A 72,089-nucleotide genomic window follows, 5' to 3' on the forward strand; every position below is an offset into this window, starting at 1 on the left:
TTCTAATCCTGACTGACTAAGGTCTCTAGCCGATCTGCAGATCTGACGCCTCTATTTTCCAGGTTTGTGGGAGCCATGTGGCCTGTTATGGAGATGATACCATTTGTTACAGTTGAAGTGATAAGCAGAGGGTCCATTGAGGGACAACTGGTTCTTGATGTATCTCATGACAAGCCTGTCAAAAAACCTCATGATGGTGGGTGCAACGGGACAGTAATCATTGAGGCAGGACGAGGCGTGTGGTCTTAAAGGAAGCTTAGTTGCCGGTGTGGCTCAAAGAGATGCTGGGATGAGTTGGAGTGCAGTTTGTGATCCAGATCTAATCATTCAACATTAGTGCTTTATCTAACTAATGCCACACTTGAATGGGGAAAGTGATTTTGCTTGGCAGTAATTAAAGTAAAGGGATAATCCACAGTTTACATAGCTGTGTCCTCATGTACATGTATTTTGACTCTGACAGGAGCTACCTTTATGCAACAGAAAATTTTGCTTTAAATTGGTTAACCCGGCAGCTCAAAATTATATTATAAGTCTTCTGAGCTTTTTTACATCCAAACAAGCAAACAAAAACACCAAGTACAACAGGGAGTCAGCAGGCTGCCCTTGTGGTGTTGCAGTGACTTGCAAGCCTTGTATGTATACATATAAGTTTTTAGACATGTGAATATGCACTGTATATGTACTGTAACTGATAATGAAACAAACTGATTAAAAGAGGCATCAGTTGGTGTCGTTCTACCTACTTAGAACGTACTACCTACTATAATATACATCCATATGTTGTGCTGGGGTTCCCTGCTGTCCAATGAAACACCTGTATCTCCATTATTTTCTATTTTTAGTTGCCTTCATTTAAACCCTGTAGCTGCTATGTACACTGTCTTTTCTGGATGAACAGACCAATATAAATGCTCTAAATGATTTGGAATGATCTCATATTTTACATTGACTTCTATTAAAGGTTAGGAACCTTTTTGCCTTCTCTTGTAAAGTCACTATTTTGGAGATACATTGGATTCATTCATTTGAATGAAATTATAATTTGTTCTCTGACCATGCATGAGCTCACAACACAAGTGTGAATGAAAGGCTGAAGCTAACCAGAAAGTATATAGTTTATCTTGTTCATCGGTGCACTTGTGAAGATGATCTCACACCTAGTCTGAACTGAACTTAACCATGGTTGAGATATAATACTACCATCAGCCATATAACAGCCCCAGAACTCAACCCAGCTCAACCCATTGAAGTGATAAAACAAAAGGTTGTTTATCTCTATCATTTGAAGAGGGGTTTCACACTTAGTCTCTCACCTCAGTCAGGGCTGATTACGGACAAAATTGTTAGAGGTGTAATAGCAGACGCACCAATGCATAAGTATAAACGCTTACAATGGCGTAGGCCACTTGCATAGGCTATGGCTATGATCCACATCCTTCTTTCACTTCAGATGATGATTCTGTATCTCAAATGCATGTGTACATAAATTAACAATTATTTTATTAAACAGCAGACAGCATTTTGCTTTGGAGAAATTTGCTCTGTTAGCTCTGTGTTTCTCCACCATGTTACTTCCAATGTCACAGACAGGGACTTGACAGGGTGGACTCTCATTACACACACGGTAGTATGTTTTTAAGAAGAACCATTACTTGAACACACACAGTGTGAAAAGTATGACCAAAAATGTGTATCATTGTATTTTTTAAAGATTCTGTCATTTTATACATTTCATTATGTATAAAATGAAGGCTTTGGGTAATATAGGGTTTGCCCCACATGACACCATATGTAAAGGAATCAAAGGGCATGAAACAAATACAAAATGGAAATGGTCTGTCATTATAGATTAACAGTGGCGTGTTTTACTACTAATACACATATGTAACAACTGTGTATATCAAATATTTTTATTCTGCAAAAGAACTGAAGTGAATAAATCTGTGTAAATCTGTTGCATTCTCTTTGAAACATATTTTGAAAGTTTATGAACACTGAACTTTGAAAATTAAGTCTAGTTTCTCGGTATTATTGCAGCATATTGCTAGCAACAGTGTTATACTGTCTAAATTATGCAGCACTAAAATTTCATGCATGAAAAAATACAATATTATGTCATTGAGAGGTTCTGAAGGTTAGATTTGATAAATGTTCTATTAATTGCCCAGTCCCAGCTCATATTAACCAAAAATGTTTTACCTAGTTTAAAACAAATAAGGTTATAATAAGGTAACAGGGCAGTGTGCCCAGCTCCCCTAATGCTTGGGAAAGTGCCACCCACCTGTTAATAACAACCTGTAGCTTAGTCACATTACTGAGGCTCTCCTAGAAATCACACATACAGTGCCCAAAATCTTCACCTTACTGAAGCTTAGAGTATATAACAAAGCTATATATGAATAAATTAGTGTATATATTTGTTATGTGTCTCTTATGTCACTCTCTTTCTCTCTGTCTTTCAGTATGAGGCTTTATACTCTCCTGCTGTGCTTCTTGGCTTTGGCTCCCAGCTCTGGTGCACGCTGTAAAACACAGAGGAAAGACAATCGCTACAACGAATTCTCTGCAAAGCACATTCTTCCAAAGAATTTTGGTTTTTCGGAAAAAGAATGGAGAAATCACCTACAAAAGAAAATGCAGTACCTGAATAAGACAAGCCTCTGTGGAAGAAAACCTCTACAGTCTTTTTTCAGATATTCTGATGAACTGAGAGTTGAGAAAATCTGTAACGGCAAAAGCTTTGAACTCAATGTTGAACAAAACAGCAACCTGTGCATCAGTGAGCACAAGTTCACTGTTTACATGGTGAAAAGCAAGGAAGTGAAAAGTGATTGCAAAATCCTTAACATTACGAATGCTGAAAAGTATGTGATTGTGGGCTGTGAAAAGGTTAAAAAACAGTGCCTGCCAGTACACTTTGAAGATCAGACAGATGAGGCACCAAACACAAAAGCTGTTCACTGTAAACTACCTGTTTCCTAAAAAGTGCTTGTTGCATAGTATTTGGCACTGAAATTGGCAACTAAATTTGATATGAGCTTTTAGCTGGGTCATTCTGAGTGTAATTCCCATGCATTTCCTCTTTTATGTACATGCTGGACAGTGCTCCTCATTAGTCTTCTTTACACCATGCAAATGCCTCTTTCTTTATAACTGCTGAAAAAATAATATCTGCTAAAGGAATGAGTGTAAACTATACTCCATGTGGAAAGTAAAACATTTAAAGGATAGGAAACTGCTGTTTGCTGCTGTCACTGTGCTAATATTATAATGCTTATATGTATATCTATAGCATAAGAAAGATTATTTGTATCCTTGTGTTTAACCATTAAAAAAAAAAATAGTCTTAAAAAAGTCCAGTATTATTTGCCTGTATAATCTGACAAGTGATTGATCTAATCAGCCCTTTTATTTAATCAGGTGTGCTGTTGAAGGTGGGTTGAATAAAGTCTGAAGCAAAGCCATCGCACTTTCAACTAGTTAATTTAACTCAAACAACATGTTACTGCATTCATGTTTGTGTTTAATCTAAGTTAAAAGCAAAAAACACACCGTTGCACCATTACTCATTTCATCTTGCTCATTAGTGCTGAGCACTTGTGGGAACATACCAGGGGCTGCTTTCAAATGGCCTCAGTTTTATTTAAAAAAAAAAAAAAGGAAGTTGTTTACCACAAGACGTTTTCACACCTGAGCCATGACGGATCAGGGTGGAGATATTTTTTTGTCTCTTCTTTAGTAGCTCTCTCTCTTGTAATGATTTAGCTGTAATAATACATAAGCAACTGAGTCATTTTTAAACAATAAAACAATGTTTCAGGCATCAGGAAGTATCTCTCGCTCCCTCTGTCTATCTATCTCTCTGTTTTTGTAAGTGGATTCTGGGTTGCAAATACAAAGACAATTGAGTATAATTTCTGCAGTATTATGCTGCTTAAATATACTCTGTTTTATTAAAGGAAACATAGCTTTATTGTGCTGGTGTTGTTCTATCATGTGTGAGCTCTCTTCACCAGTAGGGATAAAGAGCAAGATTCACAGTTAAAAGCCACAGGTGCCCTAGGGAGAGTTAGCACCCTAGACACTCCACCCTCATTTTAGTGAGGGGACACCAAACCAGTTGTGACCTGTGGTAGTATAGCAACACCCGACTACACCACCTGGGGAATTTCACCCCAGGAAATATTCTATAAATCTGAGTAATAAAAAGCACCTAGACACACAGGTAAGCCTGAAAAATATTCAGAGACATGGATTGAGGTAATTAGAAAGGTTTATTCACCACCATGTATAAAATCACTCATTTATTAATATTATTTAAAATTAGCAACAAACACAATAAGAAAAATAAACAAAGAATATAATAACAAAATTACAGGAGCTCCAAAGAACTGGGATATCGGCTGTGGGCGTCCAATTACAGGTGGCCTAGCCCTGTCTGCATTCTAAAGTCTCCAATACACACACACACAAAAGTGCAGTGCACGTGAACTCACACCACAGCAAGTAAGGTGCCAAACCACGAGTGAACAGACAGGAAAGGAGCATCCAGATGTCCTATAAGAAGAAGAGACACAATTAGAATCCACAATGGCTCTAATCACTGGAACCAGAGGACTCCCCACAGCCAGAATGATTTCCCACAAATAGCCAATAATAATAATAATAATAATAATAATAATAATAATAAAAAAAAAAATAGTTCTTTAAAATATTCCACACGATAAACCAAGAACTGCTGCCAAATGAAATGAAACAGTAAATCAATTAACCAAAAATGCCCAGCATAAAGCCATCAATTGATAACCAAATCATTAAATGCAAAAAAAATAACAAAATCAATTCAAATAGAACAAAACAACCAAGCAGCAAAGTAATCAAGCAAAATAATAAGCAAATGCAAATCAAAATAAAACTAGGAAACAAGATAGAAAAAAAGCAAAACCAACCAAACAAAAGTAACAAACCCAGCAAAACAGCAGCGGCTCCAATTTCACCATGTAGGTATTAAACATTTATTATTAAAACAAGAGATGACGAGTAGTTGCTTTCAGGTCTGCACGTTCCAATAGTCCGGCGCCCCCTGGACTGGTCAGTGGCGACGCTCACACAGGACGCTTTAGCTGCTGCTATGCACAAGCTCACACCCAGTTAGCTGTTGCACCAATCCACATTACACCTACATAAAACAGACGTTAGCGGCATAAGCTACCAGTAAACACGCAAAGCTATTCGTACTACCGCGTACTTACCTACTGTTAGACGCTGTCTCAGCACAACCTGCTTACAGGAGCGGTAAAAGCGCAGTGAATCCACAACAAACGGCTACAGCGTTTAAGCTGTTTCCGAGAGCTCTGTGCTAATGCACCACAGACTCAGAAGAGGGGGGGGAAGCTTGCATAGACCGGCACGCCAACACACCTGCACAGGGACATTACACCTTAATATTTAACCGCAACCCAACGTAGCACCACTTTTAGAAGTAACCTACCGTCTGATGACCGTCGCCGAAGTCACAACAGACCCTAGCAGAATGAAGCTCTCCATACACCCAGCACCGCCATATGTATATATGCTAAAGCTAATGCTCACCCCGATTGTATCCACCTGGCGCTTCCGTAAGGGGAGGGGGAAAACAGCGCAGTGCTCCAACTACGGTGGCTGATCTGGCTCAACCAAAGCATACCTAGTACGTGAGAAAAGGGAGGGGGGAAAACAGCGCATCACCTTGACTACGGTGGCTGACAGGGCTCACCAGACACTCGTAGCCAGGCAAAGGCTGCACTGGTTACACAGTATTAATCAGCATTTAATCATTATATTCTAATTGACTTTACTGCAAACTTAGCAGTGTGCAGTGATAAAGTAATAATGACTGGAGACTAAATGATCTACTAAAAAGATGAATCATAGACTCTGTCAGCATTACTCTAAATGTAACAGGGCCTACACAATTATTAAACCAGTGAAAAACCTTCCAGAAAGCTCATTTACTCTGTAAAGCTTAAAGTGTTGTTTCTCTTGTTCATCAGAGGTTTAACATGAACTCATTTCAGATGTAGATTTCAAATGATCTAATGTTTTACCTAGGGAAAAAATGTTTTCACAGCTCAGTCATGTTGAGAGTTTTCACACATCACTCGCTTTCTTTCACCACAGGCAGAGATAATAGAGCAAACAAAAAGAGGAAATCACTCAGCTATTATTGAGTCTGAAGCATCAATAATTCAAATAAAGACTTAAAATAAAGACTGTGTCATTTATCTAGAATCAGAATTTAACCATGTTTACACCTGGTGATTTCATGTGATGAGTATCTGGATTATAACTTGATGAGATTGTACTCTTAGTGATTACATACATCTCTGTATTCAAATCTAACTACTCTCCCATGCACCCTCCTTGCTGTGTTTTTTCTGTTGTGTTCAATAGATTGTTTCTACCTAAAAAATGATTAATTCGTGTTTATTTCTTTACACTGACAGTCAATGTTAATGGGAAGAATTATGATTAGTAGTTGTTCTGGGTGTATGTTGTTATTACCGTAGTACCCAGGTTGAATTATGTTGTCTGTGATTTCAGAAGTGGTTTAGCCAGTAATGCTCATGCATTGGTGCTAAATAATTGCAATACCAGGTTTCTCATACATGCCTTATGTAGGCTGATGGTTTGTTTTGAAAGGCATATTGACCCTTATAGAGATAATGTAAAAAAATGTGTATGCTGTTGCTAGTTATTCTAAAGGAAAACTAGTCAAGGCAATGGATGTTGCACAGTTAATTGGTTTCTCTGTTTTAACACACCAAATAAACCAGTTGATTGACTTTCTACTTGTAGTTGATTTAGTCCTTTTCAGATACATACTGAAACACCAGTGGATCAGAGCTTAAGTGGTTCAAATTAACCCATTAAAAGCCTTGCTATATTATTATGGCTTTATTCTTAAGGTATAGATGTCTAACATTTGTTAACCCCTTTACACTCAAGAACATATTACACAGTAAGGCACCAATTAACTACAGGAACTCCTGCAAAAACTGGTGGGGGCATTTTTTGTAATAAAAGAAGCATATAATAAAACTTGCTGGACCATTGGCCATTTGAGTGGTAATATAGTGTTAGAGACATTTCTTTTGGCAGAGCCCATAAAGTATTAGAAGAGTACTACAGAAGTTTTTTGCTTGCTCATATTGTGACATGTTTAGTTTAAAACCCTTGTCCACCTCAAGTGGTATTGACAGTGCTTGTGTTTGTGTTAAATATCAGATAGTTAATACTCTGGTGCAGAAGTTGGATCAGTTAGAGGTACAAATCCAGGATTCAATCAGGGATAAAGAGCAAGATTCACTATTAATAGCCACGGGTGCCCTAGAGAGAGTTAGCACCAAGACACTCCACCCTCATTTCAGTGAGGGAGCACCAAACCAGTATTAATCAGCATTCAATCATATTCAATCAAATCATATTCAAATTGACTTTACTGCAAACTTAGCAGTGTGCAGTGAAAGTAATAATGACTGGAGACATTAATTTTTCAAAGGCAGATGATCCACTAAAAAGACATTAACATGAATCCTAGACTAGACTGTCAGCATTACTCTAAATGTAACAGGGCCTACACAATTAGTATACAGACCTATTTTTAATCTACCATTTATATCCAAGATCTTCAGAATCAGAATCAGAATCAGATTTATTGTTCACACACATAAGGAATTTAATACAATGTAAATTTTACAATATAAAGCTACTCTACATGTAATTTACAGACAATACACAATACACAGAGAACAATAGTATACTCAGTATATATAGACTATACAAGGACATTTGTATTCAGTGTGCTTTACAGTGTTATTCACAGAATATTAGTATGCTACACTATACAGATTAAATATTGTGCAACCACAGCAGTGTAAACATGAAATGAGTAATGGTACAGTAATGCAGTAAATGTAGGATAAGAGTGATAAGAGTTTATCAGTAATATCTATGGGCTGTAGCTGATGATGGTGATCAACTGTTGAGGAAGGTGATGGTCTGAGGGTAAAAACTGTTCTTGTGTCTGATAGTCTTAGTGGACATAGTTCTGTAGTGTCTGTTTTAATACAATATACAACAGTATTCTCATAGAAAGATTAGAGAACATGGTTGGAATCAGAATAATATTTCTATCGTGTTTCAAATCCTCCTAACTAAACATTTTCAATTTGTAAAGGAAAATGATCTTCCAATAGAAGATATCTTCCACAAGGAAGATATGGAATCCTGCAAGGCTCTATTTTAGGACCATTATTTTTTGCACTTCTCATGTTGCCACTGGGCAGAGTTATAAGCAAACATGGCATTGACGTCCACTATTGTGCTGACAATATGCAGCTGTACATTTAGCAACACCACCAACATAATTAATACAAAAGAATGTCTGTGTCATTTATTTACTTGGTAGTGGTCAATAAAAACTAAGCCTAAGCTGTGTTGCTAAAGCCATACTGTTCTTTAAAGATATAGTGACCCTAAAGAGATTACAAGATACTGCTGAAACTAAAACTTTGTGTGATCTGCTCTGTAGAATGAGATCCTGCTGTTAGATTTAATGGAAACGTTCTCAGACATCTTCTGCTTTGAATCAAAGCTGAAGATGAGAAGTCACTTTAGGTAAAGAGATATTAAAGGAGATTCTTTATTAAAACAATCTTCTCATAGAATGACTGCACTACTCCTACAGGGTATGGTCCAGATGGGATATATAGACAATGTAATGTTAGGACTACATACTAATAAATGCTGATCCTGAACTTTTATAGGACCCAAAACTGCCTACAACATCTTCACTGCCCCTACATTTTTAAAAACAATCCTTAACGTTTACCAGACATTAACCAGATTATTTCAAAGTACTATGTAATGAAAGTTAAAGAGAGTGTAACTAAATTACACTGAAATATGATGTGCTACAAATTGTTAGGTAGATACTCAGATAGCAAATGCGGTACTTACTTGTGGTTCACATACTACATGAAATGATAGTCTAGAGGGGTTGCTTCAAAGCTAGTTTAGAGCCATGAATGAGCTGCTTATCAGCCACAGATAAGGCTCCACTGGCAGTGTTATGGGGTCATGGGCACGCAACAGTTGTGAGATTGTCACCACAAGTGAATTATAACACATCCACTCAGTATTTTTTTTTAAATGCTCCTTTAAGCCAAGACAAACTCTCCAACTTCAATTATCCATCAGCATCAAAACTCAAAACTCTACCTCGAATGCTGTTCACTAACTGGCCTGTGTTTGTGTTGTTTTTTGTTGCCTAGGGTAAGACAATAATAGCAGCTGTGAGTAGCCTGTGATGGTTGCCAACCAACTGCTGCAGTTTTATTTGTTCTTTCAATTAAGTGTTTTCTGTTGGCTTGATCTGTCTAGACTTTTTTATTGGTTACTAGCTATAGCCCCATGTTTATACAAGGTTAAAACTAATTTCTGATTTGAATGTTCCACCTTAAACAGTCGAGTAGTTACAGGCACCAGGAAGAACAGCTGCACAATTTAAGGTGAAATAGATGATAAGAATAATAATCTGACAAAAAAGCCAAATTTAGTTATTTTCATTTTCACAGACGCAATGAGCTTTCAATGCTCGTTGTGAAGAGATGCATCATACATACTGTGTAGAACGCATATACTGTCAAGCTACAATATTTTGTTTTCTTATTCATCAGGAGGATCAGGCTTCTGTAAAATAGAACATAGTACCAATACATTAAGACAGAACACACATGTCATGTTAAGCCAGGGATTTATTAGGAGTGAGGAAGCAGAGGAAGATGATGCAGTAATGAAAGTAAAGGTTCTTATGCTGGAGCCCCTTCAGCAGGAGGAGCTGCATCAGCAGGAGGAGCAGCACCAGCATCCTTCTGCTTCTTTCCCTTGCAGAGACCCTTTACATTTACATAAAAATATTACAATTAAAACATTGAACTACCACAAATTATTCATAAAATTATCATTAAATACATATTGTGTTTATATGAGGATTCTAAACACTGAATAGTGCCCAGCATCATTTTTAACAATACACATGAGAAAATGTCACATTTAGATTTTTAAAGCAAATAGTCTTTTTCATGGCTGATCACTTATTGCCATCTGTAACGATATGGGGGTTGAAACAGGATGCAGGATCCTTTTAATATCATCCCTGACAGAGGTCACAGAATCCAGAAGACCAGAGAAATCCATAATATAAACACAAAGAAACAAAACCCAAAATGAAGACAAATAAAATGAAAACACAGATAAAAACCCAAGAAACCTATAGCAAACATTCATCTACAACATTAACAATGCTAGACAACCAACAGAGCAAACACAGGGGTTTAAGAGGGCATGACACAAACAGGAACACCTGGGGAGGACACAGAGAGGACAGGGCTACAAAGGGGACACAGCTGGGATAACTAATGATTAAGTGGAGCTAGGGTGGAGACAAGAACACAAAACAGAGCCAAAGCAAAACAAAGACACAGAGCAGGAGGAGAAAACAAAGGCAAGGCAGAGACACCTGTTACACTATCATTCTTGACCTAATCAGTCTAGTCTGCAACAAAACGCTTAAGGTCAGTTACACACCGTTTTGCAGAAAAACTTTTTCAGAGCTTTTTTAAAACCACGGCTTTCCAGTTCTGTTTGCTCCTGTATTGGAGGAATAGAGGGTAAATCTGAATAAATCTCATTAAATCTCTAAAAATGAAATTATGAGCCTGTATACCAGATTATAAATCACAAGTTTACTAGGAAATCTCTAACCTCTTCTTCCTCTGCTTGCACGCCCAGCAAAACGAGGCTCAGCTGCAGAAGCACAGTGGCCAAAATGAACTTTGCACTAAGTGAAGCCATTTTGATGTTCCTCAAACACAAAAAAATACAAAGACAGGTATCAAATGTGAGATGATTCACAAATGAGGTTGGATCCAAAGCATGTAAAAATTGATATTGATTTAAAATGATGATCTAACAGAAAAAAAGACCTGAGAAAAATGAAAAAGGTTGAGACATTTACTTGCTTTACTAATAATACACTAATAACTACAACTACAACTATTAATAACTACAAAATCTAGTTTTCAAAAATCAAAAATCTAAATCAAAAACATCACGGAGTCAACAATAGGTAGGTGATAACATTGTGATGACATTTATCAAACTTAAGTGGATCTTGCAACAAAATCCTCAAAAAGAAGAAGCAGTGAGATGACAGATTTTACCCACATAAAAATACTGGGGAACATAATGTAGGTAGAACACAAACATTGAGCTTTGATTGCATGAACTAGAATTTAAGGCTAGGGAAATGAGACTGATGATTAACTGAGAAACCTTTACAATAACTGATTTCTGCCAAAAAAAAGGGGCAAAAGAGCTATTGAAGCTATAGTTATATTTATTTGAACAGAACTCCATGCATGCATGGCTGCATAGAATAATTAACCACTTAAATATCATCACATTCTTCTATTAATGTTGCTGAAATGAAGATTGAGCTGATTTAGATGTTTTTATTTAGTACCATGAAGTCAATCACATTGTGATTTACATATTCTTTAACACTTTTTTTCTCCAGAGCATCATATATAAATGTTTATATGTAAATAAATGGAAACATTTTGTAGTTTGAGTTGAACTTTTTTTAATGAATATTAGGTTATGTTGTTAAGATAAGAGATAAGATAAGATAATCCTGTATTAGTCCCGCAGTTGGGAAATTCTCAGTTAGTGTAAACTGATGTTTTTAAGAATATATCAATGACTGCTCTGCCATCAAAATATTTTTCCTCTCTGATGTTTCAGTGTCGGTTTCTCTGGAGTTTAATTAAAAATAAATAATTTATATTGATTTGGATATCAAGAAAAGATTTTTTTGAGCCAGCTCCTTCCATCCTTCCATGTTCATGTCTGATGTGTGTAATGGCCAGTTGTTGTGTTAATAGTCCTCATGCATATTTTTTTTGTTTTTGTTTTGTTTTCATTTTATTTTGTTTTGTTTTGTTTTGCTTTCAAGTTTACCTTTACTCAATTATTCATTTTAGACAGACTACTGTAATTGAAGAGCATTAGACTAAAAGTTTAATTGTCGTTCTAATTTGCATTAGTTAAATAAAGACTATGAATGAATTCCTAGGAATCCGATTAATTTCAATTTTATATTGAACTACAGTACTCTTCAGCTCGCTCTTTTATATTGGATTTAAATATACCTCCTGTTAAGATGTGCTTTGTAGTTACTAAGGCACTAAAGTGTTTAGCCTCTTTGACCAAAGATGTTAAACACTAGAACTTGCCCCCAAAAATATAGATGTTTCAATGTATTCCAGTTTCTGTATATGAGATATAAACAAAATAATTTATTATAGTTGGAAGGGACATGGTGCATTAGAGAAACTTACCTTCTTGATAGGAACCAGGTGTCATATAGTAATTTTCATAATCTATGAAATACTGACCCAAAGAATAAACCAGAGAATATGTGCGTCCCTCTATCAAACAGCTAAAGCTCAAATGTAAGTGAATCTTAAAACAAAATCCTTTTTAAAAGCCTCAAAAGGAAGAAATGCAGTAAGATAAAATATTAAAACCTCATTAAAATACTGTGAATCAAGTTGCAGGAACAAGACTACAGACATGAGCTGGGATTACTAAACTACAATTTAAGTGTAGGAGAAAAAGACTAAACTAAAAGAAACTACAAGAACTGATTTCTGCCAAAAGGTGCACATGAGCTATTGAAGTGGGGGTGTACTTTTATATTACTTTTAATTACTAAATGCATTGCAACTGCATACTTGTATGTATATTATAATAATCACATAATAAGGGTTGGGAGGGTTATAACAAGATGTAAATAAGGTTTGTAACATTAATATACAAAGTAAGGTAATTACTTTCAGGTACTTTTGGATTACTTCTTTTTTAAAGCCAGATATTCAAATAAAGACAAAAGAAAAACATATTAATTCTACATATTAATTTATTCATTTATGGAGGTAAGAGTGTGACCCTGTTTTAAGCTGTAATGCAATTCTGCTTATAATGACTGTTTTAAGAATGTGCCTGTAACCTAATTACTAACCTTTACACTGTAACGGATTACAGTTACTGTATTGTTGTATCCTGATTATGAAACATTGTTACATGTATCCTGTTACTGGACAACTTTGCTTGTAATTAGTTATATAACATCACCTTTGTCTGTTAATATTGCTGACATCAAGATCAAATTGATGATTTCAATTGATTTCATAAAGTCATTTACATTGTGAATTACACTGTGTCATGTAAGTCAATTTTAATTAACTTACATAAGTACATTTGTGTGTCTAGATGTTCTTTACTCTCATTTTCTTTACTCTAATTATGCTCAACACTGTTTATTGTGTTTATTGTTTTCAGGTTTATTTTTCTAAGCCAGTAAACTTAGACCTACTCTCATTTCTACTATAGTTAAAGACATAAGACTGAAACGTTCATTGCCGTTCCAATTTGCATCGATTAAAAAAAGACTTTGAATGACTTCTTAAGAATGACTTTGAATGAAGTGTCTAGGTGTACAATCTGATCATTCAAATGTCAAATCCAACTGTAGTACTCCTTAGTTTGCTCCTTCTTGTGTGCTGTTCATTGCAGTTGTAAGGCACTGAAGTTTTTGACCAAACATTTTCAACAATAGTTGAAAATAGTGTATTCATAAATATTTATCAATTACATGAATTTTAAACTGTTATGATCATTTGCTGATTTTAATAGGTGTCAATGACTTTGATTTTATACCAAATATAAAAATGATGAAGGATACCCATCTTTTGTCTTAGGTATGTCACTGGTGTTCTATTGTGTCACTAGTAATACTGTGTTTTTTGTCCTTTGTCACAAAATGTGTCACATTTGACATGAGAATATTTTTTACTGAATGTTGCTACACTTAAGAGCTAAGATTTAAAGGATTGTGCCATTACTTGTTTATTACTATTTTTATTGTTATATCAAATACATGTTTGAGCAACTGAAAAAACAGCATTTATTCACACCTTTATCAAACTTGGATGAAATAAATAAAAGAATAATCATTTTGTCAAGGTTTGGAAGAAGATCCAAACTCTCAGTACATGTGGTATCATCTTGCTATGCATCTGCTTTGTTGCCAATAGAACTGGTACTTTGCAGAAAGTGGATGGATTAATGAAGGAGTAATGTCGAATTCTTCAGCATAACCTTAAACCATTCTCTAAATATTCAAAACATGAACACAAGCAGGTGTTCCAACCGGACAATGATCTCAAACACACATCAAAGGTGGTTAGAGAATGGATAAAGCTGGCTAACATTAAGCTTTTAGAATGGCCTCTCAGAAGTCCTGAAATTAAACCTGACAGGAAGCCAACATTTTATTGGACCAGTTCTGCCAAGACAAGTGGCCAAATATTCAACCAGAATTCTGCAAGAAGCTTTTTAATGGCTACCAAAAGCATTTGGTAAATTGGTCTTAGTTGTGCTCTATGTATATGCTTGATCCGGGATTTATAACGCTGACCATATGCTGGTTTCAGAAAACACCCCCAAAAATCTCAAACCAGTACTTGTTTTTTACTGTTGTAAAGATGTATTGTGAACACTCATTCTGCCCCAGAAAAAAGTCCAAATAAATTATAGAAAGACCAAAACTGCAACTGTAAACTTTGGCCATAGGAAGCAGATAAAGGGAGAAGCCTTGTGATTTAGACTGTTTTTCTGCTTTTTTTTCATAGGGTCATAGGGCCGTCTAGTTGAAGCTCAAGCATAAGTGGCCCTCACAACAAAATATTTTTAAAAAGACTCAAAAAGAAGAAATGCATTAAAATGAAAGATTTGAACCTTATTAAAATATGATGAATCATGTTGCAGGTAACAACAACAACAAACTTTAGCTGGGATTGCTAAACTACAATTTAAGGGTAGGAGAAAAAGACTAATAGAAATGTCTACAATAACTGATTTCTGCCAAAATGTGCACAAGATATATTAAAGTAGGAGTGCACTTACTTTTATTAACTACATTGCAACTGCGTACTTGACCGCATATAATAATTAATATTAATTAATTAATTATATTGTTGCAGTTGGGTTAAACTGAAGTTTTGCTGACTATAGGATTTTTGTCATGGCTGTGCCAGCACCATTTGCTTCTCTCTGATGTGTCAATGTCAGTTTCTTAGAAGTTTGGCATTTACCTTTGACTTGTATATCAAGAACAGACTTATTTAGCCAGTTCTTTCTACTTATTTTTTCATGTCTGCTATGTGTAATACCTCCAGTTGTTGTGTTGTTGTTCATTATGCTCATTCTAGAGTTGACTGTTTTAAATGTTTTCAGGTTTACTTTTCTCAGTCAGTAAACTCAGACCTACTCTTATTTCCTGATTTTAGACAGACTATAGTTGAAGACAATAGAAACTTTTATTGCCATTTCAATTTGCATCAATTAAATAAAGACTATGAATGACTTCCTAAGAATGACTTTGAATGAAGTGTCTAGGAGTACAATCTGAATATTCAAATTTCATATCTAACTATAGTTCTCCTTAGATTGCTCTTCAGTTTGGATTTCAGTCTCCTTCTTGTGTGCTGTTCATTGTGAAATTAAAGCACTAAAGTTTTTGACTAAACATTTTTAGCAATAGAAAGTTGAAAGAGCAAATAAAAATGTTTTTGATCATTTATTCTTGATCATTTATTCTTTATACATAAGTGATGGATCTCTCATTAATATTCGTCTCTTAAAATTCTCTTTAGAAGTAAAGAGAAGCTTAACCTATATTTCAAGTTAACTGTTTCTACACAGCTCGGTGGTTTAAATGTAAACAAAGTCATTCTTATCTTATGAAGAGAAATTGTGCATTAGAGAAACTTACTTCTTTACAGTAGTGGTAATTGAAAGCAGAGGTCGTCATGACTAACACAAGTATAGTCACTTAGGTGTCATGTAGTTTACTCATCATTTAACAATGATTAAAAGATTACTGAACTTTGTAAGGTAGTTTTAATAGACATTAAACTAAATGTTTAAACTGTAATAAACTGTATGTTGAAATGTACAACATATGACTTTTAGTTTACAGTGAGCAGTATAAACAAAATAAACACAAATACTTCACAGCAGTGGTTGAACATTTACATACACTATTCATGGACATGTCATGTCAAATCGCCAGTGGTTGCAGAAGGACACAAGTCCCATACTTAAGTAAACATTCAAATACTCCAGTTTAAAACTCAAGTACTTTTACTCAAGTCAAAGTTTCTGTTTCTGTAACTCAGACTGCATGTGCTGAAGAGATTTAGAAATTATATTTTATAAAAGCCTAAGGAATGAGTAATGAAACACCACTGACATAAAGATAGTACATAGCCATCTTTAAATAAAAATACATGTGTATTCATGCAGCCAATGAGTTACGTAATACAATGGTCTGAGATTAAATGTAAGAAAATAAAAACACATTGAGATATTTTGCTGTTACAAATGGAAAATGTAGAACAATTATCTAGAATTACCCATGCATGTACACTCATTTTGTTCCAGAAAACAGAACAGTTTAATAAAATGATTGGAAGACTAACATTGCACTATTTATGTACATGATGAGCAAACTTCCAACCAAAAAATTTTTTTATTTTAAATGCAAAGTAAAAATGCATGAATCAAAATGGTTGAAATAATACATAAACATAGTTTAATTATTGTGTCTTCTGCACCCCCTAATAAAGCTGAGTTATGAATGACAGATTTGATTTTATTTCTTACTAAATACAGCACGATATGTGAGTAGTAAATATACAGGGTTGATAATTCCACAAATTTTATTGATCTTCTAATTACTTTATTATTAGATAATGTGAGATCATTTCATTATCATTGTCCTACAAAGTTATCTTCTACAGCTTTTAGAGGTCTAACAAAGTAAAAAGAGACTTTATGTGTATTCTTAGTTTTCAACTTTTGCATTTCTGTCTTTCAATCAACAAAGTCCATGTAGATAAACAGTCACAAGCATGGTCATCCAGTAAAGTGAGGATGAATCAATGCAAGGCCCCAGAGTAGGACAGTGGGCAACAGGGTAGTGGAGAGCCAGGTCAGGCGGTACCAGGATGGAAGAGTTGGAACCCGGCATCTCAGCGCATGTAAAAGACAGAGAAAGAAAACAGAAAGGAGGGAAAACCACAAAGGGTTAGGAGGAGCGCAGGAAAATGTAATGGGGTGGGGGTAATATAGCGTGATAAGACTCAGTAAATGGACCTGTATCAGCAGCAGCAGACAGCAGGGGGCAGCTCAGCACATAGGGGTGAAAAAAGAAAGGAGAAAATTATGATGTGTTTAGGTAAAGGTGCACGTATTTGTCACTTTACTTTGTATGGCGAAATGTGTCCTCCGCCTTTGACCCATCTGTGGTAGTACACGCACACGCACACGCACACGCCTGTGGGCAGCCAACTCCAGCGCCCAGGGAGCAGAGAGGGTGAAGGGCCTTGCTCAAGGGCGCAACAGGCCCAGGTTTTGAACCCACAACCCTGATCAAAAGCTGTAACCGCTGGGCCACCACTGTCCCACTGGAGTTTGGATTTAAGAGTTTGAATAGACTAAAGGAATTAGGAACTAGAGACTGCAGTACTGATCAGAACCTGTGAACAGAGCAGTACAGTCTAAACTTGTTCATATTTAAGCTACATCAGCAAGGATAACAGTACAGTGCATTGATGGATTATCCGAAAGCTTGAGCAAAAATTTATGTTTCTGATCTAGATTTAAACACAGACAGTGTGTGTGAGTCCCGAACACCAATAGGACATTTATTCCAGAGTTGGGGAGCCTTATAAAAGAAAGCTCTTCCTCCAGCATTGATTCTCCTAAAGCGAGGAACTGACAGAAGGACAGGGTCCTGCGAATGAAGTGTACGTGATGGATTGTATGTTTTGAGAAGAGGTTCCCAAGATATTGTGGGGCCAAACCATTTAGTTACTTATACATCAGAAGGAGTATTTTAAAATCAATGCGGAATTTAACTGGTAACCAGTGCAGGGACGAGAGAATGAACACTCTAGCAGCTGCTTTTTGAACTTCCAACCAGAAGGGCATTACAGTAATCCAATCTTGAAGTTATGAATGCATGCACCAGCTTCTCTGCGTCGTGTAAGAAGAGTACTATACGCAGTTTGGCAATATTACGTAGGTGGAAGAAGGACCTTGGCTATGAAGGGGAGATTTGATATTAGTCTATAATCACCAAGCTCATTGGGGTCAAGGTTAGGTTTTTTAAGAATAGACTTGATAATTGCTGATTTAAGGTATGTAGCCAATGTGGCCAGTACTGGTTCATCTGTTCCATGCTCAAGATCTATAGGATGAGATAAGCAGGAGATAGTTAAATTTGGAAGGTTATTAATAAAAACACTAGATGCTGCGGTTTTTATGGTCTGTTTCCTCATAAAGCGAGAAGGCAGGCGGATATCCTGGTTTACGACTATATGAAACATGATTAGGTAGTGGTCAGAGATGCAGTCAGGCTTTTTAATACCCAGGGTCAGAACTAGGTCTAGTGTATGGTTGCATCTATGAGTTGGAGTTGGAGCATTTTGAGTGAATCCCAGGGCATTTAAGATTGTTTTAAACCCAGTTCTAAGGGTTCTCAAAGTGAATATTGAAATCTTCAACAATCAAATCCTCATCAGCAGAGATAGCTACTTCTGATAATGGCAGAATGAATAGTTTAAATCGAGTAAAACACTTACCTGCCCACTCTCTAATTCACCTACCAGAGTGGTGTGACTGGGTAGAGCCAGTCATTCATGGCGTACCAGCTTCATGATGTTCCCGGAGAGAACCCCAGGCGGCTCGGGTGAAGCCCATCTCTACGGTTACGGAGTGCTGGACGTTCGCGAAAACTCTCTCAGTTATCTACGAGGTCCGCTCCAACGCTGCCGCACCAAATGTCAGTTAAAATGTCATCAGTGGTGATGAATGGAACCACAGAAAGTTATTAAATGAAATGGTCACAAATACACTAAATGGCACTTAAAACAATAGTTAATGATTCTATAAAAGAGGAGGGTTTTTTGGAGTCGTAGAATGAAGATGTAAGCAATGTAGGTCAGAGCTTTGCAGAACTTTTTGAAAATTGATACAATTCACATTTAGGTGTTTAGGTTAACATTATAGTAATGCCATATTTAGGAGAAATACATCAATAATTAGAGCTCCATCACTTATGTAATACAACAAATAATTATTTAAATACATTTTATTGGGCCTTTCAACTTTCTATTGCTGAAAATGTTTAGTCAAAAACTTTAGTGCTTTAATTTCTACAATGAACAGCACACAAGAAGGAGACAGAAATCCAAATTGAAGAGCAAACTAAGGAGAACTATAGTTAGATATGAAATTTGAATGATCAGATTATACACCTAGACACTTCATTCAAAGTCATTCTTAGGAAGTCATTCATAGTCTTTATTTAATCAATTCAAATTGGAATGGCAATAAAAGTTTCCAATGTCTTCAACTATGGAATGGAAAAATCATGTATTCATCAAAACTTCAGTTTACCCCAACTGCAACAATATAACAAAATATTCTAGAAAAAGAGAAACAGGAAAGTCAACCTGCAAAACATCTTCATTGTTTACAAAAGAGGGTTTTATTAGTAGAAATTTATGAAGAAAACGTATAACGTAAGATAAAATCAAATTCAGTTAGTCAATTTAAGAAAAAACAACTGACAATGTAAACAACTTTTGACTTTCTTCATATTCAGTTATGCAGTTGCAGTGCAGTTATGTTGTAGAAAAAGTATTATTATAAGTACACTCCCAGCTTCAATAGCTCATTTGCCCCTTTTGGCAGGAATCAGTTCTTGCAGATGTTTATTTGAGTTTTTAATCAGACTCCCACTTCTTCCCTAGAACTCAAGTTCTATTTTATGTGACGTAGAGTATTTCTATGGGGTTAAGATCACACTGCATTTTCTCTTTTTTGAGTCAGTCTTTTTTTTTAAGCCAGTACAGAGTCACTTAGCTGAGTCTGAAACATTCAACAGGACTCAACTGATCATTACAGGAAATCTGCACAAAAAACAGCATAAGATATACACATACACTCCTAACCAGGTAAGCTTTGTTCATTTGTTTTGTGATAGCATTACTGAATAGAAAACCAATGTTGCATTAGGCCTCAAAGGAGCTTACAAAACTGGAATTTCTTATAAATTATGTTCAGCTTCTGTTAGTATATTAGAAACTGTTCTTTTTTGGAAAAGAGCTTATGGTCAGAGTTCGCACTACTAACCAGTGAGAAATACATTACATTCCTACACCTGGACTTAAACATTTCTCAAGTTCTGCACTCATTATTGGGTGTTTCATCCAAACTAATACAGATTAATTTACCCAAAAAGAAAATCATCCATTACTGTTGGAATAGTTATATATTTACTTTATTTTCTTCTCATTATTACTGTTATGTGGTGAATTATTTTAAATAAAATTCTTTTGGTGACATTAAGTACATCTCAGTGTCTGTTAGCTGACAGTTTGAGACCACCATCACATGAAGCAAATGGTATCAAATACTCTATCTCTAATCTCTAATCCTTCTTTTGTAAAGATAGAAAAGGTGCACTGCAATACTACACCCACGTTTACAATGAGAAGAGGTGTGTTATTGCTGACACAGTGCCTGACTGCATTTATTTCTCTCTTCACAGACATCATCAATAAGATGTATCGGAGCACTCTAGTCCTGCTGCTTGTTGGATGTGCCATACTGTCCACTGATGGTCAAACAGAAACAGACTTCATCACAAAACATATAAGATCCAGAATGACTCTACAAAGCTGTAATGAAGAGATGAAAGAAATAAACAAAAACATTTCACAAAAGAAAAACAAAGACACATGCAAACTAATAAATACTTTCATACTAGATACGATTACAAATGTAAGGAAGGTCTGTACTAACGGAAGACACTTACGTTTGAACTATTTCAGAAGCAACATAAACTTTCATGCTATTGATTGCCGTTTAGTCAAAAAAAGTAAAGCACCCAACTATACATTTAACACTGAAGAACAGACAAACGCATTTATGTGGCATGTGATCGGAATAATCGCCTGGTGCATTATGTCCGACCATGTACAGACTAATAAATAAAATCATAAGGCTTGATGGAGATTTTTACATAATCTTTAGATTTACCTAATTTAGCTGAATTCATGAATTTATGTTGTTTATCATTTGTTACTGCATTTTAAATTTTAATGGCTAATTTAATATTGCATGTAAATGATTGTTTTAATGATTTAAAGTTATACTTGTTCACAGAACAGAAATATTGATAGTTCTGTGAACTATCGATAGAAAGTTGATAATTACCTTGTTTCTGAAAAACTCATTATGTGTTCTTGTGCAAACAGCAGAATACCCCTTATATACAGTGGTCCCTCTGATGAAGTAAAATTACTACAACCTATTATCCACAACAGAAAGACTATAAAAAACACTCTGCACTATTGTGGTGTACAGAAAAGCATCTCACAATACGCCACCAGACCAACTTTGAGGTGTATCGGATACAACTGCAGAGACCATGTTGGGATTCACTGCAGTCAGCCAAGAAACAGCGAGCTGAGGCTACAGTGAACACAGGCCCACTACAACAGGACAGTTGAAGACTGGAGAAACATGATTTGAAACTTAATGTCTGCTGAGGCAGAAAATAAGATCAGAGTTTGGTGCCAACAACAGGAATCCATATCCATGGACACAACCTGAATTTTTCAGACTGGTACAGATTGTGTTACATTGTCCTGGACAGACTTAAACTTAAATACCAATCAAAAAAATATTCCTACTTAGTCCATGCAAAGTCTTATATTTAGCATGTTAGCGACATCTGGTGGTCAAAACCATTAAGTGATTTGTATATCTGGTCATGCATGTCTTCAAAATCTCATTGTTGAGTTGGATACAAATATTCAGATTTGGACAGAATCTGAATAAACAGCACTGAACGGACACAGGACAGGTTGTGTGCTGTTGCAATTCTTTTTACCTTCACATTGTTACTTTTTGTCTTTTTGTCCTGTAATTATTCTGTTAATATAAACCGATCAGCCATGACATTAAAACCACTAATGTGAAGTGTGATTATTTCTGTCAAGGTGTGGATATATCAGGCAGCAAGATAACATTCAATACTTAAGGGTGATGTGTTGAAAGCAGGAAAAATTTGAGCAACTGAGTCTCTATCTCAGTTGCAGTTTGTTCCCCTCTTTCTTTTTATCAAGCCTGACGACATAATGTGGTTGTTTGCCGAAATGAAGCTTCAGACTTCAATGGCTTCATAATAACTGTAGAATGAATTTGCTATGCTAGTATGCTAACTGTTTGCAACCTGTATTTATTGTTACCTGTTTGCATGTATAGATAAGTGTTTCATCTAAAGTGTGTTTATTTCAGTTAATTTCAGTTTAATTTTATTTCTACTGCACTTTTCACAATATGATGTCACGAAACAGCTTAACAGACACCCAGGTCTAAGCCTCTTTTGAACAAGCCAACAAGACAAACTCGTTTAGAGTGAGAGTAAAAAAATCTTGAGGGGTAGGAGGGTTGTGGCAAACACCGGCGAATTCACAGAAGGCGGGCAAGCAACAGCAGCATTCAGCTACAAATAGACTCACTTTAGCGTCCTGCAAACAGCAGGGGCCCCCACAGGACATGGAAGATAGAGCATAAAGGAAGAGGGTTTAAGAGTATTTAAGAGTACCACCATATCGGGACAAGTTTACATAAGTTTGTCATGTAATCCTACATTTAGTTTGCACTTTCCTTTCACATCTTGCTGCAGAGGGATGAAGCATATGGATTAAGTAGTAAGCAAATTTTTCAAGATTTCCAAACCTTCCAAACCAAGGTTTTTCAGAGCATACTCACGTGAATAAAATTGTTAATGTTTCAGTCAATGAAAGAAAAACAGAAATAACTTGAATCTGACAAAAAACAATAAATAAATAATAAATACAAATGCTATGAAAATTAACCAATGAAAGTCAGATATTGCTTTTCAACTATGCTTCAACATAATTATTTAAAAAAAAAACTCATGAAACAGGCCTGGACACAAATGTTGGTACCCTTAACTTAATATTTGGTTGCACAACCTTTTGAGGCAATCACTGCAATCAAACATTTCCTGTAACTGTCAATTAGACTTCTGCACCTCTCAACAGGTATTTTGGCCCACTCCTCATTAGCAAACTGCTCCAGTTGTCTCAGGTTTGAAGGATGTCTTTTCTAGACGGCATGTTTCAGCACCTTTCAAAGATGCTCAATAGGATGTAGGTCAGGGCTCATAGAAGGCCACTTCAGAATAGTATGTAGTAATGTAGTAATAGTAGTAATGTTTTCCTTGTAGCCATTCTTTGGGTGTTTTTAGCTATGTGTTTTGGGTCATTATTCTGTTGCAAGACCCATGACCTGCGACTGAGACCAAGCTTTCTGACACTAGGCAGCACATTTCTGTCTCAAATCCCTTGATAGTATTGAGATTTCATTGTACCCTGCACAGATTCAAGACACCCTGTGCCAGATGCAGCAAAGCAGCCCCATAACATAACAGAGCCTCCTCCATGTTTCAGTAGGGACAGTGTTCTTTTCTTGTGTGCTTCATTTTTCCATTTTTGAACATAGAGCTAATGTGCCTTCGCAAAAAGTTCCATTTTTGTCTCATCTGTCCATAGGACATTCTTCCAGAAGCTTTGGAGCTTGTCAACATGTAGTTTGGCAAATTCCAGTCTGGCTTTTTTATGATTTGTTTTCAACAATAGTGGTCATCTCCTATGAAGTCCACTTTGGCTCAAACAACGACGGATGGTGCGATCTGAAACTGATGTTCCTTGAGCTTGAATTTCACCTTTAATCACTTTAGATGTTTCTGGGCTCTATTGTTACCATTCGTATTATCCGTCTCTTTGATTCGTCATCAATTTTCCTCTTGCAGCCACATCCAGGGAGGTTGGTTACAGTCCCATGGATCTTAAATTTCTGAATATATATAACTGTAATCACAGGAACATCAAGCTGCTTGGAGATGGTCTTATAACCTTTACCTTTAACATGCTTGTGTATAATTTTCTTTCTAATTTCCTGAGACAACTATTTCCTTCACTTCCTCTGGTCCATATTGAGTGTGGTAAACTCTATGTCACCAAATAGTACAGTGACTGTCCGGAGCCCTATATATAGGCCCACTGACTGATTACAAGATACCTAGACACCTGTGATGCTAATTAGTGGGCACACCTTGATTTAACATGTCCATTTTCTTCACATTATTTTCAGGGGTTCCATCATTTTTGTCTAGGCCTGTTTAGTGAGTTTACCTTTTTAAATAATTCTGTTGAAGTATTGTTTAAAATCAATGCCGGATTTTCATTTGGTCATTTTTATAGAAATTTTATTTATTATTACTTTTGTCAGATTAAAGTTATTTCTGTGACCCCATTATTATTTCTGTGACCCCAAGTTATTTCTGTGACCCCATTGTGGGGTTTTCTTTCATTAACCGAGGGGTACCAACAATTGTGTCCACGTGTGTAGAGTAGTATATTTAGTCTCAGTATCAAAAGTAACTTATCTGAGAATAAAAACATGTTAGATTGATCTTGATTAACTGGGATTGTGTAAGAACATGTGAGTGGATTAGCAAATGTGTATCTACCTGGGTTGCCAGGTGAGTGTGGGGCAAAATGAGCCTGAGCTCTTAGATTGAACATATACATCTCGATGTAGTCATTATGGGCTAGAGGGGTATAAAGCAGTGGTTATATGAGCAGTGGTTCTCTGGAATAATGGTGCTCCAACCCATACTTTTTGGATGCTTTGCGGAGTTGGGCATATTTTGGGATTATGATCACCCAACATCCTGACCTCACTAACGCTCTTGTTGCTTAACACAATCAAATCCTCACAGCAATGTCAAAATGTCCAGAATCAGTCAGTATGACCAGCATGTGGGGTGCTTCAAAATAGCAACTCTATAAATCCAAAAGGACATTTCTTTATATCATCGACTTTGCTCTTCCTTTTAAATTGGAATTAAATGCTGCTGGTGCGGAGTGACTGCAGGAAGACAGAAATGGCACCCTGTGTGCTACTGTTCGAAACAGTTCAATTGCCATTAGCTAAATTATTCAGCAATTAAGTAGGACATTTGTTGCTTGCTCTGCAGCGTTTTAATTGTAAAACCCCTTCATGTTTTTTACTGACCACAACTTTCTAACCAAACTTAATGTGATGGGCTTTGTTGGCTCAGGGATATCCGAAAAGGATTCAGCACAAGGGTTCTGAAAATGTAATTGCTGATGTCCTACCCTGGGTGTAACATCTTGTCCAGATATTCTCTTTTATGGTTAGAGTGTTGCATCTCCTGGGTGTATTTTTTTGTAATTTCTCTCTCTCTCTATCTAGTGATGAGATTCTGAACTTGTAGATTGACTGGGCTGACAGACACTGAATGTGAGTAGCTATGCTAACGTTTCTGCACAGCCAGTAGCAGAATTGTCCCAAGCCGTCCCTCGACAGCAGGCCTTGGGTGACCTTCTAGTTCGAGACCCAACCATGTCTCTTTTCTTTTTAATGTTCCAACCTCTGAGAACCCCTAAATCATTAGCTCAAAGGTTATAATATGCGTTAGGGACAAATGTTGCAGTCAGTCTCTTAGCTTTCCACACTGGTGTTCCTCTGCAGGCTTGTCAAAAATGTGACTCACCATTAAACTTTTTTTTTCTGTTCTCTAAAACAGCACATCTGAAACCTCCAGCAAAATGCACAAGTTTTATATACTGGTATAAAACAGTGATATGTGGTCACCTAAAAAGTTCCTATTTTGCATTATAACACCCTGCATATGCTCCCTGTATACTCTTATTTAAAATAAAAATAATAATATAAAAGTAATCAGGCAGTGCATTCCTTTCTCTCTTTCTGATTGTGTGTATGGGTGTGTACAGTCTTGTCTGAGTGTAAGTTAAATGCACTGTATTTTATTTAAGGAAACACGGCATCATCAGGCTGGCTTTATTCTCTTAGTGCATTAAGATTGTTTTTTATTCTTCATTTACTTCTTTATCTTGTTCTTCAGTGCTGAGCAGTTGTGGGAACTTACCAGAGGGCTGGTGTTGAGTGGTCTCGGTATTATTAAGAAAAGAAACCTTGAGAAAACCACAGAACCACACCCGAGTCATGACTGACAGAGGCCAGGGTTGAGGTATATTTTGTTCTTTTGTAACTTTTATGTGATCCAATAAAACAATGTCTTTGTTTACAGTCTGATCACACAAACACAGTCTTTGTTTTGTATTATCTGTGCATTATTATACTTTATACATCATTATGAGTATTTTGTATTTTATTCAAGGAAACACAGCTTCATTTAGCTGGTGTTATGCTCTGGTGTGAGAGCTCTCTTCACCAGTAATTAATCCTCCTTCTTAATTTACTTCATGTGTAGTTTCTCTTGTCAATCAGAGGAGAAATTCCAGATCAGATTTTGCCTTCAAACAGTCTCATTCTTTTGTGAAGAAAAGACTGTTATCTCCCAGATGTTTTCACATATTTGTGATAAAATCTTCACACTGACTAGCCTTCTACTCTTGTCATCACCTTCATGAACCACATAGTAGACACAATTTATTGTAGCCCGAGAGAGAAAATACCCATTAAGATTAACCAAAACTCTTGCTTAACTTAAGCTAAAACTAGCTTGGTCGGCAAAGTAGACTCAGAGAACAACACTTAGAGAAGAAACTTGTGCCACAGGTGGGGGTGGGAGGGTGGCATGGCTGCAATTTAGCAGGAAAAGTGCTGTCAAACTGAGAGGGGTTTTGGTTGCTGAACGTGTCTTGTAGATAACATCTGTAGATAATAATCTTTATCCCTCAGTGTTCATGCACTTGTGCTAAATAATCACATTACAATCGGTACACATTACAATCAGCCACAATAAGTTTTTATTTATTTATTATTGTATGGGTTATTGACACCTGAGGTTAAACGTTGTTCATCAGTAGACTTCACACCTCAGTCGGTCCTAAACTAGGCACTAGTTGAAGTTTTCTGTTCCGTTCTCTTCTTTTTTGCCTCTTTCACACACACACACACACACACACACACACACATTTATTTCCGGCATGCTGACTGTTGTCTCTTCTCAGATTATCCCCACCAGACGGGTTCCCAAGCTCAGCAACCTGGGAATCAGCACTTCTATATGTAACTCAGTCTTGGACTTAAGGATGTCTTTTCTAGACGGCATGTTTCAGCACCTTTCAAAGATGCTCAATAGGATGTAGGTCAGGGCTCATAGAAGGCCACTTCAGAATAGTATGTAGTAATGTAGTAATAGTAGTAATGTTTTCCTTGTAGCCATTCTTTGGGTGTTTTTAGCTATGTGTTTTGGGTCATTATTCTGTTGCAAGACCCATGACCTGCGACTGAGACCAAGCTTTCTGACACTAGGCAGCACATTTCTGTCTCAAATCCCTTGATAGTATTGAGATTTCATTGTACCCTGCACAGATTCAAGACACCCTGTGCCAGATGCAGCAAAGCAGCCCCATAACATAACAGAGCCTCCTCCATGTTTCAGTAGGGACAGTGTTCTTTTCTTGTGTGCTTCATTTTTCCATTTTTGAACATAGAGCTAATGTGCCTTCGCAAAAAGTTCCATTTTTGTCTCATCTGTCCATAGGACATTCTTCCAGAAGCTTTGGAGCTTGTCAACATGTAGTTTGGCAAATTCCAGTCTGGCTTTTTTATGATTTGTTTTCAACAATAGTGGTCATCTCCTATGAAGTCCACTTTGGCTCAAACAACGACGGATGGTGCGATCTGAAACTGATGTTCCTTGAGCTTGAATTTCACCTTTAATCACTTTAGATGTTTCTGGGCTCTATTGTTACCATTCGTATTATCCGTCTCTTTGATTCGTCATCAATTTTCCTCTTGCAGCCACATCCAGGGAGGTTGGTTACAGTCCCATGGATCTTAAATTTCTGAATATATATAACTGTAATCACAGGAACATCAAGCTGCTTGGAGATGGTCTTATAACCTTTACCTTTAACATGCTTGTGTATAATTTTCTTTCTAATTTCCTGAGACAACTATTTCCTTCACTTCCTCTGGTCCATATTGAGTGTGGTAAACTCTATGTCACCAAATAGTACAGTGACTGTCCGGAGCCCTATATATAGGCCCACTGACTGATTACAAGATACCTAGACACCTGTGATGCTAATTAGTGGGCACACCTTGATTTAACATGTCCATTTTCTTCACATTATTTTCAGGGGTTCCATCATTTTTGTCTAGGCCTGTTTAGTGAGTTTACCTTTTTAAATAATTCTGTTGAAGTATTGTTTAAAATCAATGCCGGATTTTCATTTGGTCATTTTTATAGAAATTTTATTTATTATTACTTTTGTCAGATTAAAGTTATTTCTGTGACCCCATTATTATTTCTGTGACCCCAAGTTATTTCTGTGACCCCATTGTGGGGTTTTCTTTCATTAACCGAGGGGTACCAACAATTGTGTCCACGTGTGTAGAGTAGTATATTTAGTCTCAGTATCAAAAGTAACTTATCTGAGAATAAAAACATGTTAGATTGATCTTGATTAACTGGGATTGTGTAAGAACATGTGAGTGGATTAGCAAATGTGTATCTACCTGGGTTGCCAGGTGAGTGTGGGGCAAAATGAGCCTGAGCTCTTAGATTGAACATATACATCTCGATGTAGTCATTATGGGCTAGAGGGGTATAAAGCAGTGGTTATATGAGCAGTGGTTCTCTGGAATAATGGTGCTCCAACCCATACTTTTTGGATGCTTTGCGGAGTTGGGCATATTTTGGGATTATGATCACCCAACATCCTGACCTCACTAACGCTCTTGTTGCTTAACACAATCAAATCCTCACAGCAATGTCAAAATGTCCAGAATCAGTCAGTATGACCAGCATGTGGGGTGCTTCAAAATAGCAACTCTATAAATCCAAAAGGACATTTCTTTATATCATCGACTTTGCTCTTCCTTTTAAATTGGAATTAAATGCTGCTGGTGCGGAGTGACTGCAGGAAGACAGAAATGGCACCCTGTGTGCTACTGTTCGAAACAGTTCAATTGCCATTAGCTAAATTATTCAGCAATTAAGTAGGACATTTGTTGCTTGCTCTGCAGCGTTTTAATTGTAAAACCCCTTCATGTTTTTTACTGACCACAACTTTCTAACCAAACTTAATGTGATGGGCTTTGTTGGCTCAGGGATATCCGAAAAGGATTCAGCACAAGGGTTCTGAAAATGTAATTGCTGATGTCCTACCCTGGGTGTAACATCTTGTCCAGATATTCTCTTTTATGGTTAGAGTGTTGCATCTCCTGGGTGTATTTTTTTGTAATTTCTCTCTCTCTCTATCTAGTGATGAGATTCTGAACTTGTAGATTGACTGGGCTGACAGACACTGAATGTGAGTAGCTATGCTAACGTTTCTGCACAGCCAGTAGCAGAATTGTCCCAAGCCGTCCCTCGACAGCAGGCCTTGGGTGACCTTCTAGTTCGAGACCCAACCATGTCTCTTTTCTTTTTAATGTTCCAACCTCTGAGAACCCCTAAATCATTAGCTCAAAGGTTATAATATGCGTTAGGGACAAATGTTGCAGTCAGTCTCTTAGCTTTCCACACTGGTGTTCCTCTGCAGGCTTGTCAAAAATGTGACTCACCATTAAACTTTTTTTTTCTGTTCTCTAAAACAGCACATCTGAAACCTCCAGCAAAATGCACAAGTTTTATATACTGGTATAAAACAGTGATATGTGGTCACCTAAAAAGTTCCTATTTTGCATTATAACACCCTGCATATGCTCCCTGTATACTCTTATTTAAAATAAAAATAATAATATAAAAGTAATCAGGCAGTGCATTCCTTTCTCTCTTTCTGATTGTGTGTATGGGTGTGTACAGTCTTGTCTGAGTGTAAGTTAAATGCACTGTATTTTATTTAAGGAAACACGGCATCATCAGGCTGGCTTTATTCTCTTAGTGCATTAAGATTGTTTTTTATTCTTCATTTACTTCTTTATCTTGTTCTTCAGTGCTGAGCAGTTGTGGGAACTTACCAGAGGGCTGGTGTTGAGTGGTCTCGGTATTATTAAGAAAAGAAACCTTGAGAAAACCACAGAACCACACCCGAGTCATGACTGACAGAGGCCAGGGTTGAGGTATATTTTGTTCTTTTGTAACTTTTATGTGATCCAATAAAACAATGTCTTTGTTTACAGTCTGATCACACAAACACAGTCTTTGTTTTGTATTATCTGTGCATTATTATACTTTATACATCATTATGAGTATTTTGTATTTTATTCAAGGAAACACAGCTTCATTTAGCTGGTGTTATGCTCTGGTGTGAGAGCTCTCTTCACCAGTAATTAATCCTCCTTCTTAATTTACTTCATGTGTAGTTTCTCTTGTCAATCAGAGGGGAAATTCCAGATCAGATTTTGCCTTCAAACAGTCTCATTCTTTTGTGAAGAAAAGACTGTTATCTCCCAGATGTTTTCACATATTTGTGATAAAATCTTCACACTGACTAGCCTTCTACTCTTGTCATCACCTTCATGAACCACATAGTAGACACAATTTATTGTAGCCCGAGAGAGAAAATACCCATTAAGATTAACCAAAACTCTTGCTTAACTTAAGCTAAAACTAGCTTGGTCGGCAAAGTAGACTCAGAGAACAACACTTAGAGAAGAAACTTGTGCCACAGGTGGGGGTGGGAGGGTGGCATGGCTGCAATTTAGCAGGAAAAGTGCTGTCAAACTGAGAGGGGTTTTGGTTGCTGAACGTGTCTTGTAGATAACATCTGTAGATAATAATCTTTATCCCTCAGTGTTCATGCACTTGTGCTAAATAATCACATTACAATCGGTACACATTACAATCAGCCACAATAAGTTTTTATTTATTTATTATTGTATGGGTTATTGACACCTGAGGTTAAACGTTGTTCATCAGTAGACTTCACACCTCAGTCGGTCCTAAACTAGGCACTAGTTGAAGTTTTCTGTTCCGTTCTCTTCTTTTTTGCCTCTTTCACACACACACACACACACACACACACACATTTATTTCCGGCATGCTGACTGTTGTCTCTTCTCAGATTATCCCCACCAGACGGGTTCCCAAGCTCAGCAACCTGGGAATCAGCACTTCTATATGTAACTCAGTCTTGGACTTCCTGAAAGACCCCACTGTCATTGTGGACTACCTGAGTGCGTTTCCAGCTTCGATTTCTAAGCGTCCAGAAACCAGTTCTAGACCAGCTATCTTCCATCTTCTACCACTCTGCTGAACTCCACACTATAAAATTACTACTACCCAAGTACTGCATACACACTACACACTGCAAACTGCATTCAGTACTTTGTACTTGTACAGAGCAATGACAATTAAGTTAAATCTATCTACAAAGAGACTCATCTCCATCTATAACCTTCTTTCTGAAGGCCTCAGAGAGCTTTTTGGTTCTCAACATCTTAATAATGTTCACTTTACTAATGAAGACCAAACTAAAATAAGAAAGGCTCCTCCAAAATCTTTCTAATGATGTACTGCACCTGACTTTGTCTTTGTCTAAATTGCATTTCTATTAATTAGGTTTTACATTTGTTTAATTAATGTGTTTTATTTTTGTATTACCTATAGCTCCCAATATTGTTAAAAGGAATGTGTGAAAATATCCATATGTTTAAATATGTTTAAAAAGTTAATTAACTTTCCTTCATTACTTAATCTTTAGATTACAGGTTTGTCTATTTGGCAGTATAGAGTATATGATCAGAGAATGCAACAAGTTGGCCTGCCAAGTAGGCTGCCTGTTTAGTCATTGTGGTTTGAATAGTGTTGGGGAAGTAAACCGGTAGCATTGAGCATGTGACATTGTGGCTTATAAAAATGGGACATTAGTGTTTAATATAAATGTTTAATGTTGTATTGTTTAAGTAGTATTAGATGATCTAATCTTTCTTTCTTCTCTTTCTCTTTCTCTGTGTGTTGGTTTTTGGTCTTTAACACCTTGGTCTGGGCTGGAAAAAACTAGTCTAATGTGGTTGCTTTCTCTTCATTTGTCTTCCTTTAGCAGTCTTTCTTTCTCTCTCACTCTCTCTCTCTCTCTCTCTCTCTCTCTCTCTCTCTCTCTCTCACTCTCACACAGACTCTCTATCTCTTTCTTGCTTACCTAAGTAAGGGTCTTTAAAAGCCAGTGTATAGAGTAAATCACCTGTTCAGCAGAAACATCTTGGACAAGCCACATCTGTAAGCCAAAGCAGCAGTGAACCTGGCACAGGAAACATCTACACAGACTACTGCAATCTTCTTAACAGGTAAGATTCATATTTTTATCACACAAAAGTAGTCTAAAATCATAAAAGTAATTTCATTTTCAGTTAATTTTAACTTCATTGTAAATTTATGCCAGACAACTACTTCACCTTGCCTCAGGATGCCACATCATGAAAGATAAAAGAGCAAAGACGTCTAGGAAACCCCTTTATTAAATGATCAGATGCTAAAACATTGCACAGTGTAAAGTTTGCAATATGAGGCTGGCATGGAAGCACAAGATGTTTAATAAATTATTTCAAATATAAGTAAAGTGATCCATCAAATTTATGCAAAAACAAATGGGTTTGAAATCAAATGAGACAATAGAACAGAATTCCAGCTTTTTATTTCCTGATGTTTACCACAGTATGTATTAATAAATGAACATTAGAACATGACATCTTTGGTTTGAGACTACACATTTTGAAGTCAACAAAATATTGCACCATATGCACTTCCTGTAAACTGACTTCAGGACACTTCTGGATGCATTCTGCTGGCACTATCATGGGTAACATAACAAGGATAAGTGAGTCAATTCTAGAAGAAGACATGCAAGCTCAGGCCATGACACCACCTCGTAGGTTTTGGATCATAAACAGCACAGTCCTCTTTCTCCACACTGGAGACTGTAGAAATCATGGACAGTCCAATGACTCTCGAAAGTTGAAGCAACAACAGGTCTGTCTCCTCTGCTGGTGATTTTACATCTCATTTTGGGGAGTTGGGGATGAAGTGGGGTGGTTATCATCCAACTTCCTCACCTCACTAATGCTCTTGTCACTGCATTTAATTAAATCCTTATAGCAATGCTCCAAAAATCTTGTAGAAAGCTTTCCCTGAACAGTGGACACAGTTAGTTACTCCAACAAAAGAAGGATACATTTTTAATACCCTTGATTTTAGAAGAATCTTGACAAGCAGATGTGCCAATACTTTTGTCCATATAGAGTAAGATTAAGATAAGGGTACAAATCTACATTTTAAAAAAGCCACAAAATATGCTTTAGCCGTTAATTCTGTTGGAAAGACTAGTTTTGGCATTATTGTTAAAAGATTGAAAGAAGTAGCTCATAGCAAAAACACTGTTAGACCACACATTAAACTAAGTAAAGGTAGCTGCTGCTGTTTGTCAGAGAGACCAAGGTTAACGAGAAACAAAATAAAAAATGTGACATTTCAAAAGTAATATCAAATCAAACAACATTTTATGCATTTTTTATTTTATATTTTTTGTTCACTCATTTTTCACTCATAAATGATCCAGTAATGTTAGACAACATGAAAACATTACCTGTTTGAGTATAGGCAAGCCAACCTGCCCTGACTATCATGATAGTGTCTATAGCTTAGCTTCTGGATTCACATTTAAACCCTATTATATTCTTCAGTATGTAGCCCTAACATTGCATTTATTATAAAAGTATATTTAATTGAACCTCTTTTTTTCTAAAGTACAGTACTGTGCAGTTCCATGACACAAGGGGGCGAGAAAAGTTAAGCCACAGAAGGGCAGTACTGGATTTAAACCAAAAGAACAATCAAACACCCTAAGTTACAGCAACACTATGTATCATTTTTACCTTAATATAATAGCTTCAAAATCATGCTGAGCTCTTTATTTTTTTCTTCAGGCCTCCATGTCCTTTAGGAGTGGCTCAAAACACAAATTACACTTCCTGACTGTAGGGGAAGCCCAGAAGCAAGAGATACCAATTCTTGCACTTACAAGAATTACACTTGCACTCACAATTACACTTTTTTACACGGGCATAAAGAATGTTTATATAATATACCAAGAATGCATGGATAGTGCATAGAGCCTATACACTCCGAGAACATCTCTCAGCTAAACACGCTGTGTGGTCGGAACTAACTGTGGTAAAATATTACATAACATATAAGAAATATTGATTGATTTCAAATATATCCCCAGGCACACTGCTAACAAATTTAAAGACTGACTGAGGTAGAAAGCAGTGATTGCTAAGGAGTGACCGGAGACGAGACTGAGGTAAGTTTGTGATGATCTATGTCATGCATATTTATTCATTCATTCATAAGTGTGAATACAGTAATTTTTTGCACACTTTAAACATACTATCAATCTTCTTTTGTTTATTTTCCCTATTTTCTCTCTGTTAGGATGTGGCTTTCTATTTACATGCTGTTCCTCTTGAGCCTGGTTCCCACCTCTGGCATACGCTGTGGGGAAGACAAGAAAAAATATTCCTACACTAAATTCTCAGCAAAGCACATTCTTCCAAGGGATTTTCAGGTCTCGGATATCACAGCATGGAAAAAACACCTACAAAAGAAAATACCATCCCTTAATAATACAAGCCTCTGTGGAAGAGTACCCCTGCAGACTTTCTTCAAAAAAACTGATGAAGACAGAGTTGAACACATTTGTAATGGTAAAGGCTTTGAATACGGCAATGGCAACCTGTGCATCAGTGAGCAAAGGTTCACTGTTTACATGGTGAAAAGCAGGAAAGTGAAAAGTGACTGCAAAATCAATAAGCCTAAGTCAGTTAAACAGTATGTAATTGTGGGCTGTGAAAAGCTTAGAAACAAGTGCCTGCCTGTGCACTTTGATAATCAGACAGATAAAGCACCAAACAAAAAGTCTGCTCTCTGTAACCTATAAATCATACTGCTAATCATTGCATGCAAAAGCCGCTTTTCCTTTCTAACATAAGCCTACGACTAGATTAGATTAGTTTAGCAATAATATTACTAAATGACAAGCGAGTTTAATGTGTGAATATTTGCATTCTCTAATCACTTGATCACATTCACAACAGTTGTGTACAAATGGTCAAAGAGATGCTGTTTCAGTTTGGGTCAAAGCAAAGTTCCAACAATTAGATTTTATTTTGGTTTTGTGGTGTTTTACTTCAGAAAGTTTTCTTTTTGCAATTTGCAAAGTGTTTAGTATCTACTGGAATGATATCGATCTTGGTTTCTTGGGGCAATAATGGTCGTAAAAACTTTTATATCTAATGTGAGACGATGTAAAACACAGTGATGTGATTAACATAATACAAAAAATCTTGAACAAAATGAGAGGAAGCATTCTCTACAGAAGAAGTTAGTGAATTTTATTTTAGTTTATTTGCCTATTTTGCTTTATGCTGACTCATTAAAACATTAATCATCAACATGATTAATACAAAATGTTGTCTGTGTCATTTATTTACTTGGTAGTGGTCAATAAAACCTAAGCTTCATCTTTTATACAAATCCAGCTGCCCTGCTGCCACTAACAAAGGGCATGTTCTTAATCTCCAAGTACTTCTTCTCAAATGCACCTGTTAAAGATGTAAATACCAGTGTAGCATGTCTTGGAATTAAACTAACCTTACATGCTGACAGATGGTGCCATTTCCAGCAAATAAAGTGATTCTAGTAGGCCATAACCTTCACCATTTGTAAGCATGGCCATTAAATTACATTTAAATTAAAATGTTCATTGAAAATTGAAAAGAATGTGGGTCTACACTTTAAAAATACTGAATGACAAATAAATTTGACTGAACTTAATTTTTAAATATATTTTGCATTCGTCCACCCTTTATTAGTACTAAGAAGCTTGATGATTGAAAATGCAGATAAGTTGATATCCAGATATGATCCAGATATGTTATATGGATCCAGTTTGGATCCATATAACATGAATTCTGAGTCCATTACTACAAGACATTGCAATCAGTATGAGCAAAATGGGTTAAAAGTCAGAAGTAAGAAGATCTCATGACCGTATTCCTGTATTCATGCATCATAGCAACACCCATTTGTCTAATACATAATAGATCAATTGAACATTCTTACAGATAATAGAGTTCTTGTTAAAGTTTTACTCAACCTGTAAATGTATTTTTTGCATATTGTGCATAAAATCTGTTTTAAAAAAAACCCAGAGAAAATCATGACCCAAGATCCTGGACGTACCTGATTAAACATTGTCCAAAGAGTTCATTACATATTTACATGTAATAATTTTCTACTGCACAAATGTCAAATTCTACTATTTCCTTATTTGGCAAAAATTGCTTTAAAGTACACTCACAAGTGCTATGTATAGCTCTTTAATTGTCCATTAATAAAGTTTTACATCATTAAAGCATAGTTCTTTAGCAGATAGTACAGATGTAGAAAGTATAAAAGAATAGAAGTATTATAGAATAAATCAACTTTTATATAAGTATAAAGAATAAATCTCTTGGGTTAATCTTTGGAATACATCTATGAATTCTCATTAGGATATTCACTGCATGTAACAAGTTATTGGCCTTTTTTCATATGACTTGAACACACAAAGAGTCACAAAAGCCACTAAGAGTTTCCCACTGACTGATAAATTTTAGATCAGCATCCACCTTTTAAGCATGGTACTGCACCAAAGTGGCAGCATAATTTTTTAAGCGCACTTCTATCTCAAAATCAGGTAGTGGAATTTCAAATACATGCTATATAATAAGTTAAAACATGAAGTCCTGATTGATAATTTTTTTACTTACACATGGAAGGTGAAATGCATGTTCACATTTTACTTCTTGCTGCTTTAACATAATTTATTATAATTTGAGGTTATTTTAGATTTGGAACCAACCAGTGTATATTAAATAGCAGTGTTAGAAAATGTAGAAAGCAAATAGGGAATGCTGTGGCTCGACAAAAGTCCTTCAGGAGAAATTAGGAAACGATGCTTGTGCTTACAGCATTTAATTTTAATCGATGGTTTCATAAATCTAGCACTTATGTAGCAACATTAATAAAAACGGCTGTTATATGGATGTTATACTTAAGTTATATGTTAATACTTAAGTATATGTTAAAAGACATTGCATTACAGTAAAAGTGTCAGTATATTCTACTGACATCTACATAACTTTTTATTCTTAAAACAAAAGAATTGCCATAGCGTTACCTTGGACTTGATAAACATTTTGAAACATTGCCACATTTTACTGTATTTGACACGTTTGGAGTGTCAATTAAGTTTACAAGGGTGTCTTCTTCATAATGCACAGGCCATTTCTGATCACACCCCACTGTAATGATGCGAGTGCTCTGTTTACCATGATACTCACATCTAGGGTGTCTTTCTCCACTTTTCAAACGGCAAGTGACTACAGGAAATGGTTTGGTGCTTTGATAAAGAGTCCTAGTCTTGTGTATGCCTCCTTTCTGGCACACCGCTCGAACCTGCTAATGCGTTGCCAATACGAAGGCATTGATTTTTTTGCACTTATTGGTGTCTCCTGCTGTGATTCTCCTGTTTGGGTCTCTGATCACGCTGTCACACTTGTTTTCATTCATGCTACCAAACACATGTTGGTTGAGGAAGTGCACATAGCGTTCCTTCACCTCAGCTGGTTGAGCATCAGCAGACGGTGTGGCGCACAATGCCAGCAGGAAAACTACAGCAAACCGATGTATCTCCATGATAACTTTCTGAAAGAAGAAACAAAACTGATTCTGACATTGTAAAAGATTGAGAGTAAATCAGTGGTTCTCAGTCTTAATCAAAGAGTGCCAGAAAACTGGGAACTGGGAACTGGGAATTGGGCCTTCTAGGAACAGGGTTAAGAACCACTGTAGTAAATCATGTCATTTAAAGGCTTCTTTTTGGAACAAAGTGTCTTTCATTTAGTGTTTAGTAACTTTAAAGTGCCTTTGTTCAAGTGCAATAGAAGACAAAATGTTTTTTTACACAGAGCTCTACAATGAATCTCATGTAGTTTATTAGTACAAATAAAGTAGAATTTCATTCTGTCAAACTAGAGCATTTACAGCTGCAGAAAACAGTTTCACTCACCTTCCTTCTGTCAGGTCCAGAGTGAAGAGCCCTCTAAGTCTCCACAATTTATAGGAAAGTTTAATCAGACATAAAGAGGCTATCTGACAAATATTCTAAGCTTAAGTCCACAGAACTACAGATAGCATTTTCTCATGGTAATTATTGAATAGGTACAGAGACGTGTGCACTCCTATATTTGCATACACATTTCAAAACCTAAAGGCCAGGATTCCAGGATTATCCAGGAATAAATGTCAGGAATATCCAATTGTCATAAAGGTTTACAAACATTATTTGAAACAATGAAAAAGAACAAATTCATAATTTAAGAGTAAAAATAGGGAAATTTGGTTTAATATTACTCTGTTGAAAGTCAACGTCCCTCCAAAAATTAGTGTTTTAAGATACATTATGCATTTGTATGTAATGGTATCAAAGCAAATGTTTCATTTACAAAAAAAGTACAATAAAAATATCTGTGCTTTCCATCTGTCTTCAAGTTAGTGGAGTAAAAATGTAAATATCAATTTGCAAACATTTATATCACATATAATCTTAGATGGCACTAAAAGGAAAATGACAGGATGTTAAGGAAGGGAGTCATATTCACTTATTCACATATCACTAGTCATATTAATGCTGTAAACTAGTTCAGAACCAACCCCCTGGGCAACCAGCAATGACTAAACCGGTGACAGTGAGGAGGACGAAGGGGAAAAACAAAATGTCAGCATCTGAAAGCAGTGAACCAGGTGTGTAAGTAAAGGCCTTTTACAGACAGGCGGTGATTGGTTGAGGTAAAGATGACATAGCATTAGAGACTTTTGGTAAAGTTCTACAAGAAACTTTTTCCCACTCCCTAAAATGAATCTTTAATGTGAGGCTTAGAGGCTCAGTTATGCTGTATGAAGCAGATTAAAGATTAATTTCAGTCCACAGATCCGCAATGGAACCAAAATGCATGAATCTACTCTCTGACATAACTGACACTTGTTCCACTATAAGACACTAGCCAATATGCAGATTAGTGTTGGTACCCAAGAAGCATTTAAAGTAGGGGTTTTAGATCAAACACAAAAAGAGTTGTACATTTTTTTTTCAGTTGTAATGTTCAATCACATATAATACTGTATATACTGTAACAGGACTGAAAAGCTGAGCATCCAGATGAAAGCATACCACTGCTCATGCTGGTTTGCCAGCAAAGTTATCAAACGATACAATCAGGTCTTCAGATGTTATTTTCCCCAGTTCACAGTCTGTCTCACTAGGACCATGAAAGCCATTATCAGCTAGCACAATGTAAACGTCTCATTTTTCAAATTTACATTGATAAAGAAACAGTCATCACAGCTCTTCTAACTCTTTTGGACATTCAAATTTCACACACAACTGTAGTACTCACTGTGTGCTGTTAACATTTTAAATACTGTTATCATATTTGACTACATACATTGCATGTCCTTTACTCCCTTTCAGTGTTCTTCACTGGGCTTGCTGATGTAATTAGAAAGTAGAAATTTTGCATCACATTTTAAATATTGTCTGTAGTGCTAGAGAATCCTATTGTGATCAACTGGAATTAATTTTATTTTTACTGGTTTAAGATGATCAACAGGATTGAAAAGCTGGGCATCCAGCTACTAGATGAAAACATACCCCTGCTTTGCCAGCAAAGTAATCAAACTCAAATGAAAACTACTATTATTTTTTCAGCAGTGCAAAACAGCAGAGTTTTTAAGATACTCTTGGAGTAGATTTTCTGTCCTTTCAGAATCTACACCACTATGATTACTATGTGTTTAGTTTGTAAACTCACAATTTGTCCATTATTCAAAAGTAGTCTCTTAGCTAGTTAGGTAAGCACTCATCATTGGGACATTTCTGTTTAAATTTGCCCCCCTAAACCCATATAGCGAACTGTTTTAGTAATGAAAGTTACACTACACATATACATCTAAAAATTTATTATATGTCTATAATGTACACTGCTAAAGGGAACACTCAAATAACACATCCTAGATCTGAATGAATGAAATATTCTCATTGAATACTTTGTTCTGTACAAGGTTGAATGTGCTGACAACAAAATCACACAAAAATCATCAATGGAAATCAGATTTATTAACCAATGGAGCCCTGAATTTGGAGTCACACACAAAATTAAAGTGGAAAAACACACTACAGGCTAATCCAACTTTGATGTAATGTCCTTAAAACAAGTCAAAATGAGGCTCAGTATTATGTGCCTGTATGACCTCCCTACAACGCCTGGGCATGCTCTTGATGAGGTGGCGGATGGTCTCCTGAGGGATCTCCTCCCAGACCTGGACTAAAGCATCCGCCTGGACAGTCTGTGGTGCAACGTGACGTTGGTGGATGGAGCGAGACATGATGTCCCAGATGTGCTCAATCGGATTCAGGTCTGGGGAACGGGCGGGCCAGGCCATAGCTTTAATGCCAGGTGAGGTCTAGCATTGTCCTGCATTAGGAGGAACCCAGGGCCAACCGCACCAGCATATGGTCTTACAAGGGGTCTGAGTATCTCATCTCGGTACCTAATGGTAGGCTACCTCTGGCGAGCACATGGAGGGCTGTGTGGCCCTCCAAAGAAATGCCACCCCACACCATTATTGACCCACTGCCAAACCGGTCATGCTGAAGGATGTTGCAGGCAGCAGATAACTCTCCACTGCGTCTCCAGACTCTGTCACGTCTGTTACATGTGCTCAGTGTGAACTTGCTTTCATTTGTGAAGAGCACAGGGTGCCAGTGGCAGTTTGTCAATCGTGGTGTTCTCTGGCAAATGCCAAGTCTTGCACGGTGTTGGGCTGTGAGCACAACCCCCATCTGTGGATGTCAGCCCCTCATACCATCCTTTGATTCGGTTTCTAACCGTTTGTACAGACACATGCACATTTGTGGACTGCTGGAGGTCATTTTGCAGGGCTCTGGCAGTGCTCCTCCTGTTCCTCCTTGCACAAAGGCGGCGGTAGCGGTCTCCTGGTAGCGCCTCCAGCCTCTCGACACTACGCTGACAGACACAGCAAACCTTCTTGCCACAGCTCACATTGATGTGCCATACTGGATGAGCTGCACTACCTGAGCCACTTGTGTGGGTTGTAAAGTCTGTCTCATGCTACCACGAGTGTGAAAGCACCACCAACATTCAAAAGTGATCAAAACATCAGCCAGAAAGCATAGGTACTGAGAAGTAGTCTGTGGTCCCCAGCTGCAGAACTACTCTTTTATTGATTTACTCTTTTATTTTAGTGTCTTGCTAATTGCCAATAATATCCACCTGTTGTCTATTCCATTTGCACAACAGCATGTGAAATTGATTGTCAATCAGTGTTGCTTCCTAAGTGGACAGTTTGATTTCACAGAAGTTTGATTTACTTGGAGTTATATTGTGTTGTTTAAGTGTTTCCTTTATTTTAAGTGTTTTTTAGTGTATCATATGTCTATAGAGCATGTTGTACATGTATGACACAGCATTTTGTATACAATGTAATATTTGTGGTGTAAAAATCATAGTTTCAGTACTCATGTAGTGTACCATATAGGGAGTATTACGCCATTTTTTATTTACCCAGTTTTAAAAAGTTAGCTAGCATCATCTTCCTATAGATTCTAGCTGCAGCAAGTAACCATGTGCTTTCAAATTTATTTTATTGCTCACATACTTTCACAAGATACTTTCACAAGATAACAAGAAACTTTTTAAGGCTATAGAAGATAAAATGTTGTAATTTACACAGAGCTCTACAATGAATCTCATGCAGTTTAGTAGTACAAACAAAGAACAATTTCATTCTGTCAAACTAGAGCATTTACAGCTGCATAAAACAATTTCACTCACCTTCCTTCTGTCAGGTCCAGAGTGAAGAGCCCTCTAAGTCTCCACAATTTATAGGAAAGTTTAATCAGACATGAAGAGGCTCTATCTAAATAAATGATATGTGCTTTCCATCTTTCAAGTTAGTGGAGTAAAAATGTCAAATATCAATCTGCAAACATTTATATTACATATAATCTTAGATGGCACTAAAAAGAAAGTGACAGGATGTTAAGGAAGGGGGTCATATTTACTTATTCACATATCACTAATCATACTGATGCTTTAAACTAGTTCTGGATTAAAGAAAACATGTCCAATTCATGTTCCAGCTCTCCAGCAGTGTATGTGATTCATTTTAGCTTACAAAAGTAAGTAGTAGAGGTATACCACCAGAAATGAAAACCTGTGCACCAAATTCGGTTCTGACTAACATGTCCAAGTGAAGCCTATACCGGGAACCAGATAGTTTTGTCCTCCAGTTCCATGTTGGCATATGGATGGCCACCAGGGTCAGTGATGGGCCCCATCTGGGTTGTACAATGCATTCTGGGCCTAGATTTCGGTTGGCTGTAATGATGGGGCCCATTTGGGAAGCTCAAAATGCATGTACAAACCCACTCAGAGCCCATGTCCACCTGGAACCAACCTTGTCCATGTTCCACCCACGTGAGTCCGACATGAGTATGTTGCTTGGGGTGATGTAGCTGCTCAGGATGCTCGCTACAGGTTCTCTCTAAAACATGATTGAGGAACTGGAGGAGCGGCTAGACTCTGGTGCTGGTGTTGAGAGGCCAAGTAAGATGTAAACTTTGAAAGAGAAATTTGGAGCTCCTGGTGATCTCTAAAGCAAACCATCAATGTTCAACAGGAGAGTGATCACCTCATACTCTCATGAAGTTAAGAACCATCTTATCTGCACCTCCTCTCTGTATGCCGACTCTTCGTTCCTACTTGTTGTGATGAGATTCACTGTAGGGTTGTCTGTTTCTAATCCTGACTAAGATCTCTCATTCAAGAAATCCAGGTTCTAGTTACAGAGAGAGGTTCTGACGCCTCTATTTTCCAGGTTTGTGAGAGCCATGTGGCCTGTTATGGAGATGGCACCATTTGTTAAACAGTTGAAGTGATAAGCAGAGGGTCCACTGAGGGACAGCTGGTTCTTGATGTGTCTCATGACAAGCCTGTCAAAAAACCTCATGATGGTGGGTGCAACGGGACAGTAATCATTGAGGCAGGACGAGGCGTGTGGTCTTGAAGTAAGCTTAGTTGCCTGTGTTGCTCAAATTCTGGGATGAGTTGGAGTGCAGTTTGTGATCCAGATCTAATCATTCAACATTAGTGCTTTATCTTACTAATGCCACACTTGAATGGGGAAAGTGATTTTGCTTGGCAGTAATTAAAATAAAGGGATAATCCACAGTTTACATAGCTGTGTCCTCATGCACATGTATTTTGACTCTGACAGGAGCTACCTTTATGCAACAGCAAATTTTGCTTTAAATTGGTTAACCCGGCAGCTCAAAATTATATTATAAGTCTTCTGAGCTTTTTTCCATCCAAACAAGCAAACAAAAACACCATGTACAACAGGGAGTCAGCAGGCTGCCCTTGTGGAGTTGCAGTGACTTGCAAGCCTTGTATGTATACATATAAGTTTTTAGACATGTGAATGTGCATCTTTGGCCATTGGACTGGTACTGTAACTGATAATGAAACAAACTGATTAAAAGAGCCGTTTTAGTTGGTGCCGTTCTACCTACTTTATAATATACATCCATATATTGTTCTGGGGTTCCCTGCTGTCCAATGAAACACCCATATCTCCATTTTTGTCTACAGTGCATCCGGAAAGTATTCACAGCGCTTCACTTTTTCCACATTTTGTTAGGTTACAGCCTTATTCCAAATTGTATTAAATTAATCTCTTTCCTCAAAATTCTACACAAAATACCCCATTATGACCATGTGAAAAAAGTTTTCTTGAGAGTTCTGAAAATTTATTAAAAATAAAAAACTAAGAAATCACATTTACGTAAGTATTCACAGCCTTCGCCATGAAGCTCAAAATTGAGCTCAGGTGCATCCTGTTTCCACTGATCATCCTTGAGATGTTTCTACAGCTTAAATGGAGTCCCCCTGTGGTAAATCCAGTTGATTGGACATGATTTGGAAAGGCACACACCTGTCTATATAAGGTCCCACAGTTGACTGCATGTCAGAGCGCAAACACCAAGCATGAAGTCAAAGGAATTGTCTGTAGACCTCCGAGACAAAATAGTCTCGAGGCACAAATCTGGGGAAGGATACAGAAAAATGTCTGCTGCTTTGAAGGTCCCAATGAGCACAGTGGCCTCCATCATCCGTAAATGGAAGAAGTTTGGAACCACCAGGACTCTTCCTAGAGCTGGCCGGCCATCTAAATTGAGCGATCGGGGGAGAAGGGCCTTGGTCAGGGAGGTGACCAAGAACCCAATGGTCACTCTGTCAGAGCTCCAGCGTTCCTCCGTGGAGAGAGGAGAACCTTGCAGAAGGACAACCATCTCTGCAGCAATCCACCAATCAGGCTTGTATGGCAGAGTGGCCAGGCGAAAGCCACTCCTTAGTAAAAGGCACAAGGCAGCCCGTCTGGAATTTGCCAAAAGGCACCTGAAGGACTCTCAGACCATGAGAAACAAAATTCTCTGGTCTGATGAGACAAAGATTGAACTCTTTGGTGTGAATGCCAGGCGTCATGTTTGGAGGAAACCAGGCACTGCTCATCACGAGGCCAATACCATCCCTACAGTCAAGCATGGTGGTGGCAGCATCATGCTATGGGGATGTTTTTCAGCAGCAGGAACTGCCAGACTAGTCAGGATAGAGGGAAAGATGAATGCAGCAATGTACAGAGACATCCTGGATGAAAACCTACTCCATAGCGCTCTTGACCTCAGACTGGGGCGACGGTTAATTTTTCAGCAGGACAACGACCCGAAGCACACAGCCAAGATCTCAAAGGAGTGGCTTCAGGACCACTCTGTGAATGTCCTGGAGTGGCCCAGCCAGAGCCCAGACTTGAATCCGATTGAACATCTCTGGAGAGATCTGAAAATGGCTGTGCACAGACGTCTCCCATCCAACCTGATGGAGCTTCAGAGGTACTGCAAAGAAGAATGGGCAAAACTGCCTAAAGAGAGGTGTGCCAAGCTTGTGGCATCATATTCAAAAAGACTTGAGGCTGTAGTTGCTGCCAAGGGTGGTTCTACAAAGTATTAAGCAAAGGCTGTGAATACTTATGTAAATATGATTTCTTTGTTTTTTAATTTTAATAAATTTTCAGAACTCTCAAGAAAACTTTTTTCACATGGTCATAATGGGGTATTTTGTGTAGAATTTTGAGGAAAGAGATTAATTTAATACAATTTGGAATAAGGCTGTAACCTAACAAAATGTGGAAAAAGTGAAGCGCTGTGAATACTTTCCGGATGCACTGTAAGCTTGATTTATTTGTTATGTCTAAGGAATACTAAAAAGTTCACAACATGTCTTGCTTAAAGTCCTAAAGGCTGACTTATAGGAGGATAGCCATCTTTTGGTTTTTAAAAAACATGACAGCTGGGGACACACAGGTGTCCGCTGTGGTTAGGATGTTGTGACGGGGGGCTTTATGCAGGCCTAAGTTGTAGGACCATGGCAATTTGTTTGCAAGAGGATTGGAATAAGTAATTTGCTCTGTCTATGGGAAGCAGTTTTTTTCCAACTCTTGTATGTAAATGCTGGTACATATGAGACCAATAGTGTCAGAAAGAGGATGTGTACAAAGACGTGACAATCTGTACACACAATATACTGCGACTATAAAAGCAGACACTGACTTGAGATCAGTGCAAGATTCATTTCGAAATCCCAGCCAGACACATGTTTAGATTTTTAGATGTCCAGGAAAAAAACACCCTAAATAAGATGTACCTGCTGTATCTTTCTTACACGGCAAAAACTGTGAAATCAAGCCAACTTAACACCAGGCGGGATGTGGCCGTGTATTCTACACTATAGCCTGACTCACACCTCCCTAGCACCTCGACACCACTTTAAAATGAAGTTGAACAAACATGGAAAATCGAATCTGTGTACACTAATGAGGGATAAATGGTTGCAGATGATGAACAAAATCATGAAATCTATCTGCATTTCCTTGTCCATGTTTCTTAGTGGCCGAGCAAGCACAGAAAAAATTCCCTCTCCTACTTTCTCAATTAGTTAAATGGCAGACTATCTGCTGCAACATCTTTTTTTTGCAGAAATGTTCTGCTCATCCGTTTCAGCTGCCATCATTTGTAGTACATCAAAGAACTCAAAACAGCTGCATAGAAATCTCATCGCCAGACAAATTGTTAGAGGTGTAATAGCAGATGCACCAATGCACAAGTATAAACGCTTACAACGGCATAGGCCACTTGCATAGAGTATGGTGTATACTGTGCTGAGTCTTTTTTGTGTAAAATCTTATATTACTAATACTAAATATTACTCCACCCCTTAGTCCACATACTTCTTTCACTTCAGATGATGATTCTGTATCTCAAATGCATGTGTACATAAATTAACAATTATTTTATTAAACAGACAGCATTTTGCTTTGGAGAAATTTGCTCCGTTAGCTCAGTGTTTCTCCACCATGTTACTTCCAATGTCACAGACAGGGACTTGACAGGGTGGAGTCTCATTACACACACGCTAGTATGTTTTTAAGAAGAACCATTACTTGAACACACACAGTGTGAAAAGTATGACCAAAAATGTTTTTGTATGACCAAATCTTTATTTATTTTTTTTATTTATTTTGCATAACCTGGACTTTATGTTGGTTATATGGGTTAAGGACTAATTTCCAAGAGTAAATGTTTACATTTCATTATGTATAAAATGATAGGGTTTGCTTTTTCTCCACATGACACCATATGTAAAGGAACCATAGGGCATGAAACAAATACAAAATGGAAATGGTCTGTCATAGATTAACAGTGGCTTGTTTTACTACTAATACACATATGTAACAACTGTGTATATCAAATATTTTTATTCTGCAAAAGAACTGAAGTGAATAAATCTGGCATTTTTGCATTCTCTTTGAAACATATTTTGAAAGTTTATGATCACTAAACTTTAGTAAGAAAATTAAGTCTTTTTTAAGTTAATTAAGTCTCTGTATTATTGCAGCGTATTGCTAGCAACAGTGTTATGCTGTCTAAATTACGCAGCACTAAATTTGATGCTTGAAAAATATTGTCATTAAGAGGTTCTGAAGGTTTGATTTGATCTAATTTCTATTAATTGCCCAGTCCTAGCTCATATTAACCAAAAATGTTTTACCTAGTTCAAAACAAATAAGGTTATAATAAGGTAACAGGGCAGTGTGCCCAGCTCCCCTAATGCTTGGGAAAGTGCCACCCACCTGTTAATAACAACCTATAGCTTAGTCACATCAGTGAGGCTCTCTTAGAAATCACACATACAGTGCCCAAAATCTTTACCTTACTGAAGCTTAGAGTATATAACAAAACTATATATATGAATAAATTAGAATATATATTTGTTATGTGTCTCTAATGTCACTCTCCTTCTCTCTGTCTTTCAGTATGAGGCTTTATACTCTCCTGCTGTGCTTCTTGGCTTTGGCTCCCAGCTCTGGTGCATGCTGTGAAACACAGTGAGGAGACAATTTCTACAACACATTCTCTGCAAAGCACATTCTTCCAAAGAATTTTGGTTTTTCGGAAAAAGAATGGAGAAATCACCTACAAAAGAAAATGCAGTACCTGAATAAGACAAGCCTCTGTGGAAGACAACCTCTACAGTCTTTTTTCAGATATGCTGAAGAACTGAGAGTTGAGAACATCTGTAACGGCAGAATTCAAAGATGGCATAAATGTTGAAAAAAAAAACAGCAACCTGTGCATCAGTGAGCACAAGTTCACTGTTTACATGGTGGAAAGCAAGGAAGTGAAAAGTGAGTGCTGAAAAGTATGTGATTGTTGGCTGTGGTAAGGTTCAAAACCAGTGCCTGCCTGTACACTTTCACGATCAGACAGATGAGGCACCAAACACAAAAGCTGTTTACTGTAAACTACCTGTTACTTAAAAAGTGCTTGTTGCATAGTATTTGGCACTGAAATTGGCAACTAAATTTGATATGAGCCTTTAGCTGGGTCATTCTGAGTGTAATTCCCATGCATTTCCTCTTTTATGTACATGCTGGACAGTGCTCCTCATTAGTCTTCTTTACACCATGAAAATGCCTCTTCCTTTATAACTGCTGAAAAAATAATATCTGCTAAAGGAATGAGTGTAAACTATACTCCATGTGGAAAGTAAAACATTTAAAGGATAAGCAGTTTACTGCTGTCACTGTGCTAATATTATAATGCTCATATGTATATCTATAGCATAAAAAAGATTGTACTTGTATCCTTGCGTTAAACCATTAAAAAACCTACAAAAAAAAAAAGTACAGTATTATTTGTCTGTATAATCTGACAAGTGACTGATCTAATCAGCCCTTTTATTTAATCAGGTGTGCTGTTGAAGGTGGGTAGAACAAACCTCATTGAGAAGAAGTCTGAAGCAAAGCCATGGCACTTTCAACTAGTTCATTTAACTCAAACAACATGTTACTGCATTCATGTTTGTTTATGTTTAATTTAAGTTAAAAGCAAAAAACACACCATTGCACCATTACTCATTTCATCTTGCTCATTAGTGCTGAGCACTTGTGGGAACGTACCAGGGGCTGCTTTCAAATGGCCTCAGTTTTATTAAAGAAAAAGGAAGTTGTTTACCACAAGACATTTTCACACGAGTCATGACGGATGACGGATCAGGGTGGAGATATTTTTTTGTCTCTTCTTTAGTAGCTCTCTCTTGTAATGCTTTAGCTGTAATAATACATAAGCAACTGAGTCATTTTCAGGCATCAGTAAGTATCTCTCTTGCTCTCCCCGTCTATCTGTCTCTTTCTGTTCTTGTAAGTGGATTCTGGGTTGCAAATACAAAGACTATTGAATATAATTTCTGCAGTATTATGGTGCTTAAATAGACTGTTTTATTAAAGGAAACATAGCTTTATTGTGCTGGTGTTCTTCTATCATGTGTGAGCTCTCTTCCCCAGTGAAAAACCTTCAAGGAAGCTCATTTACTCTGTAAAGCTTAAAGTGTTGTTTCTCTTGTTCATCAGAGGTTCAACATGAAATCATTTCAGATGTAGATTTCAAATGATCTAATGTTTTACCTAGGGAAAAAAGTTCACACCTCAGTCATGTTGACAGTTTTCACACATCATTCGCTTTCTTTCACCACAGGCAGAGATAATAGAGCAAAGAAAAAGAGGAAATCACTCAGCTATTATTGAGTCTGAAGCATCAAGAATTCAAATAAAGACTTAAAATAAAGACTGTGTCATTTATCTAGAATCAGAATTTAACCATGTTTACACCTGTTGATTTCATGTGATGAGGATCTGGATTATAACTTGATGAGATTGTACTCTTAGTAATTACATACATCTCTGTATTCAAATCTAACTACTCTGCCTGTCATGATCCACTCGGTCTGACAATGACGGGAGAACACTCGCAGGGGATGGACCAAAGCGAGGAGTTTATTGATAACAATAAACCATAAACAAAACAGAAATGCAGCACTAATTACTAGGGATAAGCAAGAACTAAACAAAACTGTGACAAACAATCTGTGCAAACAAAAGGACACACCTGGGGCTGGTGAGGCACTAGGGCAGCGCTAGCTGCCGGGGCTGAGCCAACACCATTACTCAGAAACATAAACCTCCAAGCCGAGCCTGGGAAAGCTATGAACTAGGACATATAGAGTAGCACTAGTCAGGCACATTGAACTTACTAGACTTGAGAGCATGAGGAGTCAGCCACCAAACCTAGACGACTGTTCCGGTCCGACAGTGAGGAGAGCTAACTGCTGAAACAAGCTAGAGTCGCTCACTCCCGGAGCTCCAGGACCCCAGCTTGCAGAACCAAAGAAGCCTGGCAAGAGATCACCGCAGACCTGCAGTAGCTCCCTAATGGACCCTGAGGCAAGAGCAGCCTAGCTAGTTAGCTTCCCCTGCTAAGATAGCTAGGTAAAGAGAGAGTCCTCTGTATGAGGATGCACTCTACACACCAGACCGGTGAATACTGAGTCTCTACCATTAACTGAATAACCTGGGTGCACGTGGTGCACTAAGGGTAATCCTCAGCAACCAGCAGCTGGCCCTAGCCCTACTTAAATACACCAGCCCACAGGTGTAACACATTAACCAGACAATGAACAGTCACATGACAAACAAAACCCGAAACCATAATGGTGATGAGGGGTGTCAACCCGAAAGTCCATTTTAACATAAAAGTCCTTCCTTTGAATAAACCCGACATGGTTCAGTAACAAATAGTTCATCTTTTCCTGTGAGCTGCGGCCCGGGACCGCCTTTGGGGCGGGCGCGGCGGCACGGGCGTGACACTGCCATGCACCCTTCTTGCTGAGTTTTTTCTGTTGTGTTCAATAGATTGTTGCTACCTCAAAAATGATTCATTTGTGTTTATTTCTTTACACTGACAGTCAATGTTTATGGGAAGAATTATGATTAGTAGTTGTTCTGGGTGTATGTTGTTATTACCGTAGTACCCAGGTTGAATTCTGTTGTCTGTGATTTCAGAAGTGGTTTAGCCAGTAATGCTCATGCATTGGTGCTAAATAATTGCAATACCAGGTTTCTCATACATGCCTTATGTAGGCTCATGGTTGGTTTTGAAAGGCATATTGACCCTTATACAGATAATGTGATAAAAATGTGTATGCTGTTGCTAGTTATTCTAAAGGAAAACTAGTCAAGGCAATGGATATTGCACAGTTAATTGGTTTCTCTGTTTTAACACACCAAATAAACCAGTTGATTGACTTTCTACTTCTAGTTGATTTATATTACTATGGCTTTATTCTTAAGGTGTAGATGTCTGAAATAAACATTTGTTAACCCCTTTATACTCAAGAACATATTACACAGTAAGGCACCAATTAACTACAGGAACTCCTGCAAAAACTGGTGGGGGGCATTTTTTAGTAATAGAAGAAGCATATAATAAAACTTGCTGGGCCATTGACAATTTAAGTGGTAATATAGTGTTAGAGACATGTCTTTTGGCGAAGCCAATAAAGTATTAGAAGAGTACTGCAGAAGAAAAGACACTGACTGAAGTTGCCAGAGTAAGTGCTAGGTGGTAAGTACATGTATAATTATGGCTGCTGCTGTTTTTTGCTTGCTCATATTGTGGCATGTTTAGTTTAAAACCCTTGTCCACCTCAAGTAGTATTGACAGGGCTTGTGTTTGTGTTAAATATCAAATAGTTAATACTCTATTGCAGAAGTTGTATCAGTTAGAGGTACAAATCCAGGATTTAATTAGGGATAAAGAGAAAGATTCACAGTTAAAAGCCACAGGTGCCCTAGGGAGAGTTAGCAACCCAGACACTCCACCCTCATTTCAGTGAGGGAGCACCAAACCAGTATTAATCAGCATATTCAAATTGACTTTGCTGCAAACTTAGCAGTGTGCAGTGATAAAGTAATAATGACTGGTAACATTCATTTTTCGAAGGCAGAAAATTTTTCATTTTCATTTTTCGAAGCCACTAAAAAGACATTAATATGAACCCTAGACTCTGTCAGCATTACCTTAAATGTAAGAGGGCCTACACGATTAGTATACAGACCTATTTTTAATCTACCATTTATATCCAAGATCTTCAGAATCAGAATCAGAATTAGATTTATTGGCCAAGTATGTTCACACACATAAGGAATTTGTCCCTGTAGTGTTAACAATATAAAGCTACTCTACGTGTAATTTACAGACAATACACAATATACAGAGAACAATAGTATACTCAGTATATATAGACTATACAAGGACATTTCTATTCAGTGTGCTTTACAGTGTTATTCACAGAATAGCAGTATGCTACACTATACAGATTAAATATTGTGCAGCATTGTAAACATGAAATGAGTAATGGTACAGTAATGCAGTAAATGTAGGATAAGAGTGATAAGAGTTTATCAGTAATATCTATGGCCTGTAGATGATGATGGTGGTCAGCTGTAGAGGAAGGTGATTGTCTGAGGGTAAAAACTGTTCTAGTGTCTGACAGTCTGACAGTGGACGTAGTTCTGTAGTGTCTGTTTTAATCCAATATACCACAGTATTCTCATAGAAAGATTAGAAAACAGTGTTGGAATCAGAGTAATAGCCCTATCGTGTTTCAAATCCTCCTAACTGAACATTTTCAATTTGTAAAGGAAAATTATCTTCCACAAGGAAGGTATGGGATCCTACAAGGCTCTGTTTTAGTATCATTATTATTTACACTTCTCATGTTGCCACTGGGCAGAGTTATAAGCAAACATGGCATTAACATCCACTATTATGCTGAAAATATGCAGCTGTACATTTAGGTCAAACTTGATGATAAACTTAGATTAAAGAAGACTGAGGACTGTATAAAAGATGTGAAATGCTGAATGATCCATAACGCCCTCCTTCTAAACAGTGACACACATTTTTTCTTTTGGGTCCAAAACCTGCAAAAAATTTATTATAAGACAATTATAAGACAATCTAAAATATTCAAGATTCTCTGCAAAGCACATTCTACCAGAGCACTGTTTTTTGCCACAAGAATGAAAAAACTACCTACAGAAGTAAATTTAATCCCTGAATGACACAAGCCTCTGTGAAAGAAAACCTCCTCCTTTGAAAATGCTGAAAAATAGAGAGTTAACTTTGAATGTGGTAACATGATGATAAAACTGATACACACTTCCTCTGTGATAAAACATTAATCACCAACATGATTAATACAAAAGGTTGTTTGTGTCATTTATTTACTTGGTAGTACTTACTAAGCTGTGTTGCTAAAGTCATACTGCTCTTTATAGATATAGTGACCCTAAAGAGATTACAGGATACTGCTGATCCGTAAGGTTCAAGACATTAACCAGATGACTCCAAAGTACTAATAACTGTAATGAAAGTTAAAGAGAGTGTAACTAAATTACACTGAAATATGATGTGCTACAAATTCTAAGGTAGATACTCAGATAGCAAATGTGGTACTTACTTGTGGCTCACATACTACATGAAATGATAGTCTAGAGGGGTTGCTTCAAAGCCAGTTTAGAGCCATGAAGGGGCTGCTTATTAGCCACAGTTAAGCCTCCACTGTGTTATGGGGTCAAGGGCACGCAACAGTTGTGAGATTGTTGCCACAAGTGGGCAGACTGTCAAAAAAAGCATTTCACTGCAAGTTATACTGTGTATTACTATGTATGTGACAAATAAAATTTGATTTGATTTGATTTGATTTGAAGTGAATTATAAAACATCCACTCAGTATTTTTTTTAATTCTCCATGAAGCCAAGACAAACTCTCCACCTTAATTATCCATCAGCATCAAAACTCAAAACTCTGCCTCGAACGCTGTTCACTAACTGGCCTATGTGTTTGTGTTGTGTTGCCTAGGGTAAGACAATAATAGCAGCTGTGAGTAGCCTGTGATGGTTGCCAACCAACTGCTGCAGTTTTATTTGTTCTTTGAATTAAATGTTTTTTGTTGGCTTGATCTGTCTAGACATTTTCATTGGTTACTAGCTATAGCCCCATGTTTATACAGGGTTAAAACTAACTTCTGATTTGAATGTTCCACCTTAAATAGTCCAGTAGTTAAAGGCACCAGGAAGTAACAGCTGCACAATTTAAGGTGAAATAGATGATTAGAATAAGAATCTGACAAAAAGCCAAATTTAGTTCTTTTCATTTTCACAGACGTAATGAGCTTTCAGTGCTCGTTGTGAAGAGCTGCATCATATGCGTCTGTGCAGACCGCATATACTGTCAAGCTACAAATTTTGCTAAATATTTATTTTTCTAATTCATCAGGAGGATCAGACATCTGTAAAATAGAACATAGTACCATTAAATTAAGACAGAACACACATTTCATGTTAAGCCAGAGATTTATTAGGAGTGAGGAAGCAGAGGAAGATATAAGAAGAAGATATAAATAATAAAATAATAATAAAAGTAAAGGTTCTTATGCTGGAGCCCCTTCAGCAGGAGGAGCTGCATCAGCAGGAGGAGCCGCATCAGCAGGAGGAGCAGCACCAGCATCCTTCTGCTTCTTTCCCTTGCAGAGACCCTTTACATTTATGTTAAAAATATTAAAAATAACAATTAAAACAATGAACTACCACAAATTATTCATAAAATTATCATTAAATACATATTGTGTTTATATGAGGATTCTAAACACTGAATAGTGCCCAGCATCATTTTTGACAATACACATGAGCAAATGTCACATTTAGATTTTTAAAGCAAATAATCTTTTTCATGCATGATCACTTATTGCCATCTGTAACGATATGGGGGATGAAACAGGATGCAGGATCCTTTTAAGAAACCTATAGCAAACTTTCATCTACAACATTAACAATGCTAGACAACCAACAGAGCAAACACAGGGGTTTAAGAGGGCATGACACAAACAGGAACACCTGGGGAGGACACAGAGAGGACAGGGCTACAAAGGGGACACGGCTGGGATAACTAATGATTAAGTGGAGCTAGGGTGGAGACAAGAACACAAAACAGAGCCAAAGCAAAACAAAGACACAGAGCAGGAGGAGAAAACAAAGGCAAGGCAGAGACACCTGTTACACTATCATTCTCGACCTAATCAGTCTAGTCTGCCACAAAACGCTTAAGGTCAGTTACACACCGTTTTGCAGAAAAACTTTTTCAGAGCTTTTTTAAAACCACGGCTTTCCAGTTCTGTTTGCTCCTGTATTGGAATAGAGTGTAAATCTGAATAAATCTCATTAAATCTCTAAAAATGAAATTATGAGCCTGTATACCAGATTATAAATCACAAGTTTACTAGGAAATCTCTAACCTCTTCTTCCTCTGCTTGCACGCCCAGCAAAACGAGGCTCAGCTGCAGAAGCACAGTGGCCAAAATGAACTTTGCACTAAGTGAAGCCATTTTGATGTTCCTCAAACACAAAAAAATACAAAGACAGGTATCAAATGTGAGATGATTTCCTAAAATATCAACAAACAAACAAAAAAACATTTGATACATCATGAGTAAAAGAAGACAAAATCCGAAACTAAGAGGACTTACCAGTGTGAAGGAGTGAGCACTGAAACCTGCCAGAGGAAAGCTTTATATACCATTTAATCAGCTCATCATCTCACCTGTATCCTTCTTATTTACATAGTGCAGAATTAACATATATGGAGATTTGTCCAGATCTGCAGGTGTCCACAATATCTTCAAACACAAAGTAGAAATGTTTAATATAGGTTTATTCCATATCAAAACTATATGGCAATTGTGTTTCTCTGAACTGAGCTGCAAAATGTATTTGAAAACCTACCATCAGTGTTTTTGGGAAGTTACAGGTTTACCATAGATGTCTTAGAAGGTTCATTACTGTTTTAATTTGTTTCAATAAAACAATATTTATGCCTCTTATTTTTGGGGGGGAGGGGTTTCACAAATGAGGTTGGATACAAAGCATGTAAAAATTGATATTGATTTAAAATGATGATCTAACAGAAAAAAAGACCTGAGAAAAATGAAAAAGGTCTAGACATTTACTTGCTTTACTAATAATACAATAATAACTACAACTACAACTATTAATAACTACAAAATTTTCAAAAATCAAAAATCAAAATAAAAAAACATCACAGAGTCAACAATAGGTAGGTGATAACATTGTGATGACATTTATTAAACTTAAGTGGATCTTGCAACAAAATCCTCAAAAAGAAGAAGCAGCGAGATGACAGATTGTACCCACATAAAAATACTGGGGAACATAATGCAGGTAGAACTCAAACACACAAGCTTTGATTGCATGAACTAGAATTTAAAGCTAGGGGAAAGAGACTGATGATGAACTGAGAAACTTTTACAATAACTGATTTCTGCCAAAAAAGGGGCAAAAGAGCTATTGAAGATATAGGTATATTTATTTGAACAGAACTCCATTGCATGCTTGGCTGCATAGAATAATTAACCACTTAATGAGTTAAATATCATCACATTCTTCTATTAATGTTGCTGAAATGAAGATTGAGCTGATTTAGATGTTTTTACTTAGTACCATGAAGTCAATCACATTGTGATTTACATATTCTTTAACACTTTTTTTGTCCAGGGCATCATATATAAATGTTTATATGTAAATGAATGAAAACATTTTGTAGGTTGAGTTGAACTCCTTTTAATGAATATTAGGTTATGTTGTTAGGTTAGGCAGTTAGTGTAAACTGATGTTTATATCAATGACTGCTCTGCCATCAACATATTTTTCCTCTCTAATGTTTCAGTGCTGGTTTCTCTGGAGTTTGGCATTTGCCTTTGATTTGTATATCAAGAAAAGATTTTTGAGCCAGCTCTTTTTATCCTTCCATGTTCATGTCTGATGTATGTAATGGCCAGTTGTTGTGTTAATAGTCCTCATGCGTATTTTTGTTTTGTTTTGTTTTGCCTTCACTCAATCATTCATTTTAGACAGACTACTGTAATTGAAGAGCATTAGACTAAAAGTTTAATTGTCATTCTAATTTGCATTAGTTAAATAAAGACTATGAATGAATTCATAGGAATCTGATTCATTTCAATTTTATATTAAACTATAGTACTCTTCAGCTTGCTCTTTTATATTGGATTTAAATCTCCTCCTGTTGAGATGTGCTTTTTAGTTACTAAGGCACTAAAGTGTTTAGCCTCTTTCACCAAAGATGTTAAACACTAGAACTTGCCCCTAAAAATATAGATGTTTCAAAGTATTCCAGTTTCTGTATATGAAATATAAACAAAATAATTTATTATAGTTGGAAGGGACATGGTGCATTAGAGAAACTTACCTTCTTACAGAAGTGGTGATCAGAACCAGGTGTCATATAGCAATTTTCATAATCTATGAGATACTGACCCAAAGAATAAACCAGAGAATACGTGCGGCCCTCTATCAAACAGCTAAAGCTCAAATGTAAGTGAATCTTAAAACAAAATCCTTTTTAAAAGCCTCAAAAGGAAGAAATGCAGTAAGATAAAAGATTAAAACCTCATTAAAATACTGTGAATCAAGTTGCAGGAACAAGACTACAGACATGAGCTGGGATTACTAAACTACAATTTAAGTGTAGGAGAAAAAGACTAAACTAAAAGAAACTACAAGAACTGATTTCTGCCAAAAGGTGCACATGAGCTATTGAAGTGGGGGTGTACTTTTATATTACTTTTTTTAAATGCATTGCAACTGCATACTTGTATGTATATTATAATAATCACATAATAAGGGTTGGGAGGGTTATAACAAGATGTAAATAAAGTTTGTAACATTAATATACAAAGTAAGGTAATTACTTTCAGGTACTTTTGGATTACTTCTTTTTTAAAGCCAGATATTCAAATAAAGACAAAAGAAAAACATATTAATTCTACATATTAATTTATTCATTTATGGAGGTAAGAGTGTGACCCTGTTTTAAGCTGTAATGCAATTCTGCTTATAATGACTGTTTTAAGAATGTGCCTGTAACCTAATTACTAACCTTTACACTGTAACGGATTACAGTTACTGTATTGTTGTATCCTGATTATGAAACATTGTTACATGTATCCTGTTACTGGACAACTTTGCTTGTAATTAGTTATATAACATCACCTTTGTCTGTTAATATTGCTGACATCAAGATCAAATTGATGATTTCAATTAATTTCATAAAGTCATTTACATTGTGAATTACACTGTGTCATGTAAGTCAATTTTAATTAACTTACATAAGTACATTTGTGTGTCTAGATGTTCTTTACTCTCATTTTCTTTACTCTAATTATGCTCAACACTGTTTATTGTGTTTATTGTTTTCAGGTTTTCAAGCCAGTAAACTTAGACCTACTCTCATTTCTACTATAGTTAAAGACATAAGACTGAAACGTTCATTGCCATTCCAATTTGCATCGATTAAAAAAAGACTTTGAATGACTTCTTAAGAATGACTTTGAATGAAGTGTCTAGGTGTACAATCTGATCATTCAAATGTCAAATCCAACTGTAGTACTCCTTCATTTGCTCCTTCTTGTGTGCTGTTCATTGCAGTTGTTAAGGCACTGAAGTTTTTGACCAAACATTTTCAACAATAGTTGAAAATAGTGTATTCATAAATATTTATCAATTACATGAATTTTAAACTGTTATGATCATTTGCTGATTTTAATAGGTGTCAATGACTTTGATTTTATACCAAATATAAAAACGATAAAGGATACCCATCTTTTGTCTTAGGTATGTCACTTGTGTTCTATTGTGTCACTAGTGATACTGTGTTTTTTGTCCTTTGTCACAAAATGTGTCACATTTGACATGAGAATATTTTTTACTGAATGTTGCTACACTTAAGAGCTAAGATTTAAAGGATTGTGCCATTACTTGTTTATTACTATTTTTATTGTTATATCAAATACATGTTTGAGCAACTGAAAAAACAGCATTTATTCACACCTTTATCAAACTTGGATGAAATAAATAAAAGAATAATAATTTTGTCAAGGTTTGGAAGAAGATCCAAACTCTCAGTACATGTGGTATCATCTTGCTATGCATCTGCTTTGTTGCCAATAGAACTGGTACTTTGCAGAAAGTGGATGGATTAATGAAGGAGTAATGTCGAATTCTTCAGCATAACCTTAAACCATTCTCTAAATATTCAAAACATGAACACAAGCAGGTGTTCCAACCGGACAATGATCTCAAACACACATCAAAGGTAGTTAGAGAATGGATAAAGCTGGCTAACATTAAGCTTTTAGAATGGCCTCTCAGAAGTCCTGACATTAAACCTGACAGGAAGCCAACATTTTATTGGACCAGTTCTGCCAAGACAAGTGGCCAAATATTTAACCAGAATTCTGCAAGAAGCTTTTTAATGGCTACCAAAAGCATTTGGTAAATTGGTCTTAGTTGTGCTCTATATACATGCTTGATCCAGGATTTATAACGCTGACCATGTGCTGGTTTCAGAAAACACCCCCAAAAATCTCAAACCAGTACTTGTTTTTCACTGTTGTAAAGATGTATTGTGAACACTCATTCTGCCCCAAAAAAAGTCCAAATAAATTATAGAAAGACCAAAACTGCAACTGTAAACTTTGGCCATAGGAAGCAGATGAAGGGAGAAGCCTTGTGATTTAGACTGTTTTTCTGCTTTTTTTTCATAGGGTCATAGGGCCGTCTAGTTGAAGCTCAAGCATAAGTGGCCCTCACAACAAAATATTTTGAAAAGACTCAAAAAGAAGAAATGCATTAAAATGAAAGATTTGAACCTTATTAAAATATGATGAATCATGTTGCAGGTAACAACAACAACAAACTTTAGCTGGGATTGCTAAACTACAATTTAAGGGTAGGAGAAAAAGACTAATAGAAATGTCTACAAAAACTGATTTCTGCCAAAATGTGCACAAGATATATTAAAGTAGGAGTGCACTTACTTTTATTAACTACACTAACTACATTGCAACTGCGTACTTGACCGCATATAATAATTAATATTAATTAATTAATTATATTGTTGCAGTTGGGTTAAACTGAAGTTTTGCTGACTATAGGATTTTTGTCATGGCTGTGCCAGCACCATTTGCTTCTCTCTGATGTGTCAATGTCAGTTTCTTAGAAGTTTGGCATTTACCTTTGACTTGTATATCAAGAACAGACTTATTTAGCCAGTTCTTTCTACTTATTTTTTCATGTCTGCTGTGTGTAATACCTCCAGTTGTTGTGTTGTTGTTCATTATGCTCATTCTAGAGTTGACTGTTTTAAATGTTTTCAGGTTTACTTTTCTCAGTCAGTAAACTCAGACCTACTCTTATTTCCTGATTTTAGACAGACTATAGTTGAAGACAATAGAAACTTTTATTGCCATTTCAATTTGCATCAATTAAATAAAGACTATGAATGACTTCCTAAGAATGACTTTGAATGAAGTGTCTAGGAGTACAATCTGATTATTCAAATTTCATATCTAACTATAGTTCTCCTTGGATTGCTCTTCAGTTTGGATTTCAGTCTCCTTCTTGTGTGCTGTTCATTGTAGAAATGAAAGCACTAAAGTTTTTGACTAAACATTTTCAACAATAGAAAGTTGAAAGAGCAAATAAAAATGTTTTTGATCATTTATTCTTGATCATTTATTCTTTATACATAAGTGATGGATCTCTCATTAATATTTGTCTCTTAAAATTCTCTTTAGAAGTAAAGAGAAGCTTAACCTATATTTCAAGTTAACTGTTTCTACACAGCTCGGTGGTTTAAATGTAAACAAAGTCATTCTTATCTTATGAAGAGAAATTGTGCATTAGAGAAACTTACTTCTTTACAGTAGTGGTAATTGAAAGCAGAGGTCGTCATGACTAACACAAGTATAGTCACTTAGGTGTCATGTAGTTTACTCATCATCATTTAACAATGATTAAAAGATTACTGAACTTTGTAAGGTAGTTTTAATAGACATTAAACTAAATGTTTAAACTGTAATAAACTGTATGTTGAAATGTACAACATATGACTTAAAGGTTTACAGTGAGCAGTATAAACAAAATAAACACAAATACTTCACAGCAGTGGTTGAACATTTACATACACTATTCATGGACATGTCATGTCAAATCACCAGTGGTTGCAGAAGGACACAAGTCCCATACTTAAGTAAACATTCAAATACTCCAGTTTAAAACTCAAGTACTTTTACTCAAGTCAAAGTTTCTGTTTCTGTAACTCAGACTGCATGTGCTGAAGAGATTTAGAAATTATATTTTATAAAAGCCTAAGGAATGAGTAAGGAAACACCACTGACATAAAGATAGTACATAGCCATCTTTAAATAAAAATACATGTGTATTCATGCAGCCAATGAGTTACGTAATACAATGGTCTGAGATTAAATGTAAGAAAATAAAAACACATTTTGAGATATTTTGCTGTTATAAATGGAAAATGGAAATTGTAGAACAATTATCTAGAATTACCCATGCATGTACACTCATTTTGTTCCAGAAAACAGAACAGTTTAATAAAATGATTGGAAGACTAACATTGCACATTTATGTACATGATGAGCAAACTTCCAACCACAACATTTTTTTATTTTAAATGCAAAGTAAAAATGCATGAATCAAAATGGTTGAAATAATACATAAACATAGTTTAATTATTGTTTCTTCTGCACCCCCTAATAAAGCTGAGTTATGAATGACAGATTTGTGGTTGAAATTGTGAAAATTTATTTTATTTTATTTTTTACTAAATATAGCACGATATGTGAGTAGTAAATATACAGGGTTGATAATTCCACAAATTTTATTGATCTTCTAATTAATTTATTATTAGATAATGTGAGATCATTTCATTATCATTGTCCTACAAAGTTATCTTCTACAGCTTTTAGAGGTCTAACAAAGTAAAAAGAGACTTTATGTGTATTCTGATTTTTGAACTTTTGAATTTCTGTCTTTCAATCAACAAAGTCCATGTAGATAAACAGTCACAAGCATGGTCATCCAGTGAGGTGAGGATGAATCAATGCAAGGCCCCAGAGCAGGACAGTGGGCAACAGGGTAGTGGAGAGCCAGGTCAGGCGGTACCAGGATGAAAGAGTTGGAACCCGGCATCTCAATGCATGTAAAAGACAGAGAAAGAAAACAGAAAGGAGGGAAAGATAAGATAAGATAAGATAATCCTTTATTAGTCCCGCAGTGGGGAAATTCACAGTGTAGCAGCAGAAAGGGATAGCAGGACACTCAGTTACAAAAATGTGGATAAATAATTTACACTATATACACAATATAAATAAGAATTAAAAAAACAATAAACAATATTATCTACAGCAAAAGACTCTTAATTGCACATGGGGGTGGGATATTGCACATAGTATTCCCTGAACATGAACATGTGTGTGTAGTTAAGTTAAGTGTGTGTGTATGTGGTCCGCTGGGAGCAGTGTTGGTTGTGTAGTCTGACGGCAGCAGGAAGGAAGGACCTGCGATACCGCTCCTTCACACACTTGGGGTGAAGCAGTCTGTCGCTAAAGGAGCTGCCCAGTGCTGCCAGAGTCTCATGCATGGGGTGGGAGCTGTTCTCCCGCATGGATGCCAGCTTGGCTGTCATCCTCCTGTCTCCCACCATCTGCACTGGGTCTAAGAAGCACCCCAGGACAGAGCCGGCCCTCTTTATGAGTTTGTCCAGTCTCTTCTTATCTGCCGTCGAGATGCTACTGCCCCAGCAGACCACTCCGTAAAAGATGGCAGATGCCACCACTGTGTCGAAGAACGTCCTCAGAAGTGCTCCCTGCACTCCAAAGGACCTCAATCTCCTCAGCAGGTAGAGTCTGCTCTGGCCTTTCTTATAGAGAGCAGCAGTGTTGACTGACCAGTCCAGTTTGTTGTTCAGATGAACACCCAGGTATTTATAAGAGTCCACACTCTCGATGTTCATACCCCGGATGTTCACTGATGGAGGGGGGTGTCTGCACCTGCGGAAATCCACTACCAGTTCTTTGGTTTTTCCAGCGTTTATCTGCAGATGGTTCTGCAGACACCAGTCCACAAAGTCCTGAATAAGTTCTCTGTACTCGCTGTCCTCCTCATTGGATATGAGGCCGACGATTGCTGAGTCATCAGAGAACTTCTGGAGGTGACAGGTCGGTGAGCTGTACATGAAGTCAGCAGTGTACAGGGTGAAGAGGAACGGTGCCAAGACCGTTCCTTGAGGGGCTCCTGTGCTGCTGACCACCAAGTCAGAGACACAGTCCCGTGCCCTCACATACTGTGGTCGGTTGGTGAGGTAGTCCAGTATCCAGTTTGACAGGTGACTGTCCACTCCACAATGTCCCAACTTGTCCTTTAGGAGGCCTGGCTGTATGGTGTTAAAAGCACTGGAGAAATCGAAGAAGGTGATCCTCACAGTGCTGCCGGGCTTCTCCAGGTGAGAAAGAGCTCTGTGTAGAAGATAGATGACAGCATCATCCACCCCGACACCAGGCTGGTAGGCGAACTGAAGAGGGTCCATGGATGGGCTCACCAGAGGGCGGATGTGGTTGAGGACCAGCCTCTCCAGTGACTTCATCAGAACCATCAAAACCACAAAGGGTTAGGAGGAGCGCAGGAAAATGTAATGGGGTGGGGGTAATATAGCGTGATAAGACTCAGTAAATGGACCTGTATCAGCAGCAGCAGACAGCAGGGGGCAGCTCAGCACATAGGGGTGAAAAAAGAAAGGAGAAAATTATGATGTGTTTAGGTAAAGGTGCACGTATTTGTCACTTTACTTTGTATGGCGAAATGTGTCCTCCGCCTTTGACCCATCTGTGGTAGTGAACACACACACACACACACACACACACACACACACATACACTAGTGAACTAGGGGCAGTGAGCACACACACACACACACAAAGCTGTGGGCAGCCAACTCCAGCGCTCAGGGAGCAGAGAGGGTGAAGGGCCTTGCTCAAGGGCGCAACAGGCCCAGGTTTTGAACCCATAACCCTAAAAGCTGTAACCGCTGGGCCACCACTGTCCCACTGGAGTTTGGATTTAAGAGTTTGAATAGACTAAAGGAATTAGGAACTAGAGACTGCAGTACTGATCAGAACCTGTGAACAGAGAGCAGTACAGTCCAAACTTGTTCATATTCATACAAGCTACATCAGCAAGGATAACAGTACAGTGCATTGATGGATTATCCGAAAGCTTGAGCAAAAATGTATGTCTCTGATCTAGATTTAAACACAGACAGTGTGTGTGAGTCCAGAACACCAATAGGACATTTATTCCAGAGTTGGGGAGCCTTATAAAAGAAAGCTCTTCCTCCAGCATTGATTCTCCTAAAGCGAGGAACTGACAGAAGGACAGGGTCCTGCGAATGAAGTGTACGTGATGGATTGTATGTTTTGAGAAGAGGTTCCCAAGATATTGTGGGGCCAAACCATTTAGTTACTTATACATCAGAAGGAGTATTTTAAAATCAATGCGGAATTTAACTGGTAACCAGTGCAGGGACGAGAGAATGAACACTCTAGCAGCTGCTTTTTGAACTTCCAACCAGAAGGGCATTACAGTAATCCAATCTTGAAGTTATGAATGCATGCACCAGCTTCTCTGCGTCGTGTAAGAAGAGTACTATATGCAGTTTGGCAATATTACGTAGGTGGAAGAAGGACCTTGGCTATGAAGGGGAGATTTGATATTAGTCTATAATCACCAAGCTCATTGGGGTCAAGGTTAGGTTTTTTAAGAATAGACTTGATAATTGCTGATTTAAGGTATGTAGCCAATGTGGCCAGTACTGGTTCATCTGTTCCATGCTCAAGATCTATAGGATGAGATAAGCAGGAGATGGTTAAATTTGGAAGGTTATTAATAAAAACACTAGATGCTGCGGTTGTTATCGTCTGTTTCCTCATAAAGCGAGAAGGCAGACGGATATCCTGGTTTACGACTATATGAAACATGATTAGGTAGTGGTCAGAGATGCAGTCAGGCTTTTTAATACCCAGGGTCAGAACTAGGTCTAGTGTATGGTTGCATCTATGAGTTGGAGTTGGAGCATTTTGAATGAATCCCAGGGCATTTAAGATTGTTTTAAACCCAGTTCTAAGGGTTCTCAAAGTGAATATTGAAATCTTCAACAATCAAATCCTCATCAGCAGAGATAGCTACTTCTGATAATGGCAGAATAAATAGTTTAAATCGAGTAAAACACTTACCTGCCCACTCTCTAATTCACCTACCAGAGTGGTGTGACTGGGTAGAGCCAGTCATTCATGGCGTACCAGCTTCATGATGTTCCCGGAGAGAACCCCAGGCGGCTCGGGTGAAGCCCATCTCTACGGTTACGGAGTGCTGGACGTTCGCGAAAACTCTCTCAGTTATCTACGAGGTCCGCTCACACGCTGCCGCACCAAATGTCAGCTAAAATGTCATCAGTGGTGATGAATGGAACCACAGAAAGTTATTAAATGAAATGGTCACAAATACACTAAATGACACTTAAAACAATAGTTAATGATTCTATAAAAGAGGAGGGTTTTTTGGAGTCGTAGAATGAAGATGTAAGCAATGTAGGTCAGAGCTTTGCAGAACTTTTTGAAAATTGATACAATTCACATTTAGGTGTTTAGGTTAACATTATAGTAATGCCATATTTAGGAGAAATACATCAATAATTAGAGCTCCATCACTTATGTAATACAACAAATAATTATTTAAATACATTTTATTGGGCCTTTCAACTTTCTATTGCTGAAAATGTTTAGTCAAAAACTTTAGTGCTTTAATTTCTACAATGAACAGCACACAAGAAGGAGACAGAAATCCAAATTGAAGAGCAAACTAAGGAGAACTATAGTTAGATATGAAATTTGAATGATCAGATTATACACCTAGACACTTCATTCAAAGTCATTCTTAGGAAGTCATTCATAGTCTTTATTTAATCAATTCAAATTGGAATGGCAATAAAAGTTTCCAATGTCTTCAACTATGGAATGGAAAAATCATGTATTCATCAAAACTTCAGTTTACCCCAACTACAACAATATAACAAAATATTCTAGAAAAAGAGAAACAGGAAAGTCAACCTGCAAAACATCTTCATTGTTTACAAAAGAGGGTTTTATTAGTAGAAATTTATGAAGAAAACGTATAACGTAAGATAAAATCAAATTCAGTTAGTCAATTTAAGAAAAAACAACTGACAATGTAAACAACTTTTGACTTGTGCATTCTTCAGTTATGCAGTTGCAGAAAGTTGTAGAAAACATATTATTATAAGTACACCCCCCGCTTTAATAGCTCATTTGCCCCTTTTGGCAGGAATCAGTTCTTGAGTTTTTAATCAGACTCCCACTCCTTCCCTAGAACTCAAGTTCTATTTTATGTGACGCTAGCTGATGTTTGTGTTCTACCTGAATATGCAGTATTTATATGGGGTTAAGATCACACTGCATTTTCTCTTTTTTGAGTCAGTCTTTTTTTTAAAGCCAGTACAGAGTCACTTAGCTGAGTCTGAAACATTCAACAGGACTCAACTGATCATTACAGGAAATCTGCACAAAAAACAGCATAAGATATACACATTCACTCCTAACCAGGTAAGCTTTGTTCATTTGTTTTGTGATAGCATTACTGAATAGAAAACCAATGTTGCATTAGGCCTCAAAGGAGCTTACAAAACTGGAATTTCTTATAAATTATGTTCAGCTTCTGTTAGTATATTAGAAACTGTTCTTTTTTGGAAAAGAGCTTATGGTCAGAGTTCGCACTACTAACCAGTGAGAAATACATTACATTCCTACACCTGGACTTAAACATTTCTCAAGTTCTGCACTCATTATTGGGTGTTTCATCCAAACTAATACAGATTCATTTACCCAAAAAGAAAATCATCCATTACTGTTGGAATAGTTATATATTTACTTTATTTTCTTCTCATTATTACTGTTCTGTGGTGAATTATTTTAAATAAAATTCTTTTGGTGACATTAAGTACATCTCAGTGTTTGTTAGCTGACAGTTTGAGACCACCATTACATGAAGCAAATGGTATCAAATACTCTATCTCTAATCTCTAATCCTTCTTTTGTAAAGATAGAAAAGGTGCACTGCAATACTACACCCACATTTACAATGAGAAGAGGTGTGTTATTGCTGACACAGTGCCTGACTGCATTTATTTCTCTCTTCACAGACATCATCAATAAGATGTATCGGAGCACTCTAGTCCTGCTGCTTGTTGGATGTGCCATACTGTCCACTGATGGTCAAACGGAAACAGACTTCATCACAAAACATATAAGATCCAGAATGACTCTACAAAGCTGTAATGAAGAGATAAAAGAAATAAACATTTCACAAAAGAAAAACAAAGACACATGCAAACTAATAAATACTTTCATACTAGATACGATTACAAATGTAAGGAAGGTCTGTACTAACGGAAGACACTTACGTTTGAACTATTTCAGAAGCAACATAAACTTTCATGCTATTGATTGCCGTTTAGTCAAAAAAAGTAAAGCACCCAACTATACATTTAACACTGAAGAACAGACAAACGCATTTATGTGGCATGTGATCGGAATAATCGCCTGGTGCATTATGTCCGACCACGTACAGGCTAATAAAAAAAATCATAAGGCTTGATGGAGATTTTTACATAAACTTTAGATTTACTTAATTTAGCTGAATTCATGAATTTATGTTGTTTATCATTTGTTACTGCATTTTAAATTTTAATGGCTAATTTAATATTGTATGTAAATGATTGTTTTAATGATTTAAAGTTATACTTGTTCACAGAACAGAAATATTGATAGTTCTGTGAACTATCGATAGAAAGTTGATAATTACCTTGTTTCTGAAAAACTCATTATATGTTCTTGTGCAAACAGCAGAATACCCCTTATATACAGTGGTCCCTCTGATGAAGTAAAATTACTACAACCTATTATCTACAAAAGAAAGACTATAAAAAACACTCTGTACAATTGTGGTGTACAGAAAAGCATCTCACAATACACCACCAGACCAACTTTGAGGTGTATCGGATACAACAGCAGAGTCCATGTTGGGATCCAGTGCAGTCAGCCAAGAAACAGCGAGCTGAGGCTACAGTGAACAGAGGCCCACTACAACAGGACAGTTGAAGACTGGAGAAACATGATTTGAAACTTGATTTCTGCTGAGGCAGAAAATAGGATCAGAGTTTGGTGCCAACAACAGGAATCCATATCCATGGACACAACCTGAATTTTTCAGACTGGTACAGATTGTGTTACATTGTCCTGGACAGACTTAAACTTAAATACCAATCAAAAGAATATTCCCACTTAGTCCATGCAAAGTCTTATATTTAGCATGTTAGCGACATCTGCTGGTCAAAACCATTAAGTGATTTGTATATCTGGTCATGCATGTCTTCAAAATCTCATTGTTGAGTTGGATACAAATATTCAGATTTGGACAGAATCTGAATAAACAGCACTGAACACACACAGGACACAGGACAGGTATTGATAAGACACATGTGTTGCATGCTGTTGCAATTCTTTTTACATTCACATTGTTACTTTTTGTCTTTTTGTCCTGTAATTATTCTGTTAATATACACCGATCAGCCATGACATTAAAACCACTAATGTGAAGTGTGATTATTTTTGTCAAGGTGTAGATATATCAGACAGCAAGATAACATTCAATACTTTAAGGGTGATGTGTTGAAATCAGGAAAAATGTAGGAATTTGAGCAACTGAGTCTCTATCTCAGTTGCGGTTTGTTCCTCTCTCTCTTTTTATCAAGCCTGACGACATAATGTGGCCGAAATTAAGCTTCACACTTCAGTGGTTACATAATAACTGTAGAATCAATTTGCTATGCTAGTATGCTAATTGTTTGCAGCCTGTATTTATTGTTACCTGTTTGCATGTATAGATAAGTGTTTCATCTAAAGTGTGTTTATTTCAGTTAATTTCAGTTTAATTTTATTTCTACTGCACTTTTCACAATATGATGTCACGAAACAGCTTAACAGACACCCAGGTCTAAGCCTCTTTTGAACAAGCCATCCATGACAAGACAAACTCCTTTAGAGTGAGACAAAAAAAAAATCTTGAGGGGTAGGAGGGTTGTGGCAAACACAGGCAAATTCACAGAAGGCGGGCAAGCAACAGCAGCATTCAGCTACAAATAGACTCACTTTAGCATCCTGCAAACAGCAGGGGGCCCCACAGGACATGGAAGAGAGAGCATAAAGGAAGAGGGTTTAAGAGTATTTAAGAGTACCACCATATCGGGACGTTTGTCATGTAATCCTACATCTTGCTGCAGAGGGATGAAGCATATGGATTAAGTAGTAAGCAAATTTTTCAAGATTTCCAAACCTTCCAAACCAAGGTTTTTCAGAGCATACTCACGTGAATAAAATTGTTAATGTTTCAGTTAATGAAAGAAAAACAGAAATAACTTGAATCTGACAAAATAATAAATAAATAATAAATAAAAATGCTATGAAAATTAACCAATGAAAGTCAGATATTGCTTTTCAACCATGCTTCAACATAATTATTTAAAAAAATAAAACAGACAGAACCTAAAACAGAAACAGACCTGGACAGAAATGGTGGTACCCTTAACTTAATATTTTGTTGCACAGCCTTTTGAGGCAATCACTGCAATCAAACATTTTCTGTAACTGTCAATTAGACTTCTGCACCTCTCAGCAGGTATTTTGGCCCACTCCTCATGAGCAAACTGCTCCAGTTGTCTCAGGTTTGAAGGATGTCCAACAATTGTGTCCACGTGTGTAGAGTAGTATATTCAGTCTCAGTATCAAAAGTAACTTATCTGAGAATAAAAACATGTTAGATTGATCTTGATTAACTGGGATTGTGTAAGAACATGTGAGTGGATTAGCAAATGTGTATCTACCTGGGTTGCCAGGTGAGTGTGGGGCAAAATGAGCCTGAGCTCTTAGAATGAACATATACATCTCGATGTAGTCATTATGGGCTAGAGGGGTATAAAGCAGTGGGTATATGAGCAGTGGTTCTCTGGAATAATGGTGCTCCAATCCCTACTTTTTGGATGCTTTGCGGAGTTGGGCATATTTTGGGATTATGATCACCCAACATCCTGACCTCACTAACGCTCTTGTTGCTTGTCCAAAATTGTGTCAAAATGTCCAGAATCAGTCAATATGACCAGCATGTGGGGTGATTCAAAATAGATATAGATATAAATCCAAAAGGACATTTCTTTATACCATCGACTTTGCTCTTCCTTTTAAATTGGAATTAAATGCTGCTGGTGCGGAGTGACTGCAGGAAGAAAGAAATGACACCCTGTGTGCTACTGTTCGAAACAGTTCAATTGCCATTAGCTAAATTATTCAGCAATTAAGTAGGACATTTGTTGCTTGCTCTGTAGCGTTTTAATTGTAAAACCCCTTCATGTTTTTTACTGACCACAACTTTCTAACCAAACTTAATGTAATGGGCTTTGTTGGCTCAGGGATATCCGAAAAGGATTCAGCACAAGGGTTCTGAAAATGTAATTGCTGATGTCCTACCCTGGGTGTAACATCTTGTCCAGATATTCTCTTTTATGGTTAGAGTGTTGCGTCTCCTGGGTGTATTTTTTTGTAATTTCTCTCTCTCTCTATCTAGTGATAAGATTCTGAACTTGTAGATTGACTGGGCTGACGGACACTGAATGTGAGTAGCTATGCTAACGTTTCTGCACAGCCAGTAGCAGAATTGTCCCAAGCCGTCCCTCGACAGCAGGCCTTGGGTGACCTTCTAGTTTGAGACCCAACCATGTCTCTTTTCTTTTTAATGTTCCAACCTCTGAGAACCCCTAAATCATTAGCTCAAAGGTTATAATATGTGTTAGGGACAAATGTTGCAGTCAGTCTCTTAGCTTTCCACACTGGTGTTCCTCTGCAGGCTTGTCAAACATGTCACCATTAAACCTTTTTTCTGTTCTCTAAAACAGCACATCTGAAACCTCTAGCAAAATGCACAAGTTTTATATACTGGTATAAAACAGTGATATGTGGTCACCTGAAAAGTTCCTATTTTGCATTATAACACCCTGCATATGCTCCCTGTGTACTCTTATTTAAAATAAAAATAATAATATAAAAATAATCAGGCAGTGCATTCCTTTCTCTCTTTCTGATTGTGGGTATGTGTGTGTACAGTCTTAGTGTAAGTTAAATGCACTCTATTTTATTTAAGGAAACACGGCATCATCAGGCTGGCTTTATTATCTTACTGCATTAAGACTGTTTTTTATTCTTCATTTACGTCTTTATCTTGTTCTTCAGTGCTGAGCAGTTGTGGGAACTTACCAGAGGGCTGGTGTTGAGTGGTCTCGGTATTATTAAGAAAAGAAACCTTGAGAAAACCACAGAATGTTTCCACACCTGAGTCATGACTGACAGAGGCCAGGGTTGAGGTATATTTTGTTCTTTTGTAACTTTTATGTGACCCAATAAAACAATGTCTTTGTCTACAGTCTGATCACACAAACACAGTCTTTGTTTTGTATTATCTGTGCATTATTATACTTTATACATCATTATGAGTATTTTGTATTTTATTCAAGGAAACAGCTTCATTTAGCTGGTGTTATGCTCTTGTGTGAGAGCTCTCTTCACCAGTAATTAATCCTCCTTCTTAATTTACTTCATGTGTAGTTTCTCTTGTCAATCAGAGGAGAAATTCCAGATCAGATTTTGCCTTCAAACAGTCTCATTCTTTTGTGAAGAAAAGACTGTTATCTCCCAGATGTTTTCACATATTTGTGATAAAATCTTCACACTGACTAGCCTTCTACTCTTGTCATCACCTTCTTGAACCACATATTAGACACAATTTATTGTAGCCCGAGAGAGAAAATACCCATTAAGATTAACCAAACTCTTGCTTAACTTAAGCTAACTAGCTTGGTCGGCAAAGTAGACTCAGAGAACAACACTTAGAGAAGAAGCTTGTGCCACAGGTGGGGGTGGGAGGGTGGCATGGCTGCAATTTAGCAGGAAAAGTGCTGTCAAACTGAGAGGGGTTTTGGTTGCTGAACGTGTCTTGTAGATAACATCTGTAGATAATAATCTTTATCCCTCAGTGTTCATGCACTTGTGCTAAATAATCACATTACAATCAGTACACATTACAATCAGCCACAATAAGTTTTTATTTATTTATTATTGTATGGGTTATTGACACC

The 72,089-nt window shown here is 37.0% G+C and overlaps 2 long non-coding RNA genes and 1 pseudogene across 2 annotated transcripts; 1 reads left to right on the forward strand and 2 right to left on the reverse strand.

The window, feature by feature from the left end:
* Window positions 1–4,258: 4,258 nt before the first annotated feature.
* On the reverse strand, window positions 4,259–5,741 carry LOC140574313 (uncharacterized). Its single transcript, XR_011980715.1, has 2 exons — window positions 5,256–5,741; window positions 4,259–5,182 (listed from the first exon to the last, which is right to left on the reverse strand). It is a non-coding gene; the product is annotated as an uncharacterized lncRNA (long non-coding RNA).
* A 26,713-nt stretch (window positions 5,742–32,454) lies between these two features.
* LOC140574320 (uncharacterized) lies at window positions 32,455–34,834 on the forward strand. Its single transcript, XR_011980716.1, has 3 exons — window positions 32,455–32,532; window positions 34,470–34,547; window positions 34,679–34,834. It is a non-coding gene; the product is annotated as an uncharacterized lncRNA (long non-coding RNA).
* A 19,482-nt stretch (window positions 34,835–54,316) lies between these two features.
* LOC140534821 (ribonuclease-like 3) overlaps window positions 54,317–72,089 on the reverse strand; it is a 26,390-nt pseudogene continuing 8,617 nt past the window's right edge.

This window comes from Salminus brasiliensis, chromosome 1 (assembly GCF_030463535.1).
Source record: "Salminus brasiliensis chromosome 1, fSalBra1.hap2, whole genome shotgun sequence".
NCBI lineage: Eukaryota > Metazoa > Chordata > Actinopteri > Characiformes > Bryconidae > Salminus > Salminus brasiliensis.